This window comes from Mytilus edulis, chromosome 14 (assembly GCF_963676685.1).
Source record: "Mytilus edulis chromosome 14, xbMytEdul2.2, whole genome shotgun sequence".
In the NCBI taxonomy this organism is placed as follows: domain Eukaryota; kingdom Metazoa; phylum Mollusca; class Bivalvia; order Mytilida; family Mytilidae; genus Mytilus; species Mytilus edulis.
In genome coordinates this window covers 193,638-265,726 of record NC_092357.1, presented here as the reverse complement: position 1 = coordinate 265,726, position 72,089 = coordinate 193,638, and the positions used below count along the sequence as shown (strand labels likewise).

At 33.0% G+C, this 72,089-nt stretch overlaps 2 protein-coding genes and 1 long non-coding RNA gene across 3 annotated transcripts; all 3 read left to right on the top strand.

The window, feature by feature from the left end:
* Positions 1 to 20,574: 20,574 nt before the first annotated feature.
* LOC139503298 (zinc finger CCHC domain-containing protein 10-like) lies at positions 20,575 to 21,332 on the top strand. Its single transcript, XM_071293059.1, has 2 exons — positions 20,575 to 20,695; positions 21,052 to 21,332. Exons 1-2 carry the CDS (start codon positions 20,575 to 20,577, stop codon positions 21,330 to 21,332), a joined length of 402 nt encoding a protein of 133 aa, XP_071149160.1.
* A 15,017-nt stretch (positions 21,333 to 36,349) lies between these two features.
* Positions 36,350 to 62,099, top strand: LOC139503296 (sodium- and chloride-dependent glycine transporter 1-like). Its single transcript, XM_071293058.1, has 7 exons — positions 36,350 to 36,782; positions 38,267 to 38,465; positions 43,432 to 43,566; positions 44,173 to 44,276; positions 46,802 to 46,926; positions 60,756 to 60,868; positions 62,067 to 62,099. The coding sequence occupies exons 2-7, from the start codon at positions 38,451 to 38,453 to the stop codon at positions 62,097 to 62,099; spliced, it is 525 nt and encodes a 174-aa protein (XP_071149159.1). The 5' UTR covers positions 36,350 to 36,782; positions 38,267 to 38,450.
* Positions 62,100 to 63,517: 1,418 nt separating this feature from the next.
* LOC139502447 (uncharacterized) lies at positions 63,518 to 67,826 on the top strand. The gene is made up of 4 exons (XR_011658845.1): positions 63,518 to 63,604; positions 64,675 to 64,781; positions 65,744 to 65,897; positions 67,325 to 67,826. It is a non-coding gene; the product is annotated as an uncharacterized lncRNA (long non-coding RNA).
* Positions 67,827 to 72,089: the final 4,263 nt, after the last annotated feature.

Here is a 72,089-nt window from a genome sequence, read left to right as displayed (position 1 = left end):
TACTGGTATTATCTAATCAAAACATGGCCATTAATTTTGTTAAATTCCAGGACTTTTATCTTCTTTTTTATCAAAAGTATAGTGGCCCCCTCATTTATAAAAAAATGTTTGAAATACAATGAATATTTCTCCCTTTTGTTTTAATGTTAAAGTTTTTATTCAATAAATGTAGACTCTGAAATAAGTTTGAGAGAATAATCATAGACACAATGGTGCAAAGTCACCTTATTTAAGGGGGAAAAGGTGGGATGCGTTCCGGCATCAAATGAAGATTAAACAGTAATTCTTAGACATGACCATAAAAGAGGGGGGAAAGGACCTTTATCGGGACTCCTGGATCTGGTGTTTTTAAGCTCGGGATTTCGGGATTGACCCTTCGAGATCCGAGAGTCCTTTTTTTCGGATTTCGGGATTTACTTTATTTGAATTCGAGACCTCGGGATTTCGTTTTTTTAAGTCCGGGATTTCGGGATCAGGACCCCTCCTATCCCCCTCATAAAATGTACACTTTTTTCCAGACGATTAAAAAATCAGCTGAATTTAACAAATCACACTATTTGTTTTCCAAAAAAAACTGTAATGATAATTATTTGAAACATGCAGTTAAATTTTAACCAATTTGAAGCTAACAATAGCCTGAGAATGACTGTTTGATGCCCTCCAGTAAAGGGCATTAACTCCCTCATGTATGTACATGTTATCAGCTTCTCTACATACATGTATGAGCAAGTGAGCTGCTATGAACTTAATGGTGAGTGAGTGCAGTTAATAAGCTAATGTTAATCAATTTGTGTCCTCAGTGGGGGAAATTTCAAGGGATCTACATTAATTTGTATACGAAGAAAACCTGATCATCTGTTCATCGTTCTGTTACTTGTTTTTTTTACCCCCAGACATTTTTTTTAAAGAATTATTAACTTCTCCTCACACACATGTATAGATTATCAGATTACATGTATCAACACATGAATATCATAAAATATTTGCCAGTGAACTGTAATGAAAATTTTTAGCCAGTGAGCCCAGCTAATGAGCTGAAATGAATCAAACTGTGTGCTCAGCCAGAGTTGGTGATATTTTAAGGTATTTTTGCAAAGAAAACATGCAAATCTCAGTGGCGGATCCAGAACTTTCCATAAAGGGGGACTCTGACTGACCAGAGGGTTGCCCACTCCCGTCATGCTTCAAATGATTTCATATATAATCAACTAAATTTTCCCATCCCCTGGGTCTGTCTACTGATCTGTTTATCGTTCTGCAAAATAGTACTAATACTGGCTTTTCCCCCTCTTTCTTATTTGGCCCTAGGCAGTTGCTTATCTGTTTATCTTTCTATCACTGGGATTTTTTTACTAGAGATTTCATGTAAAAAGTAAAATCACAAAAATACTGAACTCAGAGGAAAATCAATTTGGAAAGTGCATAATCACATGGCAAAATCAAAAAACAAAACGCATCAAAAACGAATGGACAAGATTCAAGAAACAAACCTGACCTAAAATCCCATGTTCTATATATTGACCCTCTCGGGATCCGGGATGTCTATTTAAAATTTCGGGATGGAAGATTTGATATTTTTAAAATTTGTGACTTCGGGATTTCATGTTTCATTTCAGGATTTTGGGATCAGGACCACTCCCATCCCATTCTTAAATAATGACTTATTTAGACTTACCTTCTTTAACTATATAGAAATCACAACTCCGAACAGAAACGGCACACTGACGCATTGATCTTGCATATACACTACTGTTCACTCTTACAGAACCCAAGGTTTATCATGTAAATATGTAACGTGAATGTGATTAATTGATTATCAAATATTACGGAATTACTGCATAGAATAATTTTGACTCGAATAAGGTCGGATTGACATTTCTGTCATCGGGGATAATATTAAGATAAATGGGATTAAACTGACCGTCAAATGTCTAGAGAAGCACATCTCGAGAACATTATAATAAGACATACTTACCAAAATTACTCTACATTAATAACCCCTATATATAAGTGAGATTTCACAATGATACAATAAATAATTTTGATGATGGCGATGTTCTGGTTAAATTGGCGCTTAAAATATTCATACCCCTATTGCTTTACGTAATAAAATGTGTATAGAATTAAGTTTGATTAAAGTTCAGCATTTAAAAAATGTGAAATGCAGAAGCATGACAATATTTTACTGATAAAGTGTGTAACGTGACGGTACCCAAATTGCACCTATTTTGACAGTGTTTTCAACAACGTTTTTTATGATCAAGAAAAAAATGTTCATACTGTTTATTTTGTAGCCCTATCCTTCTTTATTGTATAGGTACACCAATTTAATTTTTATTCCTTATTGAGTCATTAAAAAATGGGTTTGATCCTCTAAACTATCTATGATTCTGTAATGAGGAGTACCCAAATTGCATCCTTGCTTAAATTCACGTCGTCAAAAGTCTAATAACTGAGCTTTTGTTTAATTTCTTCAAATATTTTGAACAAATGGACATTTGCCCCTGCTTACTCTTCATATTTTACCAAATGGATACTTCTAATAAGATTGTATTTGCTAATTTTAAAAAGATGACGTTTTAATGACGTCGCATGATGACGTTTTCGTACATTTTGCTTTTTTCAGTCAACAGTCCATCTGTTGATAAATACTATGAAAGTTTTGTGTTTATCTAAATATGTTTACCTATGTTGAAAGACATGCATAGTATCGAATCTTAAAAATACAAATTGTTTAGCCTCTAGGAAATCTTGTAAGATTTTTGTTGCTATTTTTTCTAAGTAGGTGCAATTTGGGTACCCTTACGTTATATATTTCTGTAAACGAAATTGCCTGTATACTTCAAAAGGATTACATTTGTGATTCGGTTTATTAAAACCTTTGAACCCAGGGTCGAAGTTCAAGATGTTTACATATTAACGGAAAATGTTAGTGTTGTGTAACATATTAACAGAAAATTTTAGCGTTGTGTTTACCATTGAGGCCATCTATTTTTATTGCGGGGTTTCACATATTTAAATCGGAGTTATAGAAAAAATGGAATGGTGTTAGCAGAATCAAAACAGAAAATAATGAACACTTCATTAAAATAATGAACACTTCATTATTTTCAGCAATACACAAATTGGATTGAGGGGATATGTATTCAAATTATTTGTAAAACTCTCCTTATTCATGTGTGCTTACATCAAGGCTTGCTTTGCTTTACATCGACGCCAGAGTACTTCAACCAATCAGGGAATTTTTATTTGGGGCATTCGACCCACTGAACTCAGATTTTGGCACATTTTAATCGAACTTATAGAAAAATGGAATATTGTTAGTACATATAAAATAGAAAAAAATAAATACTTATAGCTAAAGAAAATTTGGATGGGGGTTCTGTGCATTCACATTATTTGTACAACTCTCCTTACTGATGCCATATTTTGGAATTTCCGTGACCTAAATGGTTCCCCTCCCCTTATTTTACAAAATACTCAATAACTCAAATATGAAATTTTGAATCATCACCAAAAGTATACAGATATTGAGATTAATATAACTCAGAAGTGTTTAAAGTTTTAAGCCATAATCAAGAAATGTTTTTGAGATACGGTGCGACATGTGAAAAAACCACACCCCTGTTTAAGTTACAATGTGCCGTAACTCAAAACGTTTTAATCTTATTTTCACCAAAAAGTATACAGATCATTTGACCATCATAAGAAACAACTATATAAAGTTTCATGAAATTTGGATAAGTCGTTCTCAAGTTACGGTGCGACATGTTTACGCCGGACAGACATACGGACGGACGGACACCAGACATTTGTATACCATAATATGTCCCGTCTTTGACGGACGTATAAAAAGCAGTGCTAAGCGTGCATGTTACGCTAGAAACATATTCAAAGAATAAAGTTTTATAACTTCTTAATGTCATATCCAATATTTATCAAAACCTAAAGGGGAGTTACATGTATCTTACTTCCTATATTTTTTCGTGGATGTCAACACACCTAATCGCTATTTATATCATACCGGATAAGTTCTAAAATTACACAACTTTTCCATCCAGTTGAAGCTATCTGGGGGCCGTTGAAACAATACACCATGCACAATACTTTTTAATGAAACCCGTTTTAATTTACCGTAAATATTTTAAACAAAATATTTTTTTACTTCAATTTTAATTTCGAAAAAAGTGGATCATTCTCTATTAAAGTTTCTTGATGATCGCTCCCTAAAGTTTTTTCTCCCTCAGCTCTCTACTAAAAAAACTCTATTTTCGGCCGCATGACCTAAACAGGAAGTTGTACATATGACTGTTTTTCCAAGATTGGACTAAAGAGCGATAAAGTGTATTTTCCAGGATTGTTGAAAACTTGCATATTCAATACTATCTGATTTTGTGGTTTTAACAATCCAGACAGACAAATAGCAATTAGGTGTTTAGGAAAACATGACCTAAAACCTCCTTCATATAAGACAAAAAACAATGGAACTCATACTGAATGGTCAAATGTGTTCAATATGAAAATTGCAGTTGAGATGGTAAAATCACAAATCAGCCGTTAATGTAAATGGACTAAAAGTATGACTTTTGTGCAAATTTAAAGGGAAATGACGGGGAAGGGGCAAATTAGCATTCAAGGGGAGCAAATGCTGTTTAAATTAGTAAGCGGGTTTTAAATATATAGGGAAAGTGGAGTCATCTTTTTAGACTTAAGTTTAATATAACTTATGTAGACTTACCTTCTAATTCTATAAAAAAAAACACCACACACACACAACTCAGAACTATTTCTAATTCACTTGGACTACTGATATGCAAACCTAAAAACAAAAAAAAGAAATATATCATAAAATAGTGATTGAAAGATTCAACACTTTGAAAGTATAATTCAGACACGTGTTACACGGGGAGCATGTTTGTTTACAAATAATAATGTCACGTGATTGTGCACTGACCTCGCATGTTGCATCGCCCTTACAATTCACTAATACATAACCATTTTCATGCAAACATGCAACGTGAATGTGATTGGTTATCAAATAATACAAAAATAATGCATGAACCGTTGAAGAAGAAATTATTTCATCAAATAGATGGGATTTTCACTTTCGACACGAATAGGTCGAGTTGACATTTCTGTCATCGGAGATAACTAGTATTGAGATAAATGGGATAAAACGATTCATCAAAAAGGTCTAGAGAAGCACATCAGTAGAACCTTAACATTAATAAGTAATACTTACTAAAATTTCTCTAATTGATAAACTATATTACCGAAATTTCAAAAAATACATAAGGATTCCTAATGTGCTCTACTTCCTATGTGCAACTTCAGAACTTTTGGGAAAATCGACGATCATTTCAGGTTTTTGTGGTCATATTTTTTGTAATCCAGAATGAAAAGTATGAAAAAAATGTCCAATAAGTTATAAATAACATAATATCCAGCTAGATAATAACAATGGCACGTATTTCAGCATTTATTGGGTATCACACAAATCCAGGGTGCTCGCATAAGGCAGCTTAACTGCCTAAAAAATCGAACAATATATCTTAAATATTTCAAATGCATGTATATGAAATAATATAAATCTCTAAAATTCACCATATTGTTCCCTTTTTCATCTTCTGTTCGATACTGTATATCCAGTGGCGGATCCAGAAATTTAGAGGGGGCTCGCTCCAGTCATGATTCAGGGATTCCCTATATAAGCAACCACATTTTTTCTCAAAAAGCGGGGATCTGGAAATTGAGTTCGTTTTCGCAAAATAAGACCACTTAAACTGAATTTAAAATGCAAAAGACCTCTAAATGGCTAACAGATATTGCTATATAAAAGAATAGTCCATGATTATACATGATATTAAAGAATTCATGAAATTTACACTGATTCTGTCAGTTGAATGGACTAGAATGAGATACATTTGTAAGTTATATACATGATAGACATAAAGGTTTTTTCCAACAGTTGTGGTGTAAATAAAATTAGTTGTATTTAATGGTTGATATATTTATGTATATACATGTATGTAGATCATTGGCTCGTCAACCAATGATATTTTACAATATCGATTATTTGTTTATTTTTCTATTGTTGGTATTTTTCAGCATACTAAAAATGTTTTAACACAACATGAGCGCAAGCTTGATAGGGTGTCCTCACACAGGGTTTCCGCTGGCGGTCGCCATTTTCCCAATTTGCGAAAAATAATAATTGTGGCGATAAAAGTTCGTCATTTGCGAAAGAATTTGGCGAAAGAAATATATAGAAAGATTTTTTTTCCTCCATCTTGCTTATTTACTTTTTTCGAGTTTCTCGGACTTCAAATTATAAGACAATACTCGGAATTCACCTTGACCTCATTAAGATTTGGACAGAAAATCAATTATCAGCTGTTTGCAAATAACAGCTATCGACAACAAAGGACTAATTAATAAAGGTGTTGATTGAATTGTTTGACAAAATGATATGGTTGAATGGCTTCCACTAAATGTCACATACAAAAGTTATTTACCACTTTTAGACTCACGTGTTTGAAGAACTCTTTTGACGTCTCATCTCCTTGTAAAGATAGTCTAGAAAAGAAAGCTGTTGTTGTGACAATAAATGTTAAAGGGCAAGAAAAATCTCTGATTTAAAACTTGAATTATCCTTCGACTTTGATATAGGTAATTGATCATGGAGACTACTTTAAAGTCGTTTGAGTGACACGCGCGTTTCAAGCATAGTTTTACGTCTCAACTTTTTCATTTACAATGGTCAAGAAAAGAAAACTGTCGTTATGAAGAAATCTATCCAAAATTTTGGAAACAACCCCTCGAATGAGAGTAGCCCTTCAATGTTATGACTACACATGAAATGAGGGATCAATTTATTTTTGATTTTTATTAGGGGGGGGGGGGGGGGGCTAGGATGAAAAATTTTGGCCTGCATTTTTTTTTAGTTGTAATCTCTGTCCTGCCTATTTATTTTTCACTCTATCCGGTCCTGCTTTTTTTTTTTTTTAGTTTATCCTGACTTTTTTTACATAAATTGTCATCCTGACTTTTTTTTTTGCAAGTGTCTCATCCTGCCTTTTTTTTTTACTCAAAACTACTGTCCTGCGTATTTTTTTCAAATTTCATCCTAGCCCTCCCATAAAAATCAAATTGTAGCTCCCTAAATAAGGGCACATCAGTATTTTTCTTTTGAAGAAACTTTCCCTACGAACTATACTGGTATTATCTAATCAAAACATGGCCATTAATTTTGTTAAATTCCAGGACTTTTATCTTCTTTTTTATCAAAAGTATAGTGGCCCCCTCATTTATAAAAAAATGTTTGAAATACAATGAATATTTCTCCCTTTTGTTTTAATGTTAAAGTTTTTATTCAATAAATGTAGACTCTGAAATAAGTTTGAGAGAATAATCATAGACACAATGGTGCAAAGTCACCTTATTTAAGGGGGAAAAGGTGGGATGCATTCCGGCATCAAATGAAGATTAAACAGTAATTCTTAGACATGACCATAAAAGAGGGGGGAAAGGACCTTTATCGGGACTCCTGGATCTGGTGTTTTTAAGCTCGGGATTTCGGGATTGACCCTTCGAGATCCGAGAGTCCTTTTTTTCGGATTTCGGGATTTACTTTATTTGAATTCGAGACCTCGGGATTTCGTTTTTTTAAGTCCGGGATTTCGGGATCAGGACCCTTCCTATCCCCCTCATAAAATGTACACTTTTTTCCAGACGATTAAAAAATCAGCTGAATTTAACAAATCACACTATTTGTTTTCCAAAAAAAACTGTAATGATAATTATTTGAAACATGCAGTTAAATTTTAACCAATTTGAAGCTAACAATAGCCTGAGAATGACTGTTTGATGCCCTCCAGTAAAGGGCATTAACTCCCTCATGTATGTACATGTTATCAGCTTCTCTACATACATGTATGAGCAAGTGAGCTGCTATGAACTTAATGGTGAGTGAGTGCAGTTAATAAGCTAATGTTAATCAATTTGTGTCCTCAGTGGGGGAAATTTCAAGGGATCTACATTAATTTGTATACGAAGAAAACCTGATCATCTGTTCATCGTTATGTTACTGGCTTTTTCACCCCCAGAACTTGGCCTATGACATTTTTTTAAAGAATTATTAACTTCTCCTCACACACATGTATAGATTATCAGATTACATGTATCAACACATGAATATCATAAAATATTTGCCAGTGAACTGTAATGAAAATTTTTAGCCAGTGAGCCCAGCTAATGAGCTGAAATGAATCAAACTGTGTGCTCAGCCAGAGTTGGTGATATTTTAAGGTATTTTTGCAAAGAAAACATGCAAATCTCAGTGGCGGATCCAGAACTTTCCATAAAGGGGGACTCTGACTGACCAGAGGGTTGCCCACTCCCGTCATGCTTCAAATGATTTCATATATAATCAACTTAATTTTCCCATCCCCTGGGTCTGTCTACTGATCTGTTTATCGTTCTACAAAATAGTACTAATACTGGCTTTTCCCCCTCTTTCTTATTTGGCCCTAGGCAGTTGCTTATCTTTTTATCTTTCTATCACTGGGATTTTTTACTAGAGATTTCATGTAAAAAGTAAAATCACAAAAATACTGAACTCAGAGGAAAATCAATTTGGAAAGTGCATAATCACATGGCAAAATCAAAAACCAAAACGCATAAAAAACGAATGGACAAGATTCAAGAAACAAACCTGACCTAAAAACCCATGTTCTATATATTGACCCTCTCGGGATCCGGGATGTCTATTTAAAATTTCGGGATGGAAGATTTGATATTTTTAAAATTTGTGACTTCGGGATTTCATGTTTCATTTCAGGATTTTGGGATCAGGACCACTCCCATCCCATTCTTAAATAATGACTTATTTAGACTTACCTTCTTTAACTATATAGAAATCACAACTCCGAACAGAAACGGCACACTGACGCATTGATCTTGCATATACACTACTGTTCACTCTTACAGAACCCAAGGTTTATCATGTAAATATGTAACGTGAATGTGATTAATTGATTATCAAATATTACGGAATTACTGCATAGAATAATTTTGACTCGAATAAGGTCGGATTGACATTTCTGTCATCGGGGATAATATTAAGATAAATGGGATTAAACTGACCGTCAAATGTCTAGAGAAGCACATCTCGAGAACATTATAATAAGACATACTTACCAAAATTACTCTACATTAATAACCCCTATATATGTAAGTGAGATTTCACAATGATACAATAAATAATTTTGATGATGGCGATGTTCTGGTTAAATTGGCGCTTAAAATATTCATACCCCTATTGCTTTACGTAATAAAATGTGTATAGAATTAAGTTTGATTAATGTTCAGCATTTAAAAAATGTGAAATGCAGAAGCATGACAATATTTTACTGATAAAGTGTGTAACGTGACGGTACCCAAATTGCACCTATTTTGACAGTGTTTTCACCTACGTTTTTTATGATCAAGAAAAAAATGTTCATACTGTTTATTTTGTAGCCCTATCCTTCTTTATTGTATAGGTACACCAATTTAATTTTTATTCCTTATTGAGTCATTAAAAAATGGGTTTGATCCTCTAAACTATCTATGATTCTGTAATGAGGAGTACCCAAATTGCATCCATGCTTAAATTTACGTCGTCAAAAGTCTAATAACTGAGCTTTTGTTTAATTTCTTCAAATATTTTGAACAAATGGACATTTGCCCCTGCTTACTCTTCATATTTTACCAAATGGATACTTCTAATAAGATTGTATTTGCTAATTTTAAAAAGATGACGTTTTAATGACGTCGCATGATGACGTTTTCGTACATTTTGCTTTTTTCAGTCAACAGTCCATCTGTTGATAAATACTATGAAAGTTTTGTGTTTATCTAAATATGTTTACCTATGTTGAAAGACATGCATAGTATCGAATCTTAAAAATACAAATTGTTTAGCCTCTAGGAAATCTTGTAAGATTTTTGTTGCTATTTTTTCTAAGTAGGTGCAATTTGGGTACCCTTACGTTATATATTTCTGTAAACGAAATTGCCTGTACATTTCAAAAGGATTACATTTGTGATTCGGTTTATTAAAACCTTTGAACCCAGGGTCGAAGTTCAAGATGTTTACATATTAACGGAAAATGTTAGCGTTGTGTAACATATTAACAGAAAATTTTAGCGTTGTGTTTACCATTGGGGCCATCTATTTTTATTGCGGGGTTTCACATATTTAAATCGGAGTTATAGAAAAAATGGAATGGTGTTAGCAGAATCAAAACAGAAAAAAATGAACACTTCATTATTTTCAGTAATACACAAATTGGATTAAGGGGATATGTATTCAAATTATTTGTAAAACTCTCCTTATTCATGTGAAGCGTGTGCTTACATCAAGGCTTGCTTTGCTTTACATCGACGCCAGAGTACTTCAACCAATCAGGGAATGTTTATTTGGGGCATTCGACCCACTGAACTCAGATTTTGGCACATTTTAATCGAACTTATAGAAAAATGGAATATTGTTAGTACATATAAAATAGAAAAAAATAAATACTTATAGCTAAAGAAAATTTGGATGGGGGTTCTGTGCATTCACATTATTTGTACAACTCTCCTTACTGATGCCATATTTTGGAATTTCCGTGACCTAAATGGTTCCCCTCCCCTTATTTTACAAAATACTCAATAACTCAAATATGAAATTTTGAATCATCACCAAAAGTATACAGATATTGAGATTAATATAACTCAGAAGTGTTTAAAGTTTTAAGCCATAATCAAGAAATGTTTTTGAGATACGGTGCGACATGTGAAAAAACCACACCCCTGTTTAAGTTACAATGTGCCGTAACTCAAAACGTTTTAATCTTATTTTCACCAAAAAGTATACAGATCATTTGACCATCATAAGAAACAACTATATAAAGTTTCATGAAATGTGGATAAGTCGTTCTCAAGTTACGGTGCGACATGTTTACGCCGGACAGACATACGGACGGACGGACACCGGACATTTGTATACCATAATATGTCCCGTCTTTGACGGACGTATAAAAAGCAGTGCTAAGCGTGCATGTTACGCTAGAAACATATTCAAAGAATAAAGTTTTATAACTTCTTAATGTCATATCCAATATTTATCAAAACCTAAAGGGGAGTTACATGTATCTTACTTCCTATATTTTTTCGTGGATGTCAACACACCTAATCGCTATTTATTCCATACCGGATAAGTTCTAAAATTACACAACTTTTCCATCCAGTTGAAGCTATCTGGGGGCCGTTGAAACAATACACCATGCACAATACTTTTTAATGAAACCCGTTTTAACTTACCGTAAATATTTTAAACAAAATATTTTTTTACTTCAATTTTAATTTCGAAAAAAGTGGATCATTCTCTATTAAAGTTTCTTGATGATCGCTCTCTAAAGTTTTTTCTCCCTCAGCTCTCTTCTAAAAAAAACTCTATTTTCGGCCGCATGACCTAAACAGGAAGTTGTACATATGACTGTTTTTCCAAGATTGGACTAAAGAGCGATAAAGTGTATTTTCCAGGATTGTTGAAAACTTGCATATTCAATACTATCTGATTTTGTGGTTTTAACAATCCAGACAGACAAATAGCAATTAGGTGTTTAGGAAAACATGACCTAAAACCTCCTTCATATAAGACAAAAAAACAATGGAACTCATACTGAATGGTCAAATGTGTTCAATATGAAAATTGCAGTTGAGATGGTAAAATCACAAATCAGCCGTTAATGTAAATGGACTAAAAGTATGACTTTTGTGCAAATTTAAAGGGAAATGACGGGGAAGGGGCAAATTAGCATTCAAGGGGAGCAAATGCTGTTTAAATTAGTAAGCGGGTTTTAAATATATAGGGAAAGTGGAGTCATCTTTTTAGACTTAAGTTTAATATAACTTATGTAGACTTACCTTCTAATTCTATAAAAAAAAAACACACACACACACAACTCAGAACTATTTCTAATTCACTTGGACTACTGATATGCAAACCTAAAAACAAAAAAAGAAATATATCATAAAATAGTGATTGAAAATATAATTCAGACACGTGTTACACGGGGAGCATGTTTGTTTACAAATAATAATGTCACGTGATTGTGCACTGACCTCGCATGTTGCATCGCCCTTACAATTCACTAATACATAACCATTTTCATGCAAACATGCAACGTGAATGTGATTGGTTATCAAATAATACAAAAATAATGCATGAACCGTTGAAGAAGAAATTATTTCATCAAATAGATGGGATTTTCACTTTCGACACGAATAGGTCGAGTTGACATTTCTGTCATCGGAGATAACTAGTATTGAGATAAATGGGATAAAACGATTCATCAAAAAGGTCTAGAGAAGCACATCAGTAGAACCTTAACATTAATAAGTAATACTTACTAAAATTTCTCTAATTGATAAACTATATTACTGAAATTTCACAAAAAATACCGGTAAATAATTTTGTTGATGGTGATGATGCTGGTTAAATTGACGCGAAAAACATATTCTTACTCCTATTGCTTCACGTAAACAAAAATGTATAGAATTGAATTCGACTACAGTTCAGCATAAAAAAACGTGAGTATGCATAAGCCTGGTAATATGTTAATGATAAAGTGTGTATAAATTTTCTTAACCTTTGGTCCCGTTTTCAAATTGGTCTACATTAAGGTCCAAAGGGTCCAAAATTAAACTTAGTTAGATTTTGACAAAAAATGAATCAGTTAGGTTCTTTGATATGCTGAATCTAAAAATGTACTTAGATTCTTGATTATTGGCCCAGTTTTCAAGTTGGTCCAAATCGGGGTCCAAAATTAAACTTTGTTTGATTTCATCAAAAATTGAATAAATGGGGTTCTTTGATATACCAAATCTAACTGTGTATGTAGATTCTTCATTTTTGGTCCTGTTTTCAAATTGGTCTACACTAAAGTCCAAAGGGTCCAAAATTAAACTTAGTCTGATTTTAACAAAAATTGAAATCTTGGGGTTCTTTGAAATGCTGAATCCAAAAATGTACTTCGATTTTTTATTATGGGCCCAGTTTTCAAGTTGGTCCAAATCAGGATCCAAAATTATTATATTAAGTATTGTGCAATAGCAAGTCTTTTCAATTGCACAGTATTGCGCAATGGCAAGAAATATCTAATTGCACAATATTGTGAAATAGCAAATTATTTTTTTAATTAGAGTTATCTTTCTTTGTCCAGAATAGTAAGCAAGAAATATCTAATTGCAAAATATTGTGCAATAGCAAGATTTTTTTTAATTGGAGTTATCTTTCTTTGTCCAGAATCAACTTAAATCTTTGTTATATACAATATACAATGTATATTCACTTTTTACTACCAACTGATAAATTAAAATAATCTTTACCATTCAGTGATAACAAGCAGTTTTTTTACATCTTAATATTTTATGATGTATTTAAATGAGTAGTTATTGTTGCAAACTCCATTAGAAATTTTAATTGAGATTAGTTTTGGAATAAGGGAAAGGGGAATGTGATTAAAAAAATTGGGTTCAATTTTTCTCATTTGAAATTTCATAAATAAAAAAGAAAATTTCTTCAAACATTTTTTTGAGAGGATTAATATTCAACAGCATAGTGAATTGCTCTAAGAGAAAACAAAAATTTTAAGTTCATTAGAACACATTCATTCTGTGTCAGAAACCTATGCTGTGTCAACTATTTAATCACAATCCAAATTTAGAGCTGAATCCAGCTTGAATGTTGTGTCCATACTTGCCCCAACTGTTCAGGGTTCAACCTCTGCGGTCGTATAAAGCTACGCCCTGCGGAGCATCTGGTTATATATATATAGTATAATAAAAAAACAGATACTGAAGGAGATTTGACCCGTTTCGTAGTGGACATAATCAAAAATACGGTATCACTCTGGTGATTTTTCTTACCAACAATTCAATTGCCGTTATAAAAGCATCACTTCTTTTATAAGACCCTAATGTGTATATCTCTTGCAAACAAAAATTACAATGATTTTATAAAACTGTGTATTGGCAAATTTTAATGACTTCGTTTCGTAGTGGACATTTTGTGAGAGGCATACCTTCTGAAATAAAAAATCCTATATTGAAAGCTGTTTATTAAGATATGTTGGCTCTGCACATACTTTTGAATTATTAAAGAACTTATGTAAAGTAAAAATAACTTTTATTTCTTTATTTTTGTACGATATTTTCGAGTATGAATGTTGAACAGGCGGTCTCGGGACATCCCATTTTGGTTGTTTTGGACCATTCAAGAGTCAATATCTTATCAATCCCTCTAAAAATAAACTTTTTCTTTGCTTACAAATGTTAAATGTAATTCAATGTACTGACTGCACAAAAAAATACTTGCAAAGATATATTTTTAAAGTGGCTGGGACAAGAAAAAACGTTTTTATTGAAAAACGCCCATAGATAAGATAAGATAAAGATATTTTATTTCCTAATCATAGGGCTCATAACAAGCATGTACTCACAAAAAAAGCCTTTCTTTTTTCTCTCCCACTCGCATACACTCACACAATGTCATACAACTATCGTTCTGATTAAGGATGATTGATTTAACTGTACAACATGTAAATGAAAAAAATAAAATACAGATAAAAATACAAATGCAAATGTATTTTTTTTATGATGAGAGTCAGTTGCCTACATTGTACTAGTATATATGGAACGAAGGATAACTCTTACTGCCCAGAAAAGAACAATTCAAGTTTAAAGTGACAATGAACTGGAGAAGACTATAAATAAGATTTATAAGTTTCAGTTAAGCAAATGTTTAGTTTCTTTATATGTAAAATTAGGATAGCAATTCACATAGTTTAGAGTTAAAATGAAAGCTATCGTTTGACATAAACCAAATAAACAGATTACTATCGGATATTTGGGATAAATATTGGCATTTTGCAAAGAGTTTACCCAGTAAGATTTTTCTTTCCTCATTATAAAGGATACATTTAAATAAAAAATCAACAGAGTTCATTGAACAAAAATGGCAAGTTCTCTCTGATCTTGGCAGTGTAATATTTGTTCCATGTTCATTAATTTTTCGTTCGTAACGGCTTCTATCTATGCGGATACAATGATTACTTATTCTAAATCTAGTTTCTAAATCTCTCTTATCTCTGTTTTTAATATTGAAGTACTCCTCAAAAATGAAATTATGTTTAAATTTAAAGTAGTTGCTCTACTTACTGTGGTCATCTTTTTTTAAGTCTTTTTGATGGCTCCAATATGTTTGAAAAAATCAGTTTTGATACATTTTCTAAGTAAAATTTTGAATTTATTTTTACTGAGTTTATTACAAAGCGTTAAATTTAAACCAAGTTTTTCACTAAAAAGCTTTATGTTTGCATACCATGATTGATTAGCTACAGCTTTATCAGAGGAGCTTTCAATATAAGCATCACTATAAGATATCAGTGGGCGAGTTTTCAAGGCGGTGTCAATACATAAACATTTGAATTACTATGTTAATATATAATAAAGGAAATCGACATAACTCTGATATAATTCGAATATGTGGACAATTTTTGGAGACACCAAGTACATACTTGCAAAATTTAAGATTTAATTTATCAGGTACCCAATCTTTGAAGATTTCAAAAAGATGTATTGCTCTTCTTTTTGGAGACAAATCTAACATACCCAATATGTCACAGCCATATAAAGCTATTGGTGTGATGGTGTGATCAAATATATGAAGTAAAGTCTTAATAGATGGAGAACATGACTTAATGTTTTTTGTAAAATTTAAAAGGGCCCTTTAGTCCTTTATCATATAGGTTTTTTTCTAGCTACATTAAATTTTCAAGTATACTGAGTGCCAATAAAAAAAACACAACACCTGGTTTTTCAAAAATAAAGTTTATATTAGAAATGATAATCTTTCAAAATAAATTGCTCTTGAAAATTCACAATATTAACAATAGATCGATATCAAACAAAAATGTTTCATTGTCATCTTTCAGACGCTATAGGTAAACGAAACATCCAATGTCGAATCATCAACTCACAGTCCTAACAAAACGTGTTACAACCCCGTTGTGCAGCGCAATCCCGACAACGCCGTGGAACTAATCATCCCGGACGTTTAATGTGATCTCGAGGAATGTTGTTCCACTTGTCCCGCATATCAAACTCAAGCTGACTTTATGATATTGGTGGTGGTTTTCATCGTCTAAACCATGTCCAATGCATGTCCAATGTGATGCCAAATTTTCTGGATCGGACCAAAATCGGGCGTAACGCATGACTTTTGGCCAAGATGGGTGCTAAATGTCTATGTAACCAACACTGACTGTTTTTGGTACAAAATGAATGATTTTTGGTCTACAGAATTCGATATTCACGCCTTACGGCCGTTTAGATGTCACTAAGGAAAGATTTTGGTGTTCTTTAACAATTTCTGCGTAAATGGTGCCTTACTGAAAAATTGCTCTAAAGGATCTACCGTGACCACCATTGAACTCTCGTGACCTTTGTACACCCATCAGAGTCAAAATCGAATATGTTTAAGACCAAATGTATTGGTCTGGCTGAGCGGTTCTTGCTTTTTGTACCCCGGGATGTCGCTTATCATTAAATGATCCATTTTGGTTGAATTTGTGGGTGATTTGTAGGGGCTACAACTTAAGTCTTCTCGTAATTGTATGCAGTGAAAGGCTTCATTGGATCATGCCCAAAACTGCATGTCGCTGGTTGTCAGAAAGTCGTGGCATTTACTCAGACGATTATCGCAGTTTCCTAACAATAAGGGCGGGAAAATTCATAACATTAGCCAAGCTTTAAATGACAAAATCGTGAAAATGGTGCGTATGTTGAAAAGCGGTTAACTCGGTTTATGTCCGTTCAAAATAACCCGTACTTCGCAATTGTTCCAAAAATCACTCAACCGTAAAGTTGTCGTCAATTGTCTTAAAAGTCATTTTAAACCAACTATACAAAGTTTTTGTATAAATAAAATAAAAATTTTAAGATTTTTTTGAAAAATCAAAGTGTTGCGTTTTCCTTGGTACTCAGTATATTAGTAAAAACTAATCCTAGTTAGTATTTATAGAATTTCACATACTCTATATTCTGTTTGCAGCTATATTACATTCATCTGACCATAGTCCCCAATTTTTATTAAAGATTATAATTTGTGTTTTCTTTGTGTTACTTTCAAGAGAGTAGTCATGACAATATTAGTATTATATATTATGTTGGGTTTGAAACCTCTTTTTATTATCTGAAAATAACACCAGGTCATCCGCATAGAGAAGGCAGGGTACACATTTATTATTAAATTGTAAACAGTCACATTTGACCTCTAAAACTTTGTGCAAATCGTTAATGAATAATTTGGACAGGTTAGGACTTAAAACATCCCTTGTCGGACTCCAACTTTTGAACTTGAAAAATCAGTTATTTTATTATCTACCCTCACACAGAGTCTGTCATTGGTAAACATACCATTTAAAATTCTATAGAAACAATGTGTAAGGGTTCCGCGGAACCCAGTGTCTCGCCTACTTTTGCTGTAAATCGCAGGCTCAACAAAAATGAAGAAAAAAATCAATAAAAATATTCCTCTTGATACTATCTTTTGATTGTAAGAAACTTCTGTCCAGGTTTGGTAAAAATCTAGGATAGTTAATGAATCTAATAAATGTTTTGAAAACTTTAACAGCAGACTGTATGTAATGTTAACTGAAAGAACATATAAGTCCATTTAAAAGTAAACTACAGAAAAAATGAAGTTATTGTTTTACAAAATTTACTTCTGGGTACTATCTTATGATCATAAATAACCTTCTGTCCAAGTTTAGTACAAACCCAGGATAGTTTAAGAAAGTTATTAAAATTTAAAAAACTTTAACCACAGAGTAAAATATAATGTTTCCCACCCAGAAAACTAAGTCCATTTAAAAGTAAAATACGGAAAAATGGATTTATTTTTTTTACAAAATTTACTCCTGGATACTATTGTATGATCTTAAACAAGCTTCTGTCCAAGTTTGGTACAAACCCAGGATAGTTTAAGAAAGTTATTAAAATTCTAAAAACTTTAACCACAGAGTGAATGTAATGTTTCCCCGCATAAAAAACTAAGTCCATTTATAAGTAAAATACGGAAAAAATGGAATTTTATTTTTACAAAATTTACTTCTGGATACTATCTTATGATCATAAAAAAGCTTTTGTCCAAGTTTGGTAGAAATCCAGTATAGTTTAAGAAAGATATTAAAATTTCAAAAACTTAAACCACAGAGTGAATATTTGTGGACGCCGCCGACGACGACGACGGAAAGTAGGATCGCTTAGTCTCGCTTTTTCGACTAAAGTCGAAGGCTCGACAAAAACTTCCAATATTTCCCTCTAACAATTTCAACATGATACCAACGTGAAGCACTTTATCAAAGGCTTTACGAAAGTCCACAAAACATGTATATAGTCATTTGCTTCCACCATGACCACAGTTTAAATATTTATCAATATTGGATTTTAGAACGAAGACATGATCTGAAGTCCTGGATTTCTTAGAAAACCCAATTTGAATTTGATGTATAATCCCGTTTTTAGACAGAAAATTATCAAGTCTGGTGTTTAAAAGAGTGTTAAACAGTTTGCCAATACTATTGTTAATTGCTATGCCTCTATCATGTCTATAGTTTTCAGGTTTATAAGAATCTTCAGATTTGTACAAAGGGCATATAAAACTTTGAGACCAAGACTTCGGATAGTGACCACATCTAAAAATTGCATATTGGGATCTCCATGGATGAAGATTGAATCATGGAGGAACTTTCACCATCACAAACCGTATCTACACCGTACAGTGTAGTGCGATCAAAAATATTTCATCCCTCCGCATAAGGATTGGTGAACATGCTAATTCATTGGTTATGTAAATTACATGTATTTGAATTTTCATTATAAATGCTACATAGAAGTATAAATATTTTCAATAATTGCCGTTTGTTACCCTTCAAAGGACAAGCCTTCATGCCCTTCCTATCCCCTTAGTCGAGAATTACCAATAGCTGTCACGAAGGTCCCCATGTAGTTTTCTTGCTATTTTTGGTAATTGTTATACGAAAAAATTTTATTTTATTAAAAATGATTAATTACTGAGAAAGAAATTAATATTTTTGCTAGAATTTATTATTTTTTCTGTTCCTAAGGAATTTATTTATTTAAATGCTACATTCTTTTCGTCATACTGATTTTGTCAAAACATTTTTTTATTGGATTGTTCGTTGAATTCTACTCACTTTCGTTCACCTGTTAAATTACATACCTTTTTAGCTCACCTTGCCCAAAGGGCCAAGTGAGCTTTTCCCATCACTTTGCGTCCGTCGTCAATCGTCCGTCGTCGTCAATCGTCCGTCGTCGTCGTTAACTTTTACAAAAATCTCCTCCTCTGAAACTGCAGGGCCAAATTAAACCAAACTTGGCCACAATCATCATTGGGGTATATAGTTTAAAAAATGTGTCCGGTGACAAAGCCAACCAACCAAGATGGCCGCCATGGCTAAAAATAGAACAGGGGTAAAATGCAGGTTTTGGCTTATAACTTAAAAACCACAGCATTAAGAGCAAGTCTGACAGGGATAAATTTGTTTATCAGGTCAAGATCTATCTGCCCTGAAATTTTCAAATGAAAAGCACAACCCGTTGTTGGGTTGTTGTCCCTGAATTGGTAATTTCAAGGAAATTTTGTTATTTTTGGTTATTATCTTAAATATTATTATAATAGAGATAAACTGTAAACAGCAATAATATTCAGCAAAATAAGATTTGCAAATAAGTCAACATGACCGAAATAGTCAATTGACCCCTTTAGGAGTAATTATCCTTTATAATCATTTTTTTTTAACAAGTTTCATTAAATTTGTAAATTTTTACTTACATTTTTCACTGAAACTACTGGGCCAAGTTCATTATAGATAGATATAATTGTAAGCAGCAAGAATGTTTAGTTAAGTAAAATTTAAAAATACATCACTATCACCAAAACACAATTTTGTCATGAATCCATCTGCTTCCTTTGTTTAATATTCACATACATGATATAGACCAAGGTGAGCGACACAGGCTCTGTAGAGCCTCTAGTTACTTCACTCCAAGATTTGCTTTCACACGGTAAACACTTAGTTCTTATTATATATTATTTTTGAAATTTGAGTTGAATCGTCGATCAACACATTTTTGGTAGTTTTGAGAACATTTTTTATAACTATTAGAGAATATATAGTTTCTGCATATAAACAGTCGAATTTGAGTTATAGTACTTTGTTGAAGCGTCGATCAACAGATTATTTTTTGTTTGTTTGTTTGTTTAGAATTAGATAGATTTTACTTTGTAATAAACTGTCATAGTTTGATAATGTTACCTTACTTTAGTATATATTTTTGATGTGTTTATGCTTCGTTTAATATGAACGGTAGACCTAAAAGATCGGTTCTGCGACGGGATTATAAAAATCTCAACTGTTTTGGTACAACGGATTCTGTTGTTCAGTTTTCTTTTAGGAAAACATGGACGAAGACTTGTTAGACTTGTCACTGACCCCAGAAGAGCAAGATGAATTTGGGGAAGAGTTTGTGTCAAGTGTTGTTGGTCCAGAGCAGTCTTCGGAAAATGAAAGAGAGGCCTCGGGTTAAAAAAACCTTGAAAATCGTATCAACAAAGAGGAGACAGTAGATAAATGTGAGGATGATGATTTGGAGCTGAGGGTTCAACTTTTAGAGAAGAAGAGGGATGACCTCAAAAAGCAACACTTAAAAGACCGGATAAGACAACCAGAGGAAGAAGTGGCCGAAATGTCGGGTAATTCAAAGTCCAAAGACACGAGCAAAAGCAAAAGCAAAAAGAAAAAGCCAAAAAAAGAAGTCAGGTGCGGTCACTCAGCTCAATCTTGAAAAAGAGAATGTCACTATAAAAGATCTAAGAAAATCTAAAAAGTTAAACCAAAAAAGTTGATGAGCAGCTCAAATGTTTAGGTCTTGATTCAGTTGAAAGTGGCGAAAATGAAATTTCTGCTGCAAAGTTTATTTCATTAGGTAAATTAAATAAATTAAGTAAGAAAGGTTTTCCTGACTCTGATAACACGCATTCGAATAGCAATCAGAAGGGAAAATCTTGTCGAAAGGCAATGGATAGGAAGAAAAAGATTGTCACGCCTGTGTCTGATTCTGATTCATCTAGTAGCGAGTCTAGTTCAAGTACTAGTACAAGTAGTGATGATTCAGTTAAGAAAAGAAAAGTTAAGAAAAGTGCAAAGAAGAAAAATTAGGTCTCGTCACTAAGTCTACGGATAAAGTTAAAAACCCTCAGTTTTCCCCTCACAATTATCTACAATTTGAATACGTTAAAAAAGATATAAAATTTAAACAGTTAGATTTTAAACAGTTCGTTGCAGGGAAATTAGAAATTATTTCCAACTTTTGCAAAAAACAAATCAGAAAAGGAAGGTAAATTACGACTTTTACAAAAAGTGTTTTATTTTTCATCTGTTTATCAATGGTCAGCTATTCTTGACTGTTATGCTGCATGGTTACGACATATTGAAATTGGAAAGAAAACGTGGAACGATAATCCACAGGTTTAAGAGTCTGCTGTTTTAACCGGTAATATTTTACCGCTAGAATTTAGGTCTAGTACTAAAAATTCTTTTAAAAAATCAAGCATCTGAATCGTTTACTTGGTTTTGTTACAAATATCAAAGAAGTAAATGTGAGGAAATAACTTCACCTCAATCTGCCACTATTCGTGGAGTTGTAAGGACGTTTATCACATTTGTGCTTCTTGCTTGCAGAAAGATGAGACTCAACAATCTCATCCGGAATGTTCGGACAAATGTCCCAATAAAGAAAGATGACAACATTGTGATCGAAATAGTATTCCCTTGTTTGAAACAGGTCATTGCTAGTTATGTTTTGATTCAATAGAATCCAATAAATGAAGTGTCTGAAACTTGATACATTTACATAATGATTTATTGACTTATAGGGGTAATAATTATGAAAGTTTGAGAATCCCTATATACACTAGGTTAAATGTTTCTTTTTGGAGACAACAATTAGTTTGTTATTTTGACAAAGATGTCTGTGAATTTTTAAAGTTTGGTTGGCCAATAGGTATTAATTTTGCTGATAAAATTAATCCTTCTTGTAAGAAAGTGCGTAATCATGCTGGTGCACGACAATTTTCTAAAGATATTGATAAATATATAAAGAAGGAAGCTTCGTATGGTGCTATTCTTGGTCCTTTCAAAAGTAAACCATTCAGAGATGGTCTTATTTATCTCCATTAAACTCGGATCCAAAAGCTGATTCGGAGGAAAGAAGGGTTATAATGGATCTTAGTTTTTCCAAAGGTAACTCTGTTAATGATTGCATTGACAAAAATGAGTATTTGGGAAATAAGGTTGATTTACATTATCCAAACGTGGATAAACTTAAAGAGATAATCAAGAAGAAAGGTCCGCAGTGTCATATTTTTGTGCGCGATTTGCGCCGGGCTTACAGACAGTTTCCGCTAGGTCCCAAGGATTACAATCTAGTAGGTTTTTCTTGACGCAATCATATTTTTGTGGACAGAGTATTGCCCATGGGTTTAAAATCGTCGGCATATATTTGTCAAAGAATCACAAATACAGTGTCTTATATTGTTAAAAAGTTTGGTGTTATAGTCGTAAATTATTTGGACGATTTTGCTGGCGCTGACTCTACAGACACATCTGATAATTCATTTAAGATTTTAAAGCACGTGCTGCACAATTGTGGTTTAGAGGAATCGCTTGAAAAAGCTTGCCCCCATGTTCTAGGATGTCTTTTCTTGGTGTCTGGTTTAACACGGAGAAAATGACGTTCGAAGTTACTCCTGCTAGGCTTAGTGAAATTTTGGCTTTGGTTAATGCTTGGTTGTTAAAAAGAAAGGTGTTCAGAAAAGAGGCGCAATCGTTGATTTGAAAGTTAAATTTCATAGCCAGTTGTGTCAAACCAGGTAGAATATTCATTTCTAGAATTTTAAATTTTTTGAGAGAATTTGTTTCTGATGATCAGTGTTTAGAATTATCGGAGGAATTCAAAAAGGACATTTTCTGGTGGTCAGAATTCTTACTGATTTTTAATGGTATTTCCATTTTAAGTCTGGATGAATGGTCAGAACCAGATAAGTTTTTCTCATGTGACGCATGTATGTCCGGATGCGGAGGTATTTCATCTTCACAGTATTGTCACTGTGCTTTTCCGAGTTTTATTATAGAACAAAATTTGCATATTAATTCTTTAGAATTGTTGACTGTGATTGTTTGTTTAAAAGTGTGGGTTCGAAAGGGACAAAGCATTTGCATTTATTGTGATAATGCCGTTTCTGTACAAGTCATAAACCATGGTCGTTCGAGAAGTAGGTTTTTACAAGCTTGTTTTTAGAGATATTGCATTTATTTGTGCTATAAATGAGTGTTAAATTTAAGCGATTCACTTAAATGAAAAGATAACAGAGTTTCAGATATGCTATATAGTTGAGATTTGTCTCCCTTTTATCAGTCGACAAACAGTTTTTTTAGGAAATTGAAATAAACGATTTTCTTTTTAGGTGTCAACATGAGTGGTGATTTAGTCAGGTTGAAAGGAAAAGCAAGATGTTCAATAAATAGTGCCTATGCAGTTGGCACTAGAAAAATTTGAAAACACAATGGAAAACATTTTTTCTGTTTTTGTAGTTTTTATGAATTAGTGCCTTTACCTTGTTCAATAGAGAATATGTGTTTATACTGTCAGTTTTTAAGTCGGTCATTTAATAGCACTGACTCGATTACAAATTATGCTAATGGTGTTAAATTTCTTCATTTGTTTTTGGATTTAGATTTTCCGCATTTAAATTCTTTCTATTCTAAATTATTTTAAAGGTTTAAAAAGAGTTAATCCGCATGAAGTTAAATCAGCCTTTCCCATTTCTCCGAATATTTTAAAAGTATTTTAAATTTTGAGGAGAGTAATAATCATACTTTTTGGTGTTTATTTTTGTTTGCGTTTTTTCTTATTTGCCGAAAGTCTAATTTAGTAGGCACCGCAGATGACCCGTTGAAATGTCTAAAAAGGAAGGATATTTTTGTAAAACATAATGTATTGCTTGTAAATTTTAATTAGTCCAAAACTATACAATTTGGAGAAAGGAGTTTGCAAATTCCTCTTGTTAGAAATATTTCTTCTCCTCTTTGTCCTTTTACGGCCTATGTTTCCATGTTCGATAAATTAATTGTTCCAGACTCAGCCTCAGCTTTTGTTGTTAAAAAAATGGTGTTTTAAAACCAGTATCTTACAATATGTTTACTGCCTTTTGGAAAACATGCATTACAAGTATTGGTTTGGATGCAGGTAAAATTTCAACTCATAGTTTTAGAAGGGGTGGTGCCACGTGGGCTTTCAAATGTGGTGTACCATCTGATTTAATTCAAATTCAAGTGGACTTGAAAAGTTCTGCATATAAACTATATCTGCGTTATATGGTTTGAATGAAAAGCTAATTGTAGCAAATACAATGATGTCTTATTGTTAATTGTTTTCTTATACTATATTCTCGTTTTAGTAGGCAATTGAAAGCTTGGTGCAGAAGCACTTTGATATGGAAAATAAGACATGGGTATGTTGATATTAACGAATTTTGTAATGTTTTAATTCATGTTGGCACTAATGATATTTTTGCAATAACTAGTAATCAATATAGGATTAATATTGTTTTCTTTATTCAGGAAATTAGGTGTGTAAACGCCTCCTGTAGAATCATTTTATCTTCAAATTTACCATGACCAGTAGATTTTAAGATGTCTGACCGCTTAGTTCAGGATTTTAATTCACAACTTTTTGATTTTTCTCAAACAGGATGTGCGAAGGTTAATTATATGCCAGTTCGTAAGTCTTTCTATGACAGATTTCATAGACCTATATTCCCTTTATTTCACAAAACTGACCTGTTGCATTTGAATCATGCTGGAATTCAAAAATTTGTTCATTTTATAGCCAATACTTTGGCTCATTTGAGTTGAGGGAACACTCTTTACGAGAAAGGCTTTATTTATTTCTGACCCCTTTTGAGGGGGAGAGTTTTTTTTTGCAGATTTCTCTCATTTAATTCTTCAGAAGGCTGACTTTAGCTCATCTCTAACTTGGTCCTTTCTTGGGCGCTAGGAAGGCTTATTTGTTAGCAGATCCTGTCTATATCAAAATTAAGAGTGTACTCTTGGTTTAATTTTCTTTTAAAACTTACTGTTTTTTGGCTGACCTTCGGTATGGCGGGTTAATTCTTATGTATGAACAATTTTTGAATTTCTATATTGGTTATTCTTAAATTTGTTTATTGAATAGTATTGAACTATTGTGTTGTGTGAATTCATTTCATTAGCCTAATAAATGTTTTTAATTGTATTGGTGGTTGTTTCATGTTTTTAAAAGTCATTTGGTAATATTTATTTTATTAAATATGATTAATTACTGAGAAAGAAATTTATATTTTTGCTAGAATATATTATTTTTCTGTTCTTAAGGAATTTATTCATTTAAATGCTACATTCTTTTCGTTATACTGAATTTGTCATAACTTTTTTTATTGGATTGTTAGTTGAATTCTACTCACTTTCGTTAATCTGTTAAATTACATACCTTTTTTACTTCACTCCAAGATTTGTTTTCACACGGTAAACGCTTAGGCCGTGTTCACATTGACCTGAATTCGGTGTTGTGTAAGTGTAGATCAGTGTAACTCACATGTAAACTAAACACATTTGCGTTCCCATTGATAAAACTCAATGTTTACATGTAGTTTAAATCATGTTTTATCTACACACAGTCGATAGTCAATGTAGGCCTTGTGTAGGTTAAGTGTACACACAACTAGGCATTTAGGACATTAGTTTTACCGTGTATATATTTAAGTAGGAAACTATTTTTGAGTACCATTGCCGAACCCATAAGGCAGCAACCAATTGATTTTCGGGGGGAGGGGGGGGGGGGGGCTATTATAGTTGAGTATAAAACATAAAGGTTGGGGTGGTTAGCTATGGATTTTGTTTTGGAAACATGATCTTGATGAAAAAATGTTTCCAGTTTTTGGCCCTGAACAAAAAATTGTTTGTTTTACCCTCAGCTGCCACTATATATAATACTAAAATTTATTTCGACTTGTCACCAAAATTGTCCTGAAGAAAATAAACAATAAGCCACGCCACCTACCCCCCCCCCCCCCCCCCGCTCCCTCCCCAAAAAACTAAGTATGCTGCCTTATTCATTTGACAAGGTCTTTCCGAATCGACTTGACGTACACATAAATATTCGCCACTGGTCTTTACTCAAACAACGATTCACGCATAAATGCATGACTAAAAAAAGTGTGAGGTAAATGATATGTTTGTTTAGTATCTCAAATCCGTTATATAACACTTAAAATAAATAAAAAAATGATACCCTTTTCCTTTACCAAATACTCCTTGGAGAAGAAATACAATTTGAAACAAACAGAAAAGATAAAAATGTAGTGATCCCTAATATCTCAATAATTATTTTCGGCTGTAAGCACGCTGCTGCAGCAAACGTTTTCCAATGCGTAGTCGAGACATCTCTAGTATATTCAAACTACTGCAAATTATAAAAATGGCTTTCATTAAGTAGCAACCACTTAACTTAAAAAAAAAGGAGGAGGGTTATTTTTTTTTTATCTGAGTCAGATTTTTTTTCGCGCTTACGTTTTTATTCCTTTTTTTCGATGCTGGTGATCCTATACTTTTTTTGAAATATTTAACACTATAATGTATGGGGAAACTCTTGATTCAGAATATTTTTTTATCATCTGTATGACCATTTTTTTTTTTATCAAATTGGGGATTGGAATATTTCCATTCCCACCCCCACCCCTCTTTTGAAGTCAAATGGTTGTTTCCTTACCGCTAGAAAAATTGTCCAAACATTTTGAATTCAGTTTTACGTAATGAACATTTAAATGACATATAGTTTACAAGTGGGAACAAATCTTATGTACAGGTAGCTAAACAAGGTGTATAGATGTGAACAAATGTAATGTGAAACCAGTGTACACTACACTAAACTAATTGTAAACATGTTTACTCTACACGGCGTTTGGTGTGAACACGGTCTTAGTTCTTATTATATTGTAGTAGCACTTGCCAGGGCTTAATAAACACAATACTTTTGTTGAAGGTGGTTCCTTTTATTTCTTGACTACTTTCAGGACAATACAAATATATATATAAAAACCGGGCTGAAGTACGTCCATTATTCATAGTTCATTATTCATTATTCAATACTGAATAATGAAATAGTTCATAATTCACTATTCAATATTGAAAAATGAATAATGAATAATAAAATGGTTTATGTTTCATTATTCAAATTGAAGCGTTGAATAGTGAAAAAAATATAAAAAAAATTGACTGTCACACTATAGCTATATTTTGATTAGCAATGACCATAAGAGGGTTTACGGACGACCTAAATGCCACAATATGCATAAAAATGAGGAAATATAAAAAAAGAAGATGTGGTATTATTGCCAATGATACAAACATCCACAAAAGACCAAAACGACACAGACATCAACAACTATAGCTCACCGTACAGCCTAAAACAATGAGCAAAGCCCATACCGCATAGTCAGCTATAAAAGGCCACAATAATACAATGTAATCATGTCAGGCATAAGCCATTGTCATTACATAAAAACCAATACTAGTAAATGTATTCTTATCTGAGGAACCAATTCGACATGTAAAAAAAATAATTTACTAATGATACTGACGATCCACCACAAGGTAATATAAATAGAACCATACCAACAGCAAGCAAATACATATAAAAAAGTTGTGGTATGATTGCCAATGAGACAATTCTCCACAAGAGACCAAATCGACACAGAAATTAACAACTACATGTCACTGTACAGCCACAAACAATGAGCAAAGCCCATACCGCCTAATCAGCTATAAAAGGCCCCGAAATGACAACAACCACTGAGTTACAGGCTCCTTATATCATGCTCTCAAATCTAGATATCATCTCCCATTTAGAAAAAAACACGTGAAAACTAGTATCTCAATTGTTTGGAAAACAATTGAAAGGTCTTTCCTGTAAAAGTGATGTTTTCGTAATGCTCTTTATACGACCTTTCGTTTGACATACGACAAACATACCTTCTGAAGCTTTTCGCTTTTTACACTTAATGACCTCATCCGCCTACATTTTTGAGATCGGAAGTATGATATATGTAACACAGGGTAGATGAGCTTTCATTTGATATGCGACAACGCCATGTTCTAAAAAGTTTGATTTTTGCACTTTAAAATAACCCTATCCAACTAATTTTTGGAGGTCGGGAATTTGATATTTCAAATGTACACAACATGACCTTTCATTTGATATACAACAACCCTATCTTAAAAGAAAATTTATTTTTTGCACTCAATGACCCCATCCAACCCATTTTTGGGAGACGTCAATATGAAATTTGAAATGTACGCTTCATGTTCTTTCATTTGATATGCGACAACCTTACCATTTGAGATATTTGAATTTTTGCACTAAATGACCCCACCCGTCCCCCTGGGATGAACATGGGGTTTAAAATTTTCATTTTTAAGTAGAGTTTATTAAGACCTTCAACTTGATATATCAGAAGACCCCATTTGTCAAAGTGCAAATAATGATGCATTATCAACTATATAAATAGAACTTATGAAACTTACAAAGTCAATGCAAAACTTGAAAATTTCAAATTAAATTTTTAGTGATTTTTTACTTGGAAAGTTTTTGGTATTTGGTCAAACATATAACTATGTTAACCTCTTCAATTTCTTAAACATTTTAAGTGGTAAGCTGTTGTTGATTCAGAAATACATGCCTCCGCTCGCAAAATTTCAAACTTCATTATCTCTTAAACGACAATAAATATCTCAAATCTGTTAAATGATAAATGATCTACAGTTGAAGGACAACATTATAGAAAAAGAATTGGGACAATTTCAAAGTTCACAAAGGTCACAATTAATCATCAAATATATAATGCAATACCAAACTTAAGAACCGGAAGTCGTAGAGACATGGGACTAGTGCCATTCAACTCAGGACCACTTAACCTTTCATCTATCACAAGGTCAAGGTCATTGTAAACTGTGAAGGTCAAGGTGAAATTTCATCATGACTTGACATTGACCTCAAATTGAAGGTCTTGAATTACTGAGCATCTTTACAGTTTATAGTAGGTTGATATCTGTCATCTTTAAAAAGATATACACACAATACTTTACTATTAAGAATCATCCTGTTGTAACTTTTAAACAGACGGTCGGACCTGTTTTGGCTTATTGTATAAAATGTAGAGCTCGTCGAGAGGAACAATTTACACGCTGTATGTATGCAGCAAAGTTTTATCGTTTTCCTAATCTGTAAGCTTGAAATTGCAGCGTAATATTTTTTTGCACTCGGTGACCTTTGACCTTGGGTGCATAATAAAGGTCACATGAATTAAAGATTATTGGTGAAGGTTCCAAGTCTCTATAACTTCTGGTTCTCGAAAAAGAACTTTTCAAAAAATATTTATAATTTTTAAAGGGAAATTACTACTTATAAGGCTTTGTAACAAATTAATTGTTTATGTTTATAAACATTGCCATCCGTTCTTGGACATGCTGCCATTTTCAAATTGATTCTATCTGTAATACTTTTAAAGAAAAATTCAAATAAAAGAAATTGCTTCAAGGGGACATAACTCTCAAAGGGGATGATTAAATCTTACGCAGCCTCATATGGTAATACATCATGATGAAATCTACCCATTGACCAAAAAAGGTCATGATATCTATAAAAACAACGAGGGGGGTCATGTTGAAAAAAATCAATAAAAGGGAGATAACTTCTAAAGGGGATAATGAAATTCTACACAGCCTCATCTGGTAATACTGCATGATGAGATCTACCGATGGTCCATATTCGGTCTTGATAACTCCAATAGAAACAAGGGGAGGCCATTTCAAAAAAATGCTGGATGAAGAAAAAATAAAAAAAATGCGAAAAACAATAAGGTCTTTCCTCGCGTAGAGGAAAGACCTTAAAAATGAACCTGTTATGTGTTGCTCTCCCAGTTACAAAATATATCCAAAACCTAAGATGTAGAACATGTTCTATCATAATCATTTGGTAATTAATGTAATTACTGTCTCCCCGTGTCTGTATTGAACATAAAAACATATTGAATAAATAACTCTCTTATGCTCAGATCGGTTGTCACCGTGCAACACAGTTAATAACACCATATAAGAAAAACATAGAACTCTTTTTGTCATAAGACAGTCAAACATCCAAACATACTATCCACACTCATCTGTGTCCACACTTTTTACATAATAAATAAATAATAAATTAACATACAATAACAATATTAATTGGTATTCATGGTTTAAATTTAATATGATGACAGAAAACGGATCATTGTCATTGTTTAAACTCTTTCACAATAAATAAGTTAAATTTAAGCACTGGTTGTGGAGCACTGTGACTAGTAGAAGGCACGTGCTGACTTGGCTGCTCTAACTAGACTTGGCTCTGGCTTGTACAGGTAACAGTCTGTACAGTTGTTGATCTTGATGCTTGGCAGGCTATGTATTGTCGTGGACACTAGATTGTCTCTGATTGCATGCTGAAGATTGTCTCTGTGTCTGCATTGGAGTGTGGAATGGTAAGCATTACTGTGCTGAGTTGGAAGAGCAGATCAAACTAGGGTTGGCCACTTGGAATCTTACGTTGTGCCATGGACTGCCAGAACTGGTTCATAGTAGACTAGTCTTTTCTTTGTCATAAGGTGGCAGGTCTGACTTTGGAGAAAGGATGAAGTTACTAGCCTGGTCCTCAAGTTGTGATTTCTGGTCAGGACTCAGAGAGAGAATTTCTGTCTGACAGACTGGCAGGGGTACTTATAAAGTGAGAAACGGAATCGAAACGAAACGAAACGAAATATAACGAAACGAAACGAAATATAACGAAACGAAACGAAATACAACGAAACGCAACAAAATATAATGAAACGATATGAAAAAATGAAGAAACGAAATGGAAAAGGAAGAAACGAAATTCAACGAAATGAATCTGACCCTTATGATATGCAATTGTGTGGTGCTGTTGATGTAGTTATCATTGTTACAACCACGTTAAAACAGTATCTATACTATTAAACGAGAAGACCTCATTTTGGGTGTCGCTTCTCTTCTTTCCACAATAAATTAATCATCATGCCTCTGTGTCCTATGGGTTCAGTGCATAATCGCATTTGTCATCCATTCATATGATTATTCAGATTAAGTTATTTTGGGTGAAAAACGAGAAAAAAAGACGTCCGGATATGTTTCCGTCATTGGGCGAAATTTTAAGTCAGATTAGACTTCCGGTTTGCGTTTTTCTGTATACTTTGAACATACATTAATACTACGAATACAGTGTATTTTCTGTCTTATATCCGTCATTGGACGAAATTAAAGTCAGATTAGACCTCCGGTTTGCGTTTTTCTTTTTACTTTGAAACAAATGCATATACTACGAATAAAGTGTATTTTCTGTCTGATATCATTTTCAAGTTTACTATCCACGGCAGTCACAGGGTTTATGTAATAGGGAGGGTCTGAATAATATATCAATGACCGCTGTGGATCAATTATTAAACTGAGAATTGACTGTAAAAAGAAAATACACTTTCAGGACGTCTGGAGCGGGTGTTTTTCATCTTGGAATTTTGGATCCCAAATGCTCTTCAACTTTGCACTTGTTTGGCTTAATAAATATTTTGATATGAGCGTTACTGATGAGTCTTATGTAGACGAAACGCGCGTCTGGCGTACTAATTTATAATCCTGGTACCTTTGATAACTATTTACACCACTGGGTCGATGCCACTGCTGGTGGACGTTTCGTCCCCGAGGGTATCACCAGCCCAGTAGTCAGCACTTCGGTGTTGACATGAATATCAATAATGTGGTCATTTTTAATAAATTTCCTGTATACAAAACTTTGAATTTTTCGAAAAAACTAAGGACTTTCTTATACCAGGCATAGATTACCTTAGCCGTATTTGGCACAACTTTTTTGGAATTTTGGATCCCAAATGCTCTTCAACTTTGCACTTGTTTGGCTTAATAAATATTTTGATATGAGCGTCACTGATGAGTCTTATGTAGACGAAACGCGCGTCTGGCGTACTAATTTATAATCCTGGTACCTTTGATAACTATTTCAGATCGAAATTTCAGGATTGACCATTTTCGGATCCGGGATTTCTTTTTTCGAATTTCGGGATGTCGAGATATTTAATTTTTACAATAAATTCAGAACCTCGGGATTTCATGTTTTTAAGCCCGGGATATTGGGATCAGGGCCCCTCCGAAGTGTTGGATCCAGAAATGTTCATACGCAGGGGCCCGTTGACTGCCTAAGAAGGGGTCCACTCCGGTCATGCTTCAGCGAATCCCTATATAAGCAACCAATTATTTTTCAGAAAAGGGGGGGGGGGGGGGGGGGGGGCGGGCACCCTAAATCCGCCTCTGCCCCGATCCCCCCTTTAATGAATGTTAATAATATACAGATAAGCGCTAAAATTATTCATGTGTCATTAAAATCAACATGATTAATAGAGAACAAAAAAAAAATGTGGAAAAAGGAGGAGCCAAGCTAGAAAAACAATTATCCTGTCCCAAATTACCTATGACTTTTGATACCTTTTCTAAAATTCTCAAGTCGCTAAATTTTTTACAAAAAAGAAGATGTGGTATTATGAATGCCAATGAGACAGCTCTCCACAAGCGACCAAAATGACACAAATTAACATTTAAAGGTCATCTTACGGCCTTCAACAATAAGCAAAAGCCGATACTGAATAGTCAGCTATAAAAGGCCCGAAATGATAAATGTCAAACAATTCAAACGAATCCACCCGCCCTTTAGAGTAGTCTAGTCTGATGAACAGAACGTTGTCTATATGTCGGACTAAACTACTTTCAAAAGTAACTACACTGAACTGATTTCATGGTCAGTTTGAAAGCAACTTAACCAAAGATATTGGTTTAACCTACACACAAGTCCGAATTGCTGTCAGTAAGATGTTTCAATATATCTATATTGAGATAATCAGCTTGCTACACGATGTAGATATGTGTTAATCACTTAAAACATGGTGGACTCTTTCTGACCATCTAGGTATGTTGATTTTCTTTCTCATTGACGTCAGCAGCGGATCCAGTCATTTTCAAGAGATTGAAGGGGTCTCCAACCCAGGAGAAAAACATTCCAAATTTATATCTCCATTCAAATTCATGTTTGGTAAAAAGGGAGGTTCAATCACAGGACGTTCACCTCAGATCTCTTTTTCAGTTCAATTTAGTTTTCGTTATGGCTACTCATCAGCTGTTAGCATTTCACATTTTTTATTTCTTGTCAAATACAACTTGGCCAATTCAAACTTAGGGAGATACCATTTGATTTTTATGGGCTAGGATGAAATTTTTTGTCCTGCATTTTATTTAGTTGTAATATCTGTCCTGCCTTTTTATTTTTCACTATATTTGGTCCTGCCTTTTTTATATAAATTTATCCCGTTTTTTTGCCCAGTTGCTCATCCTGCCTTCTTTTTTACTTAAAAAATCCTGTCTCGCCTTTTTTATACTCGAATCCCTGTCCTGCAGGCTTTTTTTAATTTCATCATAGCTCTCTCCCCCTTCCTCCAAAAAAAAAATCAAATGGTAGCCCCCTTTACTCGGAACTAGGAATAAAAAAAACAATTTATTACACCACCTTTTAAAATCAAAATCCTAACCTCCTATAACAATGTAAAAGATATATTATATATAGACCTATTTCGTTGTATTTCGTTTCTTCATTTTCCATTTCGTTTCGTTTCGTTTCTTCATTTTTTCATTTCGTTTCGTTTCGTTATATTTCGTTGCGTTTCGTTGTATTTCGTTTCGTTTCGTTATATTTCGTTTCGTTTCGTTTCGATTCCGTTTCTCACTTTATAAGTACCCTCCCAAACTCGGATGAACTATGAAAATTTTCCGAAAATAAGACTATATAATATAAATACTTTAATATAATTAGAATAGCATTATTTATCTATATTGATGTAATATTTATAATATTTTGTAAACGACTAACAATATGCAGTTTATCTACCTGAAGAATCCCTGAACTTCTGGTACTAATGAAACGGGGACCTTCACTGAGATAGCTGTGTCAGTGGAGTAATTGTTAACAGCGAGCAATACTGTTGTTGAATAAAAAAAAAAAAAAAAAAAATTTCTGCAAAGCAACTCAAGGAGACCATCATATTATCAAGGATTTGTATAGTAATCTTACTATACAAATCCTTGATATTATAAAACAAATAAGGATATTTTTAACTAAAAAGTCGAGGACAGTATTCAAGTAGATATAGGAAGATGTGGTGTGAGTGCCAATGAGACAACTCTCAAATAACAATTTAAAAAGTAAACCATTATAGGTTAAAGTGCATGTTATACAGTGTGATAATCTATTATAGCAGAAAAGGCCTTCGGTATATCATTTTATAGGGATTCAGAGTCTGCACCATCGAGTCTGCGTCTGAGCATGGACTTTCTTTAAGTATAGTTTAGTCCCTGATCTGAGGGAATCTGAGGTCTGCATGAAGTGATATGCTCTAGGATTGGATAATTTTGCCAAGCATTGAAAAGTGGAAATGAAATCCTTAATAGGAAAATCAATGCAGTCCCATAATCCCCCCCCCCCCCCCAAAAAAAAAAACCCTTGATATTAGTGTAACAGGAGGGTCGGGTGACTATGCGTCACCGTTCCCTCTTGTCGATTAATGGTTCGTTCCGCTGTGACTGAGCTCTGGCAAATGAGACCAAATACAGATGTTCAGATACTTTATTAAAATACACATCTTTAACATGTAAACAGTGAAATCAAAACATAAATTTGGATGAGTAAAAGCAAATATTCAATGGTCGGATTAATGATAAATCCATGTTGTAAATGATTTTAAGCGGATTAATGATAAATCCAAGTGGTCAATTTTAGACCCAGTACAAAATATTTCTTTAACAAGTCTATACTTTTCACAAGTCCATTTCAGACGGTATAATTCCTCCATAAGAATGGCAAAATCTTCTCTTAAATATCCAGTAAGTTTGTTGAAACGTCTACCAAATCATTACTATATAATTTATCTAAATATGCACTTTGTTATTCCTTCTCTGACAGTGACATAGTTCATTTTGCGTCATTCCGTGTTTAGCAAAGGGAGATTATTCCACAGCTGCGCAACTCCGTTACATTCCTCCCTTCTTAAAACTCGAAATATAGCGAAGCTTTATTTCTAGTTAAACTTTTGAAACAATCTCACACTGTCTATCATCACATAGCTTAATTTATACACATGTATCAGCGTCTGTAGCGTGATGAACTTCTTTCACTTGTATGTAGGAGACGTTTGATCCCCATGACAAGTAAGCTGTGCATACGTAAATGTTTAGCAAGTACACTTGCTGAAAGTAGAAAGCAAACATGAGAAAACTATACTTTAAAGTCAATTCAAACAAAACATATACATAATGTTCATACTGCAAAAATGTTGTACAGTGTTTGCAAATATTCACACAGCTAACCTAGGTACCGGTACTATTTTTCCCAAGTCCTATTAACGGTATAACCAATTAACTCTGTAAACACTTCACCAAAATGAAAGACATCTTATAAACATATACACCAGAAAATAGACACATCAATGTGTCATTCATAGATATACAATCCATTAGTCACCTTGACTTATGAATGTAAATCTCACCAGTAGCAGCTATACTAGATACCCCTACTCACATTTTCGGAAGTTCTAGTCTAACCTAACCACTCTGGTCCTAAAAAAATTCTCAACCCTTGTGAGAAAAACACATCCAGTGCAAAGTTATATTTCGCTACTATATGCTATAAACTTAAAAATAATTACATGTATTGAGAATGTAAGTGTAAAACTAACCATGGCTGAACGGGTCGTTGTCGACCTGGGTACTCCATCAACGTACCCTGGGTACCGTGTTTTGGATGAATGGTACCAATAGGGTACGTTTCCGTCGATAATCGTACCCAGGCAGCTTCGTACCGATTTGAGTCTTGAAATTTATCGCGAGATTTCTTAGGAGTTCCGAATAGTCGGATGTTGGTGGTTAGCCCGTGGGTTGATTTTTAATTATATTCTACACTTGTAAACAACAAATGCCTGAAATGGACGATGGATTTGATTCGGGGTTACAATGATTCAGAAACAGAATCAGATGAGAACGAACATGATCAATTTCTCCGAACCTTCCATGTTGCTGTTGGTGGCAATGAGTTAGAAAACAGTTTGACAAGTCATCAGTTGTTGAAGGAAATTGACTTGGTCAGGTACAAACGTGATATAAAGAAGAAGTACATCACACCTAAAGAGGATGACAATGTTGAACGTTTTTCATTTAAGATCAATCGAAACAACCATGAAATCGTTGCAACACGGAATAGATATTCCGACATGTTTATTTTAACTGAAGAAGGGAAAGAAAAACAAAGGTTAATCAAAGCTGGTTTGGATAAAGATTCTGTTGCTGTGTATTGGACCATTTATTGCCCTGGTAAAGGAATTTGCAAACGTGTTTGCGGTGGAATTGGGACATGTGATGAAGGTATGATATGACCAAGGATAGATAAGAAACAAGCCTCAAAGCAACCAAGGCTTGTTTTTTTTAAATATTTTTAACCTGACATTGAAGAAAAAAAATAATTTGGTGAGGATAGGGTAAAATATAAAAAAAATACTCTAATGTAAAAATTGAAAAAACAAAAGATTTTCTTGTTTAATTTTCCGCGCCATTTTGCATCATCAACAACATCAGCAACATCCAGAGATGTTCCGATAGCAATCACGTGGTTTTAAGACGAGAGTAGGGTACGTTTAATACTCCGCGGTACCATGACGCATTTTATTTCAAACGAGGGTACGTGTATGACAAAACACGGTACCCAGGGTACCATCATTGAAAGTAAAAGTACCCAGGGTACGTTGATGGAGTATCCAGGTCGACAACGACCCGTTCAGCCTAACCATGGGCAAATGATGGGGTTGCTTAATCTACAAGTGTCTACAAAATGTAATGTATGCAATTATTGAACTCTCAAATAAAATTCTCCTCTGTCTCTAATACTAACAGTTGTATACTGCATATTACTCAGTTCTACATTTGTATATATCTATTATACATGTATCTTATACAACATTTTCTACAAATGTATCTATTCATTTCCTTTTTTTTCCTTTTTTTTTTTTTTTTTTTAAACATTAGTTTTTCCATTTGTTAATAGTGTAATATGTGAAAATCAAGTTTTATACATAAAATAAACAACATATATATATATAACACTATACAATGGTACCATACAATTGACATACAGAGTTTTGTAAAAAAACGGGATTGCTTCCCTTAGAAAATTTAGTAGATACTTAGTCAGCCGTAAGCGGTTGAGCTAAGGAAGTACTTCTGTAGCTCAGTCGGTATACGCGCTGCCTTGTAACACAGAGGTCCTGGGTTCGAGTCCCGGTGGAGACAAGCAATTTTGTAATGAAAGTCGTGCTCTCCGGTTACATTAGTAAGACAATTTATTTTAGTGTTAAAAATGTCATCTTCTATCTATATGATAAATTGTTTTACAAAGTTGGTCTGTTCTTTGAAAAAACAAAACACATTTTTGTCACCACAAAAGAAGTAATTTTCCAAACAAGTTCTGGTGCAAGTGGTTAGAACATTAGAATCTCTCATTAAAGAAATCATAATGTCATTGTCAATATGAGCAAAACAAATGGCAAGTGTTTGTGTAGCCATAAACATTTATAGTATGTATAATTGTATTAGAAGGCAGGTAAAACAACTTGTGCATTGTGATATTGTCAAGTTTTTAACCAGTTATACAACATGTTTGTTTTTCTAGGACTTGTTAAATGTTTAACTTAATGCACGTGTAGGAGGAAGCACTTAACATTTTTTATAGATGATATGCTCATTTATTTTAGCATCTTGCTATTTAACAAGCTGTTTAACTTTTCTCAATTTAATCAAGACTAGAAGAATCTGATTTATTTATTAAAGCCTATTTTCTACTTTTTTAATTGCAGTTAGACACGAAAGATAGCTACAATATAAATAATGGCTTAAAAGAAAGGAATGGAGATGTTGATGTAAATGTTGACGAAGATACTGAAGATAGAGGACAATGGGGCTCCAAATGAGAGTTTATTCTATCTTGTATTGGACTTTCTGTTGGATTAGGAAACGTATGGCGTTTCCCTTACCTGGCCTATGAAAATGGAGGAGGTATTACCATGATTACTGTTATTTATGTTTATAGCAGTTAAAGCTTACTTTAATTAAATGATAAAAAGAACTATACCATTGACACATTGATGGCTGATTTAAATTAACATAGTAAATATAGTTAAGTGAAATATATCTGAGCGCTTATTTTAAAACACTAATTGATAATCAATGATCTAGATGTTAAGATATCGCATGACCCCAATGTTCTTTTTTACAAAGAAGTTACCACAGTTGACTGAAGGTCAATCACGGTAAATTGTCATTGTCAATTTGAAGAATCTACTCTTACCTAATAATTACAATCATTTTAACAGCTGAAATGTATGGGGGAAATAAATGAATACAGTAATAGTTAATAACATGTATCTCATATACATGTAAGGTTAAATTAAAGGAGTTGAATATTTTAAAGAATAAATGTACTGGCAATAACTGGGATAACAGGTTTTGTTTGACTAAAAGTTGATTAGTTTTTATGGTGTTTAAGAAATAATTGATGCCAGCTATACTTTATTGTAGTTTTAACATGGGTAGGCATTATATTCGTGATCATTTTTGCCAGAGCGATAGCGAGGGCTAAAATAACACGAATATAATGCCTACCCATGTTAAAACTACAATAAAGTATAGCTGGCATCAATTATTTCGATTCTGATTAGGACAATTACGGTAATTTCTATGTTTGCTGTGTATAGGTGCACAGTATTTGTGTAGGCTCTTCCATCAACCTTCCTATCGATTTTTATCCAACTAGTTCAAACCAGTTTAATTTCGGAAAGTTGTTAATTTCTAAAATTCAAAATTGAAACAGAAATTAACAAATTAATTTATTAACTAAAACACTATTTGTGTCACAATATAACAGAAAAGTTATATTACAACAGTCTTTTCCTTTGAGGTCAATTTCTGACACGCACATTTTCAAGTCAGTTGTCAATGGCGGTGGACGCACAAGGAGAATCGGGTAGGTCTTTTTTTACTAAATTAATCGTTAATATTCCGCCGGTTAATATTGTACCATTAAGTTAAGATTATTTTTAGTTTTGTTTGATATGTTTATATCAATAGAACTAGGAAATCAGGAAATATACTTTTATAAAAATTACACGAGTCTGAAGTAGAGTGTTTTTAGAAAATAATATGATGCACGTGTAGTGTGCCAGATGGTGCCAGATAACTCAAATTTCAAGTTAAAGATTGTAAACTCTTATCAAGTGTAACACAAAGATTTATGGTTTTCTCTATCTTAAAATATCGTAAAATGACATTAACTTATTTATCAAATATGTTTTAAGACTAAAAGATGTTACAGTGACTTGACTGTTAGTGTTGCTCTCCACCAATTGCAACTCATTCAAAATTTTGACCAAATTGCAATTTGTTTTATAAAATCAAATTGTTCAACTGGTCAGAAATTTGAACCAACTGCTGTAGAAAACCACAGTCAAGTCATGAAAGTGCAAGGTGATAAAATAAAACATACTTACAATCCTACAAGACTTTAACTCCACTTTAATGATGTTGTGACAAAATTAGTTTATCAGTTTGTATAGTTATATTATATTCATTTCCATGCTGAAGGGGAACTGTTTATTTTGAATTGCTATTAAATTGTCCAAACTAAGCTTTCATATAGTTTTTCTTTCTAAAAGTATTCTAAATTTTGGGACCCTATTATGCAGTTGTTTTTTTTTCGGTTTTCGGTCATAGAACGGTTAAAAGAGGAGCTATATGTAGATAAAAATTTATGAATGTAAAACTATTAATAAATCTTCTGAATATAGTAATACATAAACAACACATATTTGTGATACAGAATTTACTCAAAATCCAAAATCTGCTCTTCGGGTCTGGGCAGAAACAAACTTCTCTATTACTTTGTCAACATTCACACTGAAATCCCGATGAATATGCAGTAATTCTATGCAACTTTCGTTGTTCATTGTTGATCGTACATTTGTTTTCAATTACATACGTAGTACCGTGCGCTCGTGACTGATAGATCTCAGGGCCATCATGGCATGGTAGCACTCGCGAGATGTTATAAACCAGCGTACGTGTTCGGCATCGAGCGACCTCTCAATTGAATTCTTCAAAATTACATGCTAGGTCAGTTTCGTATGTTTCAATATTGAGATTTGTTCGTTTGTGATATTTCCTACAACACGATGAAGCAGATACAGCACAAAGAAGCGATTTTCTGATAACTTGACGCGACTCCACTCTCCAGTTGCCTTATCATATGGTCTATGAACGCAAAAAATAATGAGACTTTCCAATACTGTTTTGGCGTGGTTGCAGGGTGATTGGCTCCGGTAGTCTGTCAACCACATCGCCTCGGCATATTTTCAACGATATCGAAGGGATCTGATAATTCTAATGCCGATTGGTACATCTCATTCCAAACTCACAGATGAACTGTACACTGTAAAATGTGATCCAAAACTACATATCTAAGACTCAGTATTACAAATTCAAAAGTAAAAATCTTGTAAAAGATACAAGTAACCTTCCGATTTTGTCATAATCTCCAATTTTTTTTTATTTTGAAACCAAATGTCGTTATTTAATGATATTTCACCAATTAAAAAAAGTGACAACATAGGTGTTTCCTTTAACATTCAAATTGACAATCTATAAGTTTTTATTTTGCCATTTCTTTTTTTGCATGCCGAATCAATGTGCACGCAACTTCGTAGCTACGATCTTTTTCTGAATGAACAGCTTCATCAACACTTGTAACTAGGTTGTCAAACTAATATCCGGTATAGACGGAAAAGACACCAACAGTCTCCGATCCGATTGACAAAATCATCTCTCTCGATTTTTTTTTTGATTATTTTTTTTGATTTTGTTTGTGAAAACGACGTGGATGCACGTGCTGTCGTGCCTCCGGGTAGCTACGCCCCTGATTTGATGTCATTGTTTACTTAAACTAACCAACAAATTGGCAGAAATGAAACTTTTGGTGAAAGAAAAATATATTAAGACCATTTTGAGCTAAAATTTACATGTTTATGAGTTTGCATTCAAAATTGACGATTAATGCACTCCATAGTATACTAATTTTAGATTTCCAGAAAACCAGGGGTTATTTTTAGTGGTACCTCTATTCGGAAGACCTTTTCTTTTTTATATGATTTTAAACACCTGTTGAAAATTGGCATGTAGAAAGCTGATACATGTACAATTCAGGATATACCTGGTTTCTATGAAGTTAAACTTAAGGTAAAATATTTAGAAAGCTGTGAAAATTGTAAAATTTGGTTGAACAGATAGGGACTTTTAATTGGTGGTATGACACCTTTAAGCAAAATGCGGTGAAACATCAAAATCAGAAAACAATTGTTTTTTCTTGTCTTAACTGATCATTTGAGATAATAGTAGCCACATTTCAATCTTTTTTGGGGCAAAATGTCACATATTGCAAATTTAGAGCCTAAAACTTGAGTTTGTGCTATTTTTAGCTTTTCCCATCCTGACAATATCCTTTTATATAAAAAATGTCCTAAATAATGTTATAAATGCACAGAAAGTTATTCTGTGGTGTTAAACATTGAAACATAGGTTGTTTACTACCCCCAAACAAATTTTGTCATGCAGATTTAATGAAATTATTTGATTTTTAGCCCTTATAGCATTGCGTCATACTATGTACTTGGCAGATAGCATAGCCTAATGTAAACACTACAGAAACTCACAAAAGTACCATTTATTATTCCAAATGAAATTTTTATATCTTAAATTTTATTAACTGATGTAAATAAACACAGTTAAATGACCATGACTGCACTTTTGATCAACATGATCAATGTGCAGTACTTTACTGACACCAGATGAAAAAAAGGGGAGTCAATATTCCTTGACACTTCAATACCTTGGATTTTTTACTAAATTCATTGCAAAAATTGTGGAAAGTCTTTAAAGAAGTAAAACAAACAAGGAAAAATCAACAAAAACTGATCTTGATATTAAAAGTTTATGTTTCTGTAGCCCAAAATGAAATTTTCAAGTATTTTTATCAAAGTCATACATTACAGTCAGTTTAAATTGAGCTCTGAAATTTTTAATATAAATCGCATAATGCTCAGATAAGCTGTTTTTAACTACAAATTGACTAAGGATTAAGAATAAAGCAAAATAAAAGATTTCTAATCAACTTTTTTGTCTCTTTAGGTGTCATACCACCAATTACTCCCTCAAATTTAGAATGTATGTGAATTTAGGCCTACTCGGACAAAAATTAGTGCATTTGATGTCATTGTTTACTTAAACTAACCAACAAATTGGCAGAAATGAAACTTTTGGTGAAAGAGAAATATATTAAGACCATTTTGAGCTAAAATTTACATGTTTATGAGTTTGCATTCAAAATTGAGGATTAATGCACTCCATAGTATACTAATTTTAGATTTCCAGAAAACCAGGGGTTATTTTTAGTGGTACCTCTATTCGGAAGACCTTTTCTTTTTTATATATGATTTTAAACACCTGTTGAAAATTGGCATGTAGAAAGCTGATACATGTACAATTCAGGATATACCTGGTTTCTATGAAGTTAAACTTAAGGTAAAATATTTAGAAAGCTGTGAAAATTGTAAAATTTGGTTGAACAGATAGGGACTTTTAATTGGTGGTATGACACCTTTATCAGCACAGATTGATTACCAGCATGTATTCTGTTATTACCATGGAATACTGTCAATGGTTGCCACTGAATGTAACATTTTGAGATAATAGTTTCAAGAGTTGTACAGGACAATCAATTTCATTTAACATATATTCAATTTGGATGCATTTCATATAGGAGGTTGTTTCCTATGACCTAGGCTTAAAAAAGAAATGATAGGTAGCTTTTTATATACCTTTGCATTTTCAACAAAATATGAAATTATTTTGAGGCTTTCAAACCTTGAATGACATTTTTAGGCAGACTTGTACTTAATACTTTTTACCTTTTCAGGTAGTATATTTCACAGCCACATTCCCATATGTTATCTTGTTGATTTTGTTGATCCGAGGAGCTACACTAGATGGGGCTATTGATGGAGTAAAATATTTTTTGATACCTGAATGGTCCAAACTTTCAGATCTGAAGGTATATATGAGTCATGATTGTAAGATATACTGACAGAAATTTTGGTCATTATCTCATAGACAATTGTACTGAATTTTGTTTTAAATTCAATTCCCTGTATTTGTCAATTAATTATAGTCTTTTTTTATACCATGGGTACCTACAATTGAGAAGTTCTATATTGATTTGTAACTCTTTTCAGTTGGTACCTAACACAATAGGCAGATAACTCAGTAAAAATCGGCTAAATGTTTTAATAATGTTGTATTATGTTAAGGAAATATTCGGACTTAGGTCCTGAATGATCAGAATTAGTGTTTGTCTAACTGCTATATATCCAAGGATTTTTTTAGTCAAGGTATCTGGTACCTCCTTAAGATTAATTTGTAAATCTTTTTAAATTGAAATTGACTTCAATGCTGGGGCAATTAGCATTTCAGCTTGAGATTTTTCAATGATTTTTTGGAGGGGAAACTGTAAAGAAGGTGGTATGTCTCCCTGAAGAACTATGTCAAATTCCTCTATAAAGCATGTCATTTTAAGACAAAGAACAATATGTTTTTGGGCCTTCCACAGCATTAACATCACAGTTGATATTTTTTTCTAAAATACATTTATTTATTATAGGTATGGGTTGCTGCAGCAGGACAGATGTTTTTCTCTCTCAGTGTATCGTTTGATGGAATTATAATGTTTGGAAGTTACAACAAATTTAGTAACAATGCATATGGGTAAGATTCGTTTTCTTTGACAGAAAATTTAAGTCTTTATTTATTTGATCAAATATAATGAGATGTAAATGTAAGTAACATGGTCAGTTATTCTTTGGTAATTATTTTTATTATAGTTTACTATTACCTTTTCCAATTTTGTAGCTTGCCGCATCCAAATTTAATGAAACTCATAAACATTGCTACAAACTAATGAAATTCATACACAATGCTTAAAACTATAACATTCAGACATACACAATGCTTAAAACTATAACATGCAGACATACACAATGCTTAAAACTATAACATGCAGACATACACATTGCTAAAAACTATAACATGCAGACATACACAATGCTTAAAACTATAACATGCAGACATACACATTGCTAAAAACTATAACATGCAGACATACACATTGCTTAAAACTATAACATGCAGACATACACAATGCTTAAAACTATAACATGCAGACATACACAATGCTTAAAACTATAACATGCAGACATACACAATGCTTAAAACTATAACATGCAGACATACACAATGCTTAAAACTATAACATGCAGACATACACATTGCTAAAAACTATAACATGCAGACATACACAATGCTAAAAACTATAACATGCAGACATACACAATGCTTAAAACTATAACATGCAGACATACACAATGCTTAAAACTATAACATGCAGACATACACATTGCTTAAAACTATAACATGCAGACATACACAATGCTAAAAACTATAACATGCAGACATACACATTGCTAAAAACTATAACATGCAGACATACACAATGCTTAAAACTATAACATGCAGACATACACAATGCTTAAAACTATAACATGCAGACATACACAATGCTTAAAACTATAACATGCAGACATACACAATGCTAAAAACTATAACATGCAGACATACACAATGCTTAAAACTATAACATGCAGACATACACAATGCTTAAAACTATAACATGCAGACATACACAATGCTTAAAACTATAACATGCAGACATACACATTGCTAAAAACTATAACATGCAGACATACACAATGCTTAAAACTATAACATGCAGACATACACAATGCTTAAAACTATAACATGCAGACATACACATTGCTAAAAACTATAACATGCAGACATACACAATGCTTAAAACTATAACATGCAGACATACACAATGCTTAAAACTATAACATGCAGACATACACAATGCTTAAAACTATAACATTCAGACATACACAATGCTAAAAACTATAACATGCAGACATACACAATGCTTAAAACTATAACATGCAGACATACACAATGCTTAAAACTATAACATTCAGACATACACAATGCTAAAAACTATAACATGCAGACATACACATTGCTTAAAACTATAACATGCAGACATACACAATGCTTAAAACTATAACATGCAGACATACACATTGCTAAAAACTATAACATGCAGACATACACAATGCTTAAAACTATAACATGCAGACATACACAATGCTAAAAACTATAACATGCAGACATACACATTGCTAAAAACTATAACATGCAGACATACACATTGCTTAAAACTATAACATGCAGACATACACAATGCTAAAAACTATAACATGCAGACATACACATTGCTAAAAACTATAACATGCAGACATACACATTGCTTAAAACTATAACATGCAGACATACACAATGCTAAAAACTATAACATGCAGACATACACATTGCTAAAAACTATAACATGCAGACATACACAATGCTTAAAACTATAACATGCAGACATACACAATGCTTAAAACTATAACATGCAGACATACACAATGCTTAAAACTATAACATGCAGACATACACAATGCTTAAAACTATAACATGCAGACATACACAATGCTTAAAACTATAACATGCAGACATACACAATGCTTAAAACTATAACATGCAGACATACACAATGCTTAAAACTATAACATGCAGACATACACAATGCTAAAAACTATAACATGTAGACATACACATTGCTTAAAACTATAACATGCAGACATACACAATGCTTAAAACTATAACATGCAGACATACACAATGCTTAAAACTATAACATGCAGACATACACATTGCTTAAAACTATAACATGCAGTGCGGGAATTTCTCGCTACATTGAAGACCTGTTGGTGACCCTCTGCTGTTGTTTTTTATTTGGGCGGGTTGTTGTCTCTTTGACACATTCCCCATTTCCATTCTCAATTTTAGACATACACAATGCTTAAAACTATAACATGCAGACATACACAATGCTTAAAACTTTAACATTCAGACAGAGTTTGAATTGGGGCAGTGATTCATTTACTGTTTTAGAAATAGGTCCCTTTTAACTCAAAAATTACAAAGATTGAGCATGGCATTCTTGTCTGACAAATTCTTAAATTTCTAGCTTCATCTGTAGGGCCTTTATAGTATGTTTTAATAGCCATGTCTTATTATTTATACACTTGTTTATATTTATAGTGATGCCATGCTATTTAAACACTGGTTTATATTTATAGTGATGCCTTGTTAATCGCTGTTATGGATCTGGTTACCAGTATAATAGCTGGTTTTGTCATCTTTACATCATTTGGAGCATTAGCTAAGAAAACAGGACTTGAAGTCTCAGAAGTTGCCAGGGGAGGTTAGCAGATATTTTCTTTTTTTTAATCTCTTTTATGGAGAAAACTTTGACACCATTACTTTTCAAAGCATTGTAGAGCTTATGGAATTGTTTTAGTTAAAGAAATGGTTTGCCTTAAATTACTTTATTTTTGTCGCAGAAAGCTAGACATAGGGATAGTGATCCAGCGGCGGCAGCGGTGTTATAGTGTGTGATAACATTTTGTGAGGGAATTTGATGTTTGCTATACCACTGTTCATTTCAACGCACTTTATGACGATACCACTTATCAATATGAATGAAAATTTTTGCAGTGTTTTAAGAAATAATTTTACTTTAAAATCACGTACCAATTGTGACCTATCAAATATTTTATAAGGACGAATTTTCTGTATAAAGTCAATAATTGTGTGAACTTTTGAAGCTCAAACTTTTATAGCTTTAAATACGCCAATGAAAGGTCCGAAAACTATACCAATACAGAACGATATATTTTTGAAATTGTAGCAAAACTTTTGGTCGACAAATTTTAATTCGTTATTGCATAAATATCAACTTGAAATATCTGTCATTTTCTCTCTACCTAGTTTACCCCTATTACTTATTATAATGTGGACTGGACATTGTTATTGAATCTTATGCAATTTGATTGGATTAAGTTCTTTTTGATTACCTTCAAACTGTTCATGCTTTTCGTACGAGTATATTGATTAAATCATACCGTACGTGAATGTGAACAGTAAATTAAATGACCTGCATACTGGACACTGGACCAGTCCATATTACGTTTTATTAATGAAACTTAAGGTATGAAAGGTAACAATTGCCACTTTTTATACCCCCGCTTTAAAAAAGGGGGGGTATACTGTTTTACCTCTGTCTGTCAGTCCGTCCGTCCATCAGTCCATCCATCAGTCCGTCCGTCAGTCAGTCAGTCAGTCAGTCAGTCAGTCCGTCCCATGAAACTTTCGTCACATTTTTCTCAGGAACTACACATCCACCCTTTCTGTAATTTGGTATCAACATTTATATATGTCAGCCACACCGTGTGATGCGTTTTCAGATTCATCACTTGACAACTTCCTGTTTACCGAACACTTGTCTGATTTTACACATGATAGCCAAGTTGAAAATTTTCGTCACATTTTTCTCAGGAACTACAATACAAGGATTTCTGAAATTTGGTTTCAGGATTTATATAAGTCAGCTATACCGTGTGATGCATTTTCAGATTCATCACTCGACAACTTCTTGTTTACGGAACACTTGTATGATTTTACACATGATAACCAAGTTAAAAATTTTCGTCACATTTTTCTCAGGAACTACAATACAAGGATTTCTGAAATTTGGTTTCAGGATTTTTATAAGTCAGCTATACCCTGTGATGCGTTTTCAGATTCATCACTCGACAACTTCCTGTTTACCGAACACTTGCATATTTTTACACTATTAATATTATCCACTTGCGGCGGGGGTATCATCAGTGAGCAGTAGCTCGCAGTTTCACTTGTTATATTTTCACATAATCTTCCGAATTCACATTATATAAAATATTTTTGAAAGCCTATTGCGAAGAAAAATGAGAAAGTTTACTGTTTTTACGTTCTATTCAATTAACTAGAGGCTCTAAAGAGCCTGTGTTGCTCACCTTGGTCTATGTGAATATTAAACAATGTACACAGATGGATTCATGACAAAATTGTGTTTTGGTGATGGTGATGTGTTTGTAGATCTTACTTTACTAAACATTCTTGCTGCTTACAATTATCTCTATCTATAACAGTACTTTCTGTGGAAAATGTTATTGAAAATCTTCAAATTCTAAGAAAATTGTTAAAAATTGACTATGAAGGGCAATAACTCCTTAGGGGGTCAATTGACTATTTTGGTCATAGTGACTTATTTTTAGTTCTTACTTTGCTGTACATTATTGCTGTTTACAGTTTATCTCTATCTATAATAATATTCAAGATAATAACAAAAAAAACAGCAAAATTTCCTCAAAATTACCAATTCAGGGGCAGCAACCTAACAACCAATTATCCGATTCATCTGATAGATCGTGACCTGATCAACAATTTTACTTCCTGTCAGATTTGCTCTTTATGCTTTGGTTTTTGAGTTATAAGCACAAAACTGCATTTTACCCCCATGTTTTATTTTTAGCCATGGCGGCCATCTTGGTTTGTTGGCCGATTTACCGGACACATTTTTTTTAACTAGATACCCAAATGATGATTATGGCTAAGTTTGGTTAAATTTGGCCCAGTAGTTTCAGAGGAGAAGATTTTTCTAAAAGATTACTAAGATTTACGAAAAATAGTTAAAAATTGACTATAAAGGGCAATAACTCCTAAAGTGGTCAACTGACCATTTTGGTCTTGTTGACTTATTTGTAGATCTTACTTTGCTGAACATTATTGCTGTTTACAGTTTATCTCTATCTATAATAATATTCAAGATAATAACCAAAAACAGCAAAATTTCCTTAAAATTACCATTTCAGGGGTAGCAACCCAACAACGGAATGTCCGATTCATCTGAAAATTCCAGGGCAGATAGATCGTGACCTGATCAACAATTTTACTTCCTGTCAGATTTGCTCTTTATGCTTTGGTTTTTGAGTTATAAGCCAAAAACTGCATTTTACCCCCATGTTTTATTTTTAGCCATGGCGGCCATCTTGGTTTGTTGGCCGATTTACCGGACACATTTTTTTAACTAGATACCCAAATGATGATTATGGCTAAGTTTGGTTAAATTTGGCCTAGTAGTTTCAGAGGAGAAGATTTTTCTAAAAGATTACTAAGATTTACGAAAAATGGTTAAAAATTGACTATAAAGGGCAATAACTCCTAAAGTGGTCAACTGACCATTTTGGTCTTGTTGACTTATTTGTAGATCTTACTTTGCTGAACATTATTGCTGTTTACAGTTTATCTCTATCTATAATAATATTCAAGATAATAACCAAAAACAGCAAAATTTCCTTAAAATTACCATTTCAGGGGCAGCAACCCAACAACGGAATGTCCGATTCATCTGAAAATTTCAGGGCAGATAGATCTTAACCTGATGAACAATTTTACCCAGTCAGATTTGCTCTAAATGCTTTGGTTTTTGAGTTATAAGCCAAAAACTGCATTTTACCCCTATGTTCTATTTTTAGCCATGGCGGCCATCTTGGTTGGTTGGCCGGGTCACCGGACACATTTTTTAAAACTAGATACCCCAATGATGATTATGGTCAAGTTTGGTTAAATTTGGCCCAGTAGTTTCAGAGGAGAAGACTTTTCTACAAGATTACTAAGATTTACGAAAAATGGTTAAAAATTGACTATAAAGGGCAATAACTCCTAAAGGGGTCAACTGACCATTTCGGTCATGTTGACTTATTTGTAAATCTTACTTTGCTGAACATTATTGCTGGTCAACTGACCATTTCGGTCATGTTGACTTATTTGTAAATCTTACTTTGCTGAACATTATTGCTGTTTACAGTTTATCTTTATCTATAACAATATTCAAGATAATAACCAAAAACAGCAAAATTTCCTTAAAATTACATATTCAGGGGCAGCAACCCAACAACGGGTTGTCTGATTCATCTGAACATTTCAGGGCAGATAGATGTTGACCTGATAAACAATTTTACCCCTTGTCAGATTTGCTCTTAATGCTTTGGTTTTTGAGTTATAAGCCAAAAACTGCATTTTACCCCTATGTTCTATTTTTAGCCATGGCGGCCATCTTGGTGATTGGCGGGGTCACGCCACACATTTTTTAAACTACATACCCCAATGATGATTGTGGCCAAGTTTGGTTTAATTTGGCCCAGCAGTTTCAGAGGAGAAGATTTTTGTAAAAGTTAACGATGACGGACGACGACGACGACGGACGCCGGACACAAAGTGATGGGAAAAGCTCACTTGGCCCTTCGGGCCAGGTGAGCTAAAAATGCCATTTTTTCGAAGATAAATTCTGAAAAACATTTTACGCACGGCTACGCCAGGTAAAATTGTTGTTTATCCTAACAAAAAAATACATTTTTCAGTTTCATTCGAATATTATAATAATTATAAATCCCAAATTTATGTAGTCATTAGATAAAGTCCTTATATGTACGATCTGCCTATTTTTGGACATCAAAAGACAATACGATCGTTTTAAGGTCAATTTTGTCTACCTCACACAATCTTGTTAGGCACTATAGCTAACTTCTTAAAAGCTTTATATTTGAGAAGGTGGAAGACCTGGATGCTTCATACTTTGTATATGGATGCCTCATGTTATGAAGTTTCCGTCAGTCAAATGTCCAATGTCCTTGACCTCATTTTCATGGTTCAGTGACTACTTGAAAAAAAACTTAAGATTTTTTGTAATGTTAAATTCTCTCTTATTATAAGTAATAGGATAACTATATTTAGTATGTGGGTACCTTGCAAGGTCCTCATGCCCATCAGACAGTTTTCTCTTGACCTCAACCTCATTTCATGGATCAGTGAACAAGGTTAAGTTTTGGTGGTCAAGTCCATATCTCAGATAGTATTAGCAATAGGTCTACTATATTTGGTGTATGGAAGTATGACCAGACCGGATTGCATATCAATAAGTGGGGGAACTAGCTGACATTCTGCGACCCAGTTCCTATCATATTATTTTGTAGGGGAACTAACTCTGAATAGTGAAGGTAGAGCATAGGTATCTCATTGTCTGGTTTTCTTCATATAACGCACAAGAAGTCAATAAAACACTAAGTTCAATGATGGTATATTAATTATTCTCGAATAGATAAAGCATTCTTATTTTACAACACAAGAAATACATGTATAAGAATATGCAACATTGCTGCCGATATCCAGGCAGGCCGGGATCGACTGACACCTATCATAACAAGAAATTCGCTATTGATTTCATAGCGGCTTAATAAGTTTAAATACTAAGTTCTGAATGTCCTAGCAAGTAACAAACAAAAGAATGTATGATTTATGAGTTATCGACAAAATGTATAATACACAAATAAAGTTGCAGATGTCGCTTGACCGTTGTCCGAACTTTTAAGATGCTCTTTATAACTTTACTAGACATATATATAATTTGGTAACTGCTGCAGTCTCATTGTCCAGACAAGATCAATAGTTTATAAAAGTGCTTATTTGACATTGGTTGAAGTATCCTACGCTTGAAATGTATAGAACATTTAAACAATAATTTTATGTAAAATAGTTTACAAAGTAGAACCCGCATACATTAACTAATAAACCATATGAAATAAAATAAACTACATTTTTCTATTACAATACAAAACTATTCAAAAATATTGCTAAGGAAAAATACCTCATTTTTCCTTGGTGATATACTCTCCCTTCTTCCACAAAAGATTTTTTTTTTTTCTTATAGAAAGAAGAAATAACAATAAAAAAAAAATCTTTTCATACATGTGCATAATATATATACTACATGGTAACACACATTATTTAAATTAACATTATTTCATTAAAGCAAATTATTCTACAATAATTGAAATATCCTCATTGAAAGTAAACACATCCTGAATTATGTACATGAATATCATTATTAACGTCATTGAACAAAAAATGTATTGTCATTCGAACACAGTCTTTTGGTTTTGCTTCTATTGATATTAATCTTTTGGTTTTGCTTCAATTGATATGAATCCTTTGACATAAATCTCATTATTAACGAAATGAATAGTTATTTTAACACAGTCTTATGATTTGAATCTTTGGATATGAATCTTTTGATACAAATCTTTTGATAATAGTCTATTGGTCTGAAATATTCTGGAACACATCTGTTCTGTTGCACGAACACGACAAATCTTCTGGACACAAAACAAACCTTCCTCTCAGAAGAGAGTGGTACCCGAAGGATGTTTTATCGGCATAAACCAGTTGCCTGGTTTGAAGTCTCAATCCACATGAAACTTCTAAATCCCATTTCTGCATGGCGATTCATACCTTATATATGGTTTTCCTGACCTTCGAAGTTTCAATCCGCATGAAACTGAAGAAATTTACATATGACAGATGTAAACTGTGAATTCCATATCCACATGGAGATTCACCTGATCCACTGATGTTTTACATCAACGAATGTAAAACTTTGAAATCAATATCCACATGGAAGTTTCAAAAAAAGACACACAATGAAATGTTACATATTCCGAAATGTAACATGAAATCCATAACCTAATGGATTTTTCCTTTATATAATATTTGACAAGCATGAGGAACCGACACTAGAATGAGGCTGAATATATCTCTTTTTCCCACGAGCAAAGCACAGAACTTGTTTGCTTAACTGCAATTTACTTTGAAAATGTCTTGTATTCTGGTTCTTTTCTGTACTAGAATCCTCTGAAATAGTCTAATTTGATAATCATAAATGTTATTGAAACTTCTTCCATACTACTGAGTATAATGAGACACAGCTTACCAAAATCACCTTGTGACAATTTATTTTGGCCTGAATACATGAAATATTAATATCCTATAAACTTGAAAAACTATTTATTCTTAGCCCTATGAAAAGCGATGAGCAGAGTTTATATTTAATAGAGAAACGTTTAGTATCTACATGTACATAGCATTAATATTATTCTTTAGTTGATCTTTGAATTTATTAAAAACTATAAAGTACAAACCCTTGGGATTAACTAACACATTACTTAAGAAATATAGGGTAAAAATAAATTTTCGGACTTTTATAACTGACTGATTAGATATAAATATTAATATTTCAAAAACCAAAAATAACAATGATGTATCATAATCTTAAGAAATCAATGAAAATGAATTCCCCGAATTTGATAATAATTCAGCATGGAGTCGTCACTTCCATACTAAACTGCCTGTAAGAAGTAAGGTTTGGTTGACGAGACCAATTCTTACTCTACAGTTTAAAAATGTTTCTAAATATTTGTCATCACATTAAACAATCATTGTTATTTTTAATTTATGTCTTATTACTTTATTTTAGTGTTGAATGATAAGAACAACAAAAATTACATTACTATTGGAAAAAAAATTGTATATCATGGTCTTTGTCTAGGACAAGAGCATGAACAATGCTGAAATAAGTATATAGATCCTTAAAAACTTATACGAGCATGTCTTTTTAAGAACAAAAGCTCGATTAAAGCAGAACCTATAACATACCCAGTTTTGGTAAGGAACTAGTACAGACTTGGATCATTGCCATTAACCCTTGCATAATGTTCAATAAGTTTTAATCTGAACCTGTTAATGCCATGACCAGATGAATATTGAGTGGGTATTGCTCTTCGTGTTGTAGGTGTAAAATGGTGCATAAATTTCATTGTTTCAATATCAAACTGGGATACTGGCACAAAATCATTTGGTTGTACTGGATTTTGAGAGTTTGCACACATATTTTCTTCTTGTTTTAGGACTTTTAAGAACTGCCTAAACACATCAGGTCTTAAATCCTCACTCATAAATAGAGTACTTCTTGGACCTTGACAGACATTACCATTTGAAAACTTTACTAAATATCTGGACTGTTTTTGATCTTTGTCCAATAGAACGCTTACAATTTTTTGATTAGGTACTTGACTGAATTGTTGACTATTTCCCTGGTTTTGAAATGAATTTGGTTTTGTTTTGGGAAATGCCTTATAAGTTTGAATGACTTGAACTGACGGACTTTTAGTTGACTCAAAAAACTTGTGTTTTCCTGGACGTTTCCGCTTTCGTCCTTTTGCATTGTATTGTCTATGGTAATCCTGTTTTAAATTTTCTGGAATACGTGAACCATCTTGCCAACTAGTTCCTGGCTTACCAGTCAATTTTACTTTGTATATAGGTTTACCCTGATAAAGACTATATTCAACAAGTTTTTCAATTTCATTGGACTGAAATGCGGTATGCTGAGGGTTTTGTAATCTGTTTTGATTTTGTGATGCCCCTTGGTTTGCCTTTTGTGAATTTTTGACCTGTGAATTATGTTTGTCTTGAATATTTGTATCATTTTGAACTGAACTTTGAGTCTGAACTTCATTTTGTGTCTGATTATTGTCTTCATTTTGCATGTTTTGTGAATCAATAAGGTCATCATTACGCTCAACATTTGTGGCTTCGTTATCATCTTGCTCTTCTACATCAAGTAGAATGTCTTCATATTCAGGCAGCAGATAATTTGGACGGTCTAGGGGATTATGGTAGTCTTTCAGTCTCTTAGCATGTACTAATGCCTTAACCTCTTTTTGTGTTTCAGTATTCTTAATCTTAAAGGTATTATTTGGCCCTTTGTACAGAATTCGGTAAGGACCTGTCCATCTTTGAACTAATTTGTGATTCTTGCCTTTTGGTGTTCTGCTACAATATAGCCATACTTTTGCCCCAGCAACGAAAGTTGGTTGAACTGCTTTTTTGTCGTGTTGAAAGGTATATTTGTCTTGTTTTTCTTTCTGGTTTTTAGCAGCAACTTCACGGTAGAGTTTTAATCTGTTTACCAATTCATTTACATGTTGTTTAGTTTCCCTTGGCATTGTTTGTTTTGGTATTAAAGACACATCAATAGGCAGCCTCATTGGTTGTCCAAACAGTATTTCAAATGGTGAGAATTGAGTTGACTGTGTTGCAGGTGTGGACCTGTAAGCCATCATGATTGGAGGTATAAAATCTGGCCAATCTGTCTGTTCTTTGTTACAATATGAACGAAGGGATTGAATGATATAAGAATTCATTCTTTCACAGGCTGCATTGGTTTGCGGATGATAGCTACTTGTATAGTGTCTAGTAACATCACATAACTCGCAAAGAGCTTGAACAAGCTTGGACATGAAATTGGCACCTCTGTCAGATATGATACAACGTGGACTTCCCCAGCGGCAAATTATCTCATTGAATAATACTTTAGCAACCACCTTTGCTCCCATTGATTTCAAGGGAAATGCCTCACACCATTTCGAGTAACTGTCAACCACTAGTAGCAAGTATCTGTGTTTGTCAGGTGTTGTTGATAGTTCTAAAAAATCCATATGCATTCTTTCAAACACATTTTCAATTGGCAAAGGAGTAAGGGGTACTGGTCTCTGATGTTTAGAGTTCTTTGATTTCTGGCACTGTTCACATGTTCTTACGTACTTGTCTATGTCGGAATACATATTTGGCCAATAGTATTTTAAACGTAAGGATGCATGGTTTCTCTCAACACCTGGATGAGCTGCCATTTTACTATCATGGTAACATAACATCACATCACGTCGTAGGACAGCTGGAACACAAAGTTGTTTTATGAAATTATGGCCTGGAGGAAGTTTTCTTGAATTTTCGGAAACCATATGGTACAAAATGCCTTCAATAATTTCATAATGGTACGCCTTTGCAACAAGAGATCTTGCCTTTTGAACCTCATCTGGAACGAGTCCTTTTAGTTTATAATCAAAAATTGGTTTGAAGTCTGGACAGTTTCTTTGTAGCTGGTACAAGGTTTGACGTGTTGGTAACATCTCATCAGGATCTTTAGGTTGGTCCTCTTCAATAGCTAGAACTTCAGGAATCCGGATGCTGTTTTCCCAGCCAAACTCAAAGGTGACTGCTATATGTTCTTTCCTTTCAGCATGAAGTGAACCAATCTCTGGAAGGTCATCATCAGATTGGTATTCTTTGTCTTGGCTATCTATGGGATAATCTCTTCGTGACAATGCATCAGCATTTTGGTTCTGGGTGCCTGGTCTATGAACAATGTTGAAAGTGTACTGCTGTAAAAACAATGACCACCTCCCAAGTCGTCCAGTAGCGTCCTTTGAGTTATTTAGCCATCGCACGGTTATACTATCAGTGTAAACTGTAAACTGATTGTTTGCTATATACGGTTTGAAAGTTTTTATAGCTTCAATTAGAGCTAACCCTTCTTTGTGATTGATATGCCAACGTTTTTCCTGATCTCTTAAACCTCTACCTCCATATGCAATAACTTTTTCTAGTCTTTCATGATGTTTTTGACCTAATACATAACCAATTGCTGAATCTGACGCATCTATTGACAAGAAAAACTCTTTTTCAAAGTCAGGAAATGCAAGGATTGGTGCAGATGTCAGTTTTTGTTTTAATGTATTGAATGCATCATCTTGTTTTGTTGTCCAATCAAATTTTACATCTTTCTTTAATAGTGTTGTAAGAGAGGAACAAATTTTACTGTAGTTTTGAATAAATTTTCTGTAATAGTTGCACATACCAAGAAAGCTACGTAATTGTTTGACTGATTTTGGAATGGGATATTCAGAAACTGCAACTGTTTTAGATTTGTCAACCTGTATGCCATGTTCAGAGATAATGTGTCCTAAATATTTTACTTGTTTTGCCGCAAAATGACATTTTGAGGGTTGTAAAGTTAACTTTGCTTGTTTTAATTTTTGAAATACCAGATTCAAATGTTCAAGATGTTCATCAAAGTTTTTGGAAAACACTAATATGTCATCTATGTATATAAGTGCAACCTTCCAATTTAGTTCTTGTAAGACTTTAGTCATTAACATTTGAAATGTTGCAGGTGCATTTGTTAAACCAAAACACAATCTTTTAAATTGGTATTGACCTTGTGGTGTCATGAATGCTGTTTTGTGTTTTGACTGTTCATCAAGTGGCACCTGATGAAATCCACTAGCAAGATCAAGCGAACTGAAAATTTTAGCTCTTGAATAGCCAACTGTATCAACAACCTCTTCTATTTTAGGAATTGAGAAAGAAACTTTTTTAGTGACCTCATTCAATTTTCGAAAGTCTAAAACGAATCTGTATGTATTGTTTGGTTTTTTCACTAAGATTACACTGCTATGGTAAGGAGACATTGATTCTTCTATGATGTCATTTTCTTTGAGATTTTTGATTTGTGTCTCCATAACTTCTTGCATTTTTGGTGAATATTGAAACCGTTTAGACCTTACTGGTGCTTCATTTGTCGTTTCAATATTGTGATAATGCAAGTCTGTTTTGCCTAATTCAGACGCATCTTTTGCGAAAACATTCCTATTTGATCCTATTAACTTTAGAAGTTTTTGGTGTTGTTCTTTAGTAATGTTATCGGAATCAATTGTAACATTAAGATTTAATGCCTCTTTAATTGGGTCTTGAAATTGAACATCTGATTTTGATTTGTTATCTAAGGCACAGATTGGTTTTGTGGGTGATTTCCAAACTTTTGAAATTGGTGAATTTGCGTTTATAACAATGTCTTCATTTGTTGGATTTAGCACTCTGTAGTAAACTTTTGCATTTTTAACTACACTGAGACAATTTGAACCTAATATTTGTCTGTTTATCAAATTATCGTGTGGCTCTAACAGCACTGTTGTATTTGTTGGGAATTTATTGATAGAAAGTTGTATATCATTCTCTGTATATGCTTTTAAAGTCAGCGTTTTGTTTGTGTTTGCTATGAAATATCTCTCTAAATTCTTTCCAGACTCCAAGGCAGCAATAGTAAAATCATTATGAAATGAAACACAACCATTTGAAAAATCAATGTTTGCCTTATGAGTAGTCAAAAAATCTTGACCAAGGATTAAGTGAAATCCAACATCTCTTAAAATATAAAAAGAAAAGGGCATAACTAATCCATTGACATCTATGTCCAAATCAATTTTCCCTTGAACATTATGTACAGTATTGCATACTCCACGAATTTCATGTAAATCTGTAGTACTTATGACTGGTAATTCTTTCTTATAAAATGCTCTTCTAAGCAATTGCTCATTAATAACAGAAATTGTAGCACCAGAGTCTACAAGAGCATTAATATAAATATTACCTAATTTAACCCTTATTTTATTACTATTTACAATGGCTGTTTCTACATTAGCCATGAAGTTGTTCTTGAACTCAAAAGACTTTGCCATTTTAATAATATAATATTAGACTTCAGGAGGGATGAAAAATATAAGCCTTATCACTTATCAGACCTAATTATATGTTCAATAAATTAAAACTATTATTATATATAAAAGTGTCACAGGTGATTTAATAATAGGCTGTACTCACCCTCTGCAGTTACCAAGGAATAAGTAAATAGCTAAATTCCTATACGGTTTCCTGTCCTGGAGGTCTTCTATATTATGGCACTAGTCCTTAAAGTTCAGCAAGCATCTTCTTCACGAGAAACGAAGCCGGGTCCTCGAACCACTCTATGACCAGACCGGATTGCATGTCAATAAGTGGGGGAACTAGCTGACATTCTGCGACCCAGTTCCTATCATATTATTTTGTAGGGGAACTAACTCTGAATAGTGAAGGTAGAGCATAGGTATCTCATTGTCTGGTTTTCTTCATATAACGCACAAGAAGTCAATAAAACACTAAGTTCAATGATGGTATATTAATTATTCTCGAATAGATAAAGCATTCTTATTTTACAACACAAGAAATACATGTATAAGAATATGCAACATTGCTGCCGATATCCAGGCAGGCCGGGATCGACTGACACCTATCATAACAAGAAATTCGCTATTGATTTCATAGCGGCTTAATAAGTTTAAATACTAAGTTCTGAATGTCCTAGCAAGTAACAAACAAAAGAATGTATGATTTATGAGTTATCGACAAAATGTATAATACACAAATAAAGTTGCAGATGTCGCTTGACCGTTGTCCGAACTTTTAAGATGCTCTTTATAACTTTACTAGACATATATATAATTTGGTAACTGCTGCAGTCTCATTGTCCAGACAAGATCAATAGTTTATAAAAGTGCTTATTTGACATTGGTTGAAGTATCCTACGCTTGAAATGTATAGAACATTTAAACAATAATTTTATGTAAAATAGTTTACAAAGTAGAACCCGCATACATTAACTAATAAACCATATGAAATAAAATAAACTACATTTTTCTATTACAATACAAAACTATTCAAAAATATTGCTAAGGAAAAATACCTCATTTTTCCTTGGTGATAGAAGGACTGTAAGGTGTATATGTCCAACTGGCAGGTGTCATCTGACCTTGACCTCATTTTCATGGTTCAGTGTTTAAGTTTTAGTGTTTTGGTCTGTTTTTGTTATACTGGATGCAGAGGTCTTCTATATTTGGTGTATAGAATGATTGTAAGGTGTACATGTCTAGCTAGCAGTTGTCATCTGACCTTGACCTCATTTTCATGGTTCAGTGGTCAAAGTTAAGTTTTTTTAGTTTTTTTTTTTTTTCTAATACTATAGGCAATAAGTCAACTTTATTTTGTGTATGGACATATTTTATGATCTATATTTCAGTCGCGCAAGTTTTATTTGACCTTCACCTCATTTTCATGGTTCAGTGGTTATTGTTAAGTTTTTGTGTTTTGGTCTGTTTTTCTTAAACTAAGCAATAGCTATTGGTCCACTTTATTTGTTGTATGGAAGCATTGTTAGCTGTAAATGCCTGCCTGGCATGGTTCATCAGAACTTGACCTCATTTTGATGGTTCAAAAGTCAATGTTTAGTTTTCTTGGTTAAGTTTATGCGACAGTTGTAATAAAGCTTTATATTTAGGACTATCAACATAATATCAATGATTAGTAAAGAAGGGGAGACAACTCTTGTTTCTTGTAGTAAGCTTTGTCTTTATTTGTAATAAAAGCTATTTTAAAATTTAAAATGATATTTAACTTTAGATTATAATTAAAGATGATTAAAGTCTATTGACAATAATTTGATAACACCAATACTTTTACAACAACAACAAATAATTTATTAGAGTCTCACCTCTTTAAAACATTTGATATAAAACACAATTCAAAAATTATTCTTTGTTCAAAATCTTTAAACAAACAAAAATCCTCTAATACAAAATGCAATACATTAATTCTATTTTTCTATTACAGGTTATGGATTAGCCTTTGTAGCCTACCCTGAGGCATTGTCTAACCTACCACTACCTCAATTGTGGTCTGTTTTGTTTTTCTTCATGTTGTTTACTCTTGGACTTGACAGTGAGGTAAGATAGTTTTTTTTACAGAAATAGGATTGTCTCCCTTATAAACAAATTTTGTAGTGATTAGTAGTATTATATACTACAGGAGATTTTTGCTGATAAATTTTGTAATGGACCAGGACCTTTTTCTAATTTTTTGACTGGAAATAACTTGTCTATTATACTATTATATTGTTTTATGATGATGAATGTATCTTGTACTCTAAAAAGAATATTTTCCACCTGGTGCACTGCTGAAAATTAAATAATAATTTGAATATTATTTTTTTTAAAGTGTGGAATGATTTTAATACTTAGGAGATAACTGTATTGTATTTTAAGCTCGGAGGGCATCAATTGGGGATTTGATGGTCGCAAATTAAGTTTACTGGCGATGTTTTAGCGGAGACAGTAAACGGGTATTTGCAACCATCAATTCCCCCAATTGATGCCGTCGGAGCTTAAAATACAATATTGTTATCTCCATTCTGATGAAACAGACAGAAAACAACGTTAAAACATGTATTTAAAATCTGTCATATGCCGTCTGCGCTTGCGCTTGCATACCATAGCATCAATTGTTAATTCTAATGCAACAAATTTGTAACGTTCATTTCGATTGGATAAAGTCACATATTAACATGGCATCAATTGACAATTGATACTAAGGGACGTACGCACAAGCGCAGGCGGCATATGGCCAACTTTAAATACATGTTTTAACGTTGTTTTCAGTCAGTTTTATTAGAATTGAGATAACAATATTGTATTTAAAGCTCCGACAGCATCAATTGGGGATTTGATGGTCGCAAATACCCATTTACTGTCTCCGCTAACGCATCGCCAGTAAACTTAATTTGCGACCATCAAATCCCCAATTGATGCCGTCGGAGCTTAAAATACAATACAGTTATCTCCTAATTGAAGACCTGTTGGTGACCTTCTGCTGTTGTCTGCTCTATGGTCTGGTTGTTGTCTCTTTGACACAATATGGATTCATCATTTTTTTATGAATTGAATAATTAATTTGTTGCAAACTATTACTATGCAAATCTATAGGAAACTTGTATTTTGTTGAACACTGATACCCCAATGAATGAATACCAATCAGTCAAGATTATATTGTAGAAATTTATTCATAGATTAGTATGAAACAGAACCAACAGTATGCTTTTGTATTTTGTATTCAGATACATATGTAATGTCTATTTTTATTTTGCAGTTTGCTTTATTGGAGACCGTTTTGAAAATATAAGAGTCACATGTGTATTGGTCTGGGAGTGATATGTTTCTTTATGGCTTTACCATGTGTTACACCAGTAAGTATAAAAGTCACATGTGTATTGGTCTGGGAGTGATATGTTTCTTTATGGCTTTACCATGTGTTACACCAGTAAGTATAAAAGTCACATGTATATTGGTCTGGGAGTGATATGTTTCTTTATGGCTTTACCATGTGTTACACCAGTAAGTATAAAAGTCACATGTATATTGGTCTGGGAGTGATATGTTTCTTTATGGCTTTACCATGTGTAACACCAGTAAGTATAAAAGTCACATGTGTATTGGTCTGGGAGTGATATGTTTCTTTATGGCTTTACCATGTGTAACACCAGTAAGTATAAAAGTCACATGTGTATTGGTCTGGGAGTGATATGTTTCTTTATGGCTTTACCATGTGTAACACCAGTAATGTAAAAGTCACATGTGTATTGGTCTGGGAGTGATATGTTTCTTTATGGCTTTACCATGTGTAACATCAGTAAGTATAAAAGTCACATGTGTTTTGGGTTTAGTGTGTCATGATCGGTTTGATCTTGTCTTTGACATTAATGACAATGTTACACCAGTAGCTACAAAAGTCACATGTGTATTTATTTCTTTTTGAACATTTTCTGCTCTTTAACAAAATGTCTTTATTTCATCGAGAAGCATATTATATATATTTTAATAAAAATTTTATAAAAAATAAAAAAAGAGTTGCAATAGAAGAGAAATAACTCTGGTATTTTTATGGCCCCGCAACGAAGTTGTCGGTGCCATATAGTTTTACCCTTGTCCAAAATTTCGTCATTCCGTCATTTCGCAACAAATCATTATACGGTGTTTTTTTCTAAACACCTTTAGATATTGGGCTGATTTTTGGTATGTGAGTTAACCAGATGAGTTACAGATCAAAAGTTTAAGTTTCGTTCCGCTTGCTAATTTTTGTCAAAATTATGGGCTTTGGACTTTGATAAATTGTTGGAAATCAGTTATACAGACTTTTTTTCTAAACGCTTTCAGATATTGGGATGATTTTTGGCATGCGAGTTAACCAAGATGAGTTACAGATCAAGTTTAAGTTTTGTTCTGCTCGGCTAATTTTTGCGGAAATTACGAGCTATGGAATTGATAAATTGTTGAAAATCGGTAATACAGACTTTTTTCTAAACGCTTTCTGATATTGGGATGATTTATGGTTTGTGATTTACTCATGATGAGTTACAGATCAAGTTTAAGTTTTGTTCAGTGTTCATCCTCAAACCTTTATATAAGTTATCTATTATCATTAAATACAACTTACATTTAAATATTAAGAATGAACAGGAATGAATTACCAGTTGCATGCAAACATTTTACTCAGTGTTGTTAGTACATGGTGTTATATTTATTTTACAGACAGGAGATTACTAGTAGGATTAATGGACAGTTATGGTGCTGATTTCTCTGTATTGTGTGTAGCCACATGTGAATGTGTATCCGTACTATGGGTTTATGGTAAGTCAGTCTTATTTTCTTTGAACAAGGAAATTAAAAGGGTTTTAAATGAAGATGAACATCATGTTTCTTTATGAACATATGAATGAAACATAAACTTTAAATCAACAAAATGTTCATGGCCAAATGAATTTAAGATTTTTTTTTTTATTAATTTTCATGATTTATCATAAATCAAGCAGCTAAACATAAAGATGAAGAAATAAGATTTGGTAAGAGTGCCAATGAGACAACTCTACATCCAAGTCACAATTTATAAACCATTATAGGTCAAAAAATAAGATTTGGTAAGAGTGCCAATGAGACAACTCTACATCCAAGTCACAATTTATAAACCATTATAGGTCAAGAAATAAGATTTGGTAAGAGTGCCAATGAGACAACTCTACATCCAAGTCACAATTTATAAACCATTATAGGTCAAGAAATAAGATTTGGTATGAGTGCCAATGAGACAACTCTACATCCAAGTCACAATTTATAACCCATTATAGGTCAAGAAATAAGATTTGGTAAGAGTGCCAATGAGACAACTCTACATCCAAGTCACAATTTATAAACCATTAAAGGTCAAGAAATAAGATTTGGTAAGAGTGCCAATGAGACAACTCTACATCCAAGTCACAATTTGTAAACCGTGCCAATGAGACAACTCTACATCCATGTCACAATTTGTAAACCGTGCCAGTGAGACAACTCTACATCCATGTCACAATTTGTAAACCATTATAGACCAAAGTACAGCCTTCAGCACAGAGTCTTGGCTCACACCGAACAGCAAGCTATAAATGAGCAGTGTAAAACCATTCAGACATGATTGTCTAGTCGAAGTAGGAATGCTCAGTCCATGGCACAATTTAGAGAATGCCATGCTGTTACACAACACACTTGATGTGTACAAAGCTATCCTGTTCTGTCTCAAAAATTCTTCTCTTCCGTATATTATTTGTTTTAAAAATTTCAGTTTGAGTTATCTGCCCTTTATTCTTATCAACCAACTTTTTCATCTGATATTTTAAATTTATTATTATTCATACCAATAAAAATTGTTCTGTTTACTTTTTTCACAGGAGTGACAAGATTTATAAAAGATATTGAATTTATGTTGGGTAAAACCCCAGCACCAACTACATATTGGTTGTTTTGTTGGGTGTTAGCTTCACCACTTCTTATAGGGGTAAGTAATATACTGTTCAGAAATTATTGCGAGGACTGGGCGCAATTGCAATAATTACATGCATTATGACACCTGATGCATATTTATTTATGCAGATTAGCTTAATTGCAATAATAAATCTCAAATTTTTATCCACTTTTAAAAAATCGCAAAAAAAAATGCATGGAAAAATTTATGAATATACAGAATTTCAGGTTTAATCATCTTAACTCTATGTTTAAAACTTTTAGATATTTATAAAATAATCTGTATATCAGGAAATATAAAAAAGATGTGGTATGATTGCCAATGAGACAACTCACCACAAGAGACCAACATGACACAGAAATAAACAACTATAAGTCACTGTACGGCCTTCAACAATGAGCAAAGCCCAAACTGCATAGTCAGCTACAAAAGGCTCTGAAATAACAATGTAAAACAATTCAAAAATGTTTTTATGAGTATTTGATATCTTGTCAAATATACTCTTCTTAACATTTTTAACTTTCTATTTAATTGTATTGTGCATAGCTATAGGTACTGCTAAAAAGGAACACAGCAGAGATCAAAATGCTCAATTGTCTAAGGGCCTATATAGCTATATTGTGAAAAAAACAGCACAAAATTCCACAACATGCCATGTTCAGTACAAAATCCCACTTCTCTGGAAAAAAAGAAAGGTTCAAGCAAAATAAAAAAAAACATTTAGTAAAACTATTACTAAATTAAACACCATGCATCTAGGAATAAAAGAAAAGAGGAGGTCTTATATAATGTAAAATAATATTTTAAGACTATTCTATATTTCATTCATTACTTGTTGTCACTGCTCACATTGAATAAATTTTACAGATTTTTGACAATTCATGTTGTTGGGAAAAGCTACATGGTCTGTTTGTATACTATGAGATTGACTTTGTACCTAAATTAAAGTAATATTTTAACCATTGCTTATGTATCATGTTGACTTTACATTACAGGGTCTGTTTGCATACCGTCCCTAAAGTAAAAGATGGCGTATTTTTCCCAGAATTCGCCCAGATTATTGGATGGTGTGTGACTGCCGTAGTGTTATGTCCTATACCTTTGTACTTTGTTTATAAATTCATCATCACTCCTGGGAAAGTCACTGAAGTGATTATACACTGAAATATTCAATTATATTTAATTATTTGTTTTTATGGCAATGTTGCTTTAAAAATAGCACAATGTTGGATTTAAAAATAAAAAAAATGATTCAACAAAATATTGGATACATGTGTAAGATTACAATTGAATTTAACAGGTGACTAAGTTGTACTTTGAAACAGGACAGAGACAGATCTAAAAGTCTTCTTTGTGAGAGTTGCTTACCGTGAAATGCAATATTGTTTTCAAAGAATTTTTGGTTTTACTGTCCATACAAAACCAATGAAAATTAGTACTCCATCATCATCAATGAGTCCATAAATAATAATTGGTTCACAGTAATCTACTTTTTTTTTCTCATCACTTTGCATCCGTCGTCGTCCGTCGTCTTTAACTTGTACAAAAATCTTCTCCTCTGAAACTACTGGGCCAAATCAAACTTGGCCACAATCAATTGTGGCCATCTAGTTTGAAAAATGTGGGTAAAATGTAGATTTTGGTTTATATCTCTGAAACCAAAGCATTTAGAGCAAATCTGACATGGGGTTAAATTGTTTATCAGGTCAAGATCTATCTGCCCTCCAATTTTCAGACAAATCAGACAACCCGTTTCTAGTTTGAAAAATGTGTCCGATGACCCCGCCCTTGAACCAAGATTTCCGACATGGCTAAAAATAGTGCATAGGGTAAAATGCAGCTTTTGGTTCATATCTCTAAAACCAAAGCATTCAGAGCAAATCTGCTGTGGATAAAATTGTTCATTAGTTCAAGATCTACTGCCCTGAAATTTTCAGACCAATCGAACAACTTTTCTGCCCCTGAATTGGTAATTTTAATAAAAATTTTCAGCTTTTGGTTATCTTGAATATTATTATAGATAGAGATAAACTGTCAACAGCTCTAATGTACAACAAAGCAAGACCTAAAAATAAGTCAACATGACCAAAATGGTCAGTTGACCCCTTAGAGAGTTATTGCCCTTTATAGTAAATTTTTAGCAATTTTTGTAAGTTTTGTAAATTGTGTAAATTTTTACAAATTATTTTCAACTGTCACTTCTGGGTCAAATTAATTACAGATAGAGATAACTGTAAGCAGCAAGAATGTCCAGTGAAGTAAGATCTACAAACACATCACCAACACCAAAAACACAATTTTGTCATGTGTCACAAAGATCAAGGTGAGCGACACAGGCTCTTTAGAGCCTCTAGTTTGATAACCACTGTAGATAACATTGCACCAAAAGTCAACTTAACCACATATTATTGCACCAAAAGTCAACTTAACCACATATTATTGCACCAAAAGTCAACTTAACCACATATTATTGCACCAAAAGTCAACTTAACCACATATTATTGCACCAAAAGTCAACTTAACCACATATTATTGCACCAAACATCAACTTAACCACATATTATTTATATTTACAGAGACTAAGAATAGTAACAACACCAGCAGCTGACTGGGGACCTAATACCAAGGAAAAATTATACAATGCTGACACACAATTTACAGACATTGGAAAAGCAGCTAACGCTTATGACAATCCAGCTTCACAATGATAAACTACATGTATAGCAATATTAGAATCATAAAGATATAAGTTTTTCTTTAAAGTATATTTCAAAATGAATTTCACACATAGTTTCAGGGTACTTGTATAACAAAGAAATGCAGAGTTATTTTTAACTTTTACTCATTTTAGTTAAGAATTTTGTGAATATGACAGAAACCCGTCACAAATATATTGTAAAATGGTTTTCTCCGTGACTTTTTTCAGTATTTTAATCAATTCCAACATAATTTTAGTGCTGAATTTTGAATTGTACATAGTTTTACATCTTTTCATTATAAGATTTATAAAATGTTTTTAAAGTGATTTTATGGATTCAGTTTGAAAAATTACATTTCTTTGATTCTATATGACATTATTTTTTAACTGAAAAACTCCTTCATTTTTTTAAAAGTGATTTTTAAAAGGGATGAATTAATAATTTTATGATTTTAAATTTTGTTTTGGTTTAAGACTGCTTTTTTTAAAAAGATGAATATTAAAGATAGAATTGTTATATACTAAATACAAAAATCTGCCTTCTGAAAGTAGAATGAAGTTATAAAGTAAAATAATGATTTTGCTAATATTTCAAATGTTGCATACAATAGATACCTCATTTGTGTTATTTATTTTTAGGAACCATTTCATTGAAATGTTATTCAATTTTTGTTTACTCTTGGTTGAACTGTTTTCAATGCAGGCTTACTTTAAATCTCAAACTTTAGTTACACAAATGATTAATAATTCAGATTTACCTTAATTGAAAAAATTTTGACATACAAAAATATTTAATTTTGCAAGCAACAAAACAGTATTTTTCTTCTTTTTTAGTTTGAATCATCAAAAAGATTTGTTTACAAAATCAATGAAATTTACTTTAGAAACAAGGGTGTACTTAATAATCATGTCTGCATTAGTTTGACATAAAGATGTTGACACTTTCATGACATTCCTTTAAATTATGACTTTTTTATATGTATCGTATATAATTTCCCTTCTACAATTTTATAGTTGTTAAACATATCAAACAAGATTTTTTTACAAATTATATATATCTACATTTGTACATATCATGTATATCATTTCATAACGAGGAAAGATCTATGTTTTGCTGATTAATACATATTAGGTCTGAATCTGTCTAGTTTTAATATATAGATTGGGCAAAGGATTCATGTGGTAATTTTCTTGTATCCCTGTTTCCAAATATTACATTAACTATTAAAAGTAGATTGAAACTAAAATTTATTTTAGCCTATATATATTTAACTTTGTTTGGTATGACTTTACATGTTACAAAATCATTCTTTTACTGAAAAGATAACTGTCCATAGTAATTACAGTAAACAAGAAACTTAAAAAGATGTTACAAAGCACAATTTAATTGATAAAGTATTTTATTTTTTACTTGAGACAGAAATTGTTGTATTTTTTAAACAGAAATATTTTTAAGATAGTTTCCGTATTTTTATTATCATCAACATGTGATTTGTTGGTGATATTTTATTGTTATTGATTTTGTTGAAATCCATGATTCGATTGTTTGTACAGTTATCTCATTCAAAATAAATAGATACAAACATTTATAAGTTTTTGTTTAAGTTTGCCAATCATACATATTCACCAGTTATCTTCATTCAATCCTATACAAACTGGACAAATTATATCCCAGGGGCGGATGCAGGAATTTTCGAAAGGGGGGGGTGCTAACCCAGGGCGCAGGGGGGGTGCAAAACATATGTCCCGATACAAATGCATTGATCGGCAAAAATAAAGGGGGGGTGCGCACCCCCGGAACCCCCCCCTGGATCCGCCACTGTATCCTTTATACCTTTTTATGCCCTACTTAGGAGCATTATGTTTTTCGGTCTGTGCGTCTGTTGTACTGTCTGCTTGACTGTCTGTCCCGCTTCAGGTTTTAAGTTTTTGGTTGAAATTTTTGGTCAAGGTTGAGGCTTCAAGGTCAACTGTGCATCAAAAATGATAGTGCAAATGGGGGCATCCTTGTACTATGGACACATTCTTGTTGTATCACCTGCATCTGATTTGGTAGAATGTCTGACATAAAGATGCTTTACGGTCTGAAATTTCCATGTGGCATAGTTAGTTTTACATCATTTTCAAAAAACAATACCTGTATAAAAATGCCAAAGATTTTTTAATTTTGTGATTTTTCAAATTTTTAGAACACAAGTCAACTATATTTGGTAAATAAAATCATTGCATGGTATACCGTAAATTGGACATTGCCTCACATGCTAGCCTTTGCCATCACTTTGCCAACATCTTACATTCAGGCCATCATTTGTTGTCCAGGAAATATTTTTTAAAACCTAATGTCAGAAACTGCTATATGGTTTAAAAGTAAATCTTTCTGCTTCATCTATGAGTTTGAGGTTTGTTTAGACTTATCAACGAACATTGCCATTGTGGTTAAAAATAGAACATCTTGGTCAAACTTTAGCTTTAGGCAACAAAAAATAACTATATAGCAAAGATAAAAAAACTAACAAGGGAACAATATTCATGCCATGAGCTGTTCCAACCCAGAAATATTTAAAATAATCTGCTGACTTGTTTTTATTTCTAGTATTGCCCCAGGAATGAACTTGAAAAAGCATTACTTTGGCATAGTTTGTGATTAGCTAACTTAAAGAAGAACTGTATATTAAAGGTCAATAATATTTTGTTTGCACCTGTATATTAACCTGCACATCTTGGTTCTATCGAGATTATTTGGCCACATCCCTCAGTCGGTCTTTTGACTGACTCTTTGCTAAGTTTGCATGTTTTAGTTTGTAATTTACTGTAAGTCATTTTACGTGGAACCACTAGGGAAAGATCAATGATGTTTGGCATATTATTCTATAAGAAAGGTCACATCTGATGTAGCAGAGTGATTTTTCATGCTTCATAAATTATGTAATTTGCACTTTTGAAATCATTGATTTATATTAAAAATCTACTTATCAAATTCTTATTGGGTCTTTAGTTTAATTATTTCACTCTTGCAAAGTATTTTTTACTAAAGGATATTTATCCTTTATGACTTGATTTAGTATATGATTTACGTATTGAGTAATGTTACTCATACATATTCATGGGGGTTGAAATTGAACTCTTGTTTTGATTGGTTCTTAGTTATTGGCGGTTAAATTGAGTTTTCCTTTGTGTACCTTGGGGAGAATTCACCTGGACACTGGTCAGTGAAAGACGTCCATTATTTACTCAGACTATTATAGCAGAAACCCATATTTACAGATTGTATTTATTATATTCAGCTTGACAGTTTTCTAGACATGACTAGTAAGTTGCACTTTCTTCTTTATTAACATTTTGACACGAATTAATAGATTTGGTTAACTTTCCTATTTTCGAGTAAATACTCTTCAGATTGCATGTTTATAACATCGGAATGAAAGATTTGAATGAGCGTATTTTTGGTAAAGAAGCTAGGTCATATTTTTATAAAGTAATGTAATATTTGCCGCTGATCATAGCGTAATTATGCAATGTATAGAGATATCGTAATAACAGTATTTTACGAATACTGAGGGGGGGCAAGGGGTTTAACTGTTATGCTGTTATGGGGCAATTTAATTCTTTGTTATCTGTTATTCTGAAAATATATTTGCTGTTAGCTGTTATTGTCTTATTCTTTGTTAGCTGTTATTGGGCTTTTAGTTTTTTGTTATCTGTTATTGTGATAATGTAATTGCTGTTAACTGTTATTGATAATTGGAATGCTAGCATTTTTTTTACAGCAAATTTTCATTAGAAATTGAAGATCATTGGACATTGGGGTCTAACACTACTAATAAGTTGCTCTCGTATTAGGAGAAGGATTTCATTAACATATACCCATCACAGAAGTGAGGTCCAGGACAATTCAAGTATATCTTATGATTATCCTTTGTAATAAATTCCATTTGTTTTATGAATGTGTATTTAGAATTATCTTATTTTTTGTGTATGAGGATAATGTTACTTGTTTCCCGTACTAACATATTAAATTAGAATAATTCTTAATATGACAAAAAGGAAAACATATGGCCAGGAATATCTGGGGCAATATGCGCAATTGTTTCTACATAGGCGGTAATGGTAACGTTTTCTTCTGTTGCTCAGCCCATATCATAAACTTGTATATGTATGATGGCTTGTTTCGAAGCTGAGACATTTTTACATATGTGGTTAAATTTTCGGGGTACGAAGTGTGATTCATTTTTCCGTAAATTAGCAAACCACGAGTATCCTTTTGCGATGTGGCTCCTCATGGTAAAAAATCCCATTTTTGACACAATAAGTTCTTTAAAAATTTAATACTTTGAACACATTTAATGGCTCCATAGTTTTTACACATTCATTCTGTGTTCCCTTACTTTCTAAATTAACACAAATGGTTCAGCTCAGTCATTTGTTTATCATAGAAATGTGTCAAATATCACTACACAGAGATTTTTTGTTTACACGTGACTTTTGAGTTCCTTATTTCAAGGCGCATTAGGGATATTGTCCCATCTGAGAAGAATCTCAATTAAGGACTAGGTCCTTACAAACAGTTAACCTTTTATTTAATATGGTACATGGACTCAGCTCTGTGATTCTTTTCAAGCAGAACCAAACACATTGTACAATGA

Coding starts and splice junctions, on each gene's coding strand:
- LOC139503298 (XM_071293059.1), top strand. CDS start 20,575: ATGGACGAAGACTTGTTAGACTTGTCACTGACCCCAGAAGAGCAAGAT. Junction 20,696..21,051: donor AAATGAAAGAGAGGCCTCGG/GTTAAAAAAACC, acceptor GTCTTGATTCAG/TTGAAAGTGGCGAAAATGAA.
- LOC139503296 (XM_071293058.1), top strand. Junction 43,567..44,172: donor CCAAACTTTCAGATCTGAAG/GTATATATGAGT, acceptor TATTTATTATAG/GTATGGGTTGCTGCAGCAGG. Junction 44,277..46,801: donor TTTAGTAACAATGCATATGG/GTAAGATTCGTT, acceptor TTATATTTATAG/TGATGCCTTGTTAATCGCTG.